The sequence below is a fragment of the Tasmannia lanceolata genome, unplaced genomic scaffold, assembly GCF_043159265.1.
Source record: "Tasmannia lanceolata isolate RefF3 unplaced genomic scaffold, GAP_Taslan_0.1 ptg000024l, whole genome shotgun sequence".
Classification (NCBI taxonomy): domain Eukaryota; kingdom Viridiplantae; phylum Streptophyta; class Magnoliopsida; order Canellales; family Winteraceae; genus Tasmannia; species Tasmannia lanceolata.
This window is the reverse complement of record NW_027518701.1, coordinates 11,207,354-11,275,597: the sequence shown is the minus strand read 5'-3', so window position 1 is coordinate 11,275,597 and position 68,244 is coordinate 11,207,354. Positions and strand designations below refer to the sequence as shown.

At 38.7% G+C, this 68,244-nt stretch overlaps 3 protein-coding genes and 1 long non-coding RNA gene across 4 annotated transcripts; 2 read left to right on the top strand and 2 right to left on the bottom strand.

Annotated features, from left to right (window-relative positions):
• Positions 1-20,973: 20,973 nt before the first annotated feature.
• Positions 20,974-21,549, top strand: LOC143857026 (uncharacterized). The gene is made up of 2 exons (XM_077367298.1): positions 20,974-21,139; positions 21,197-21,549. The coding sequence occupies exons 1-2, from the start codon at positions 20,974-20,976 to the stop codon at positions 21,547-21,549; spliced, it is 519 nt and encodes a 172-aa protein (XP_077223413.1).
• A 2,563-nt stretch (positions 21,550-24,112) lies between these two features.
• Positions 24,113-26,426, top strand: LOC143857025 (uncharacterized). The gene is made up of 3 exons (XM_077367297.1): positions 24,113-24,578; positions 24,788-24,853; positions 26,386-26,426. The coding sequence occupies exons 1-3, from the start codon at positions 24,113-24,115 to the stop codon at positions 26,424-26,426; spliced, it is 573 nt and encodes a 190-aa protein (XP_077223412.1).
• Positions 26,427-26,600: 174 nt separating this feature from the next.
• On the bottom strand, positions 26,601-27,107 carry LOC143857024 (uncharacterized). The gene has a single exon (XM_077367296.1). The coding sequence runs from the start codon at positions 27,105-27,107 to the stop codon at positions 26,601-26,603; it is 507 nt and encodes a 168-aa protein (XP_077223411.1).
• Positions 27,108-28,454: 1,347 nt separating this feature from the next.
• LOC143857225 (uncharacterized) lies at positions 28,455-32,176 on the bottom strand. Its single transcript, XR_013238533.1, has 2 exons — positions 31,820-32,176; positions 28,455-28,588 (listed from the first exon to the last, which is right to left on the bottom strand). It is a non-coding gene; the product is annotated as an uncharacterized LOC143857225 (long non-coding RNA).
• Positions 32,177-68,244: the final 36,068 nt, after the last annotated feature.

Below are 68,244 nucleotides of genomic sequence, written 5' to 3'. Positions count from 1 at the left end.
GACCTAAATCCTTAATCTCAAATACTTGAGAAAGATATTGTTTGGTTTCATTTATTAATCCAATATTTGAACTGAAAATTAATAAATCATCAACATAAAAAGTTATAACAACACAGGAACTACCAGTACATTTTGAAAACATACAACTTTCTACTTTATTACTCTTAAATCTAAACTTCTTAATTTTTTGTTTGAATTTTGTATTCCATTGTCTAGGTGCTTGTTTTAATCCCTATAAAGATTGGTTCAATTTACAAATCTTATTCTCTTGTCCAAGTTCAACATAACCTTCAGGTTGATCAGTATAAATTTCTTCCTCTAATTCTCCATTTAAAAATGTGGTTTTTACGTCCATTTGGTGTATCTTTAAATTGTATATATAAGCTAATGCTAACATTGTTCTGATAGTAGTCATTTTTGTCACATGTGAATAAGTTTCAAAGAAATCAATTCCCTCTTTTGTTTAAATCCTTTAGCAACCAATCTTGCCTTGTATTTATCTATTGTACCATCAGGGTTGAGTTTTTTCTCTAATACCCACTTACTTCCTAAGGGTTTTGTATTGGGTGGTAATTCTGTTAGTGTCCAAGTATTTTTATCTTTTATGGATTTAATTTCAGCATCCGTAGCAAGTTTTCATAGTTTTGAAGTGATATGGCTTCTTTAAAGTTTTTAGGTTCTTCTAAAGTATATGTAAACATACCCGGGCCTAAGTCTTTTTCAATTCTTTGTCATTTAATTCTTCTTAGTTCAATTTCTTCTTGTGGTTCCTTATGTTCTATATTTTCTTGAACTAGTGGAGCTTGACTTTGGTCGACATTATCATCTTGTAATGACTTTCTTAAATCTCTTTCAATCTCTAAAGTATTAACATCTTTTATTGTTAAATGTTCTAAGAACTCAGCATTTATAGCTTCTAGTATAGAATTAGATTCTAAACTTAGGAATCTATAAGCTTTACTGTTTTGGGCATAGCCTAAGAACATTGATTTTATCCCTTTAGAACCTACTTTAGATCTTTTTCGAGAAGGATCCAAAACATAGGCAATACACCCCCACGCTTTTAAATAATTTAAATTTGGTTTTCTATTTTTTCATAACTCATAAGGTGTTTGTCTAAAACCTTTATGTAAAACTCTGTTACCAATATGACAATGTTAGTATTGCTTCACCCCATAAATTAGTTGGTAACTTAGAACTTATTAACATGGCACTAACCATCTCAAGCAAAGTTCTATTTTTCCGCTCGGCCACTCCATTTTGATGGGGGCTATAAGGGGCTGTAACTTGATGTACAATACAATGAGTTTCACAAAAAGTTTTAAATTTATTTGATAAGTATTCTCCTCGCCTATCACTTCTTAATATTTTAATTTTTCTTCCTAGTTGGTTTTCTACTTCCGCTTTATATATTTTAAATTTTTCAAAGGCTTCGTCCTTATTTCTAATTAGATAAACATAAGTGTATCTACTATAATCATCTATAAAAGTAAGGAAATACCTTTTACCTCCTCTTGTTGCTATGGTTTTGTTGTCACATATATCTGTGTGAATTAATTCTAACAACTTAGTATTCTTTTTAACTCTTTTTATAGAGTTTTTACTAAGCTTTGCTTGCATACAACATTCACACTTATATATTGGCATAACATTATTGATTTTCGGAATCAACTCTAATTTGACCATTTCATTTAAGGAGTTATAATTTAAATGTCCAAGCCTACAATGCAAAATATTACTCAAGTCACACAAATAAAAAGAATCATCATCAATTTTATTTAACAAATACATCTTGTCCTTCACATATCCCATTCCAATAAATGATCTATTTTTAGTAATGATCATTTTATCGGCCTCAAATACAATACGACATCTATGATGACTAAGTAAGAATACTGAAATAAGACTCTTTCGAAGGTTTGGAACATGAAGAACATTGTGAAGAGAAGGAGTCTTCCAGAAGTAAGCGCAAGGTCCACCGTCCCTATGCCGATTACATTGCTTGAAGCAGAATTTCCCATGTAGAGTCTGATATCATCTTCAACCATCTTGTAGGATTTGAAAACACTCCTTTTAGTAGTCACATGGCAAGTACAACCAGAGTCGACCCACCATCCACCATCTACGTCAACAGTGAAGGCTTCTGAAAGGGCCTTTCACATTCTTTTGCACTTTAGTTAAAATTATCCTTTCCTTTACGGTGCTAGCACACTCTTGCATAGTGTCCCTATTTGCCACATACAAAGCAAGGGCCTTTCACATTCTTTTGCACTTTAGGATGAAAGAACTTCTTCTTGTTCTTCTTCTTATAAAAACCTCCTTCGAATTATTTTCCATATTCTTCCTAGTAGGAAATGATGTATCTACTAAGTTTACTTTATCCACTTTATTTAATTTTTCCTCTAACATATCCCTTTCTCTTGCTTGTTCTTCAATTTGTAGATGTTGGAGAAGTTGTTCCATTGTCTGCAATTCTGATTTATGTTTTAACAACTTTCGATAATCTTTCCAAGAAGGGGGAAGTTTACTGATTATTGTAGGAACTTGAAAAGTTTCAGATATTGGCTCTCAAATCGCTTCAATATCTTGACCAATTCGAAGTAATTCTTGAACTTGCTCAAGAATTGGTTTTCCATCTACCATTTTGAAGTCTATGAACTTATTGATGAGAAATGACCTATTCCCTGCATCTTCAATATCATATCTAGCCTGAAGTGCATTCCATAATTTTAACGCAGTTTTATACTTTTTGAATTGATCAAATAACCCATCACTCATTGCATTTAAATTCATACCTCGACAAAAGTAGTCATCTTCCAACCACTTATGTTGTTGTGTTGTGTATCCTCCACTAGTCATTTCACTATTTGTTCCTTCGCTATTTGTTCCATCATCGGCATTCGTTCCTCCACTATTATTTGATCCTCCACTTGTATTTGTTCCTCCATTATTTGTTCCTTCGAGATATGGAGTTTGGAGAACATATGCCACTCAATGTAATGAAAGATGGAAGTGCATCTTCAATTGCCACCGTTTAAAACTAGGTGCATCAAATCGATGAAGTTTTTCAACATCATAACTTTTGCCAACAGATAATGCCATTTGAGAAGTTTAAAGTCTTTAAATTGTTGGAAAAATTTGGAATGAAGAAACTGACTTTGAAGAATCAAATAATGAGAAATAAAAAAAAAGAAGAAAAAGTAGGCAAGGCAAGTAAAAGGCTTTCTCTTAAAGACTTTAATTTCCACACTTATGCAGGTGGCTACCTACACTAAGAATAAGGGCTACACCCCAAATTCAAAGCAACCAGTATGCCCTTCCGAAAAAAGAAAGAAAATTGCAGAAAGAGTGTTAATAACCAGTAAAACAGAAGAGGGGACTGTTATTTTAGGAAAAAACCAGAAGTAATTTTTACCCGCTGGTCATTGCCGTCTTTTATAATATTCTAAAAGACATGAGACACCCCAAGAGTTTCTTAAGGCACCCCTTCCCAACGATAGAAGTGACAGTTGGACAAAGACCGTATCTCTTCCCAGTGGTAGTATTGATCGTTCAAAAAAAAATTTGTATCCCAAAAATTTAAACTTGTGTTTTAGACCGCTGGGTTATGACCGTTGGCCTCCAACGGTTCTTACCGTTTAGTCTTTTTGATTGATTTATTTATTTATTTCTCTTTCTTTTTCATATATATATATATATTATATATATTATATTATATATATATATATATATATATATATATTATATTACCGTAGGCTAGCCTTATAGGCTATGCCATTGGGGCCTCACTCACTTGAGGACTTGTGTAGAGAGGAAGAGGATGGAAGGCTTATTTATAGCCTCTCCCACACCCTCCAATTTCTCTCTCCAACCTATGTGGGATAAAACAAATATAGGATTGCTTTGTTTGCTTTTAGCTTTTTATAGTTTTTGTCTTCACATGGTTTTGTTTTATTCAAAAACCACTTTTTGACTTTTTCTCTTTACTTTTTATTAAAAAATACACCAACAGGGATAAGTAATTAAGGTGAGATTTCATTTGGGAAATCCTACCAAGTAATTGGGTAGATGGAGAAAGATTTTAGGAGTTGAATTAGAAATGGATTTTGAAATAAGTTACCTTAGAGTTTGGTCTTCCTTTTATTGGCTTAGTTAATTTAAGATTAGAAGTTTCAGGAAGCCACTTTTTAGGAAGCCAATCAACTTGTTTAGCAAAAGAGATTTTAGGATTTTTTGGAGAAAGATAGATACACGCCAAGCTATGATATAAGAACGAGTGAATCTCCGTTTTAATAGGCCAAGAGAATTGGGAGATCAAATGAGATCTTCTTCAATTTTCAAGATAAGGTATTTCTGAATAGGGAGGTATGTTTAGAAAGGGTGATTAAGGGTTGAGACTAAGATCACAAGGATATGATTGGTTGTGGGTTGGTGATTCGTTGTCACCCATGAGGGAAATACATACTCAAATTTCTATTATGGGGGCTAGTGAATTCATTGGAGTTGAAAGTCAATTGTTGGGCTAAGAAGTTCCTATGTTATTTTTATCTTTGCTTTGACTTTCTCATTCTTTGATTTTCATATTGAACTTATTTCTAAACCATATTTTTCGCAAGCTAAGCAATGCTAAATTACACAATAAAGATCCTTCAAGATCAATCTAGCAGCCTTCTCACATAGGAAACTAGCTTTTATGAATGATTTTCATCCAAAGAGTGCTGCCCAACGTTTGAGCTCATTTTTTACGTATTTAGATGTTGATTTAGGAAACGTCGTAAACTAGAAAGTTGTAGATCTTTTTGAGACGTTCGAAACAAGTATAACAACAAATTGTTTGGACGAGAAGATAAAAAGTTATGGGCATTTTACTAACCTGACCATACTTGCCCTTTCTAATTATAACTCTTCCTTCTTTTCATTCTTTTTTTTTTAAAATACATCAAATATGACATCACCATCCCACCTCATCCATGTTGGGCACCCAATTAAGTGGGCCACCCATGTGGGGCGCCTACTTATGTGGCCGACCCACATGGGCCCCTTCCTATGTGGGCTTTGCCCAATGGGCCTTCTCACATGGGTTTTGGGTTTTTTTCATAAACACTTAATAAAATTCTTTTAAATTTAATATTTTATATATGGACTCTACCGATTTGACATTTATGGTGCACCCCTAACACATGATCGAACCATCTTGTTTGTTTTTAGAAATAATTTTTCGGACCAAAATGCCCATATTAGACCATTACACATCCAAATGCGACCAAAATACCCTCAAATTGGTTCACCCCTAAAGGGGAAAGTTAAAAATGGAAAGTCTTTGTGGTCAAACCTTAACAATAAAAAGGTTTTAAGTTTGCTTCTTTTGGTGGGTAATATCAAACATGATCATTTGGCATTTCTTGAAAATGCCCTCAACACTCAAAATTTCCAAATCAAGCGAAACCCTTGAGAGGTCTAAATTTAGCAGGTTTTTCAAAATTCATGGGATCACTCAAGATTTCTCAGACACAACCCGGGGGTCAAGTGAAACACATTGGAAATGACCAAATTACCCCTGTGATGCAAAAATTGATGAAATTAGGGAAAGCCCTGAGAAATTCCAAAACTAGTAGGTTTTCTTACTTGATTGAAAACTTGAATTCTCATCTTCCGGAGGCTAATGGAACCCCCTAGAGACCTTCAGGATTGCGAATCAACTTCGAAACTCCTAAAATGAGGTGAAATTCACCCTAAAATGCAAGAATACCTAATCTAATATGGAAGACCGACTCAAGACTCGATGAAACTACCGAATCTTTTGCTTTTTAAAGCGTAGCAAAATGGGGGGGTGTCTACAGTCTTTGACTTAGAAAAGACAAAACCAGTTGACGGAATTGAAGAAGAAGAAGAGAAAGACTTTGGGATGTCTCTACCAATTTCCAACACATGAAATTATGGAAGAGCTCTAGCAAACTCTATTCCTTTGTCTTGTATTTATAGAGTTCTTAATTTTCATGTACAAAACCCAAAGCTTCTAGAGAAATCTCACAAAACATGGAAACTAGCCACTATTAGAAGCTCCAATTTGAAAACAAGCTAGTTGGCATTTTCAAAATAGAAACCAAACAATGTTGGAGTGTTTTTAAATATTCTTGGACTTTTAGAAACCCTAACTTGAGTTTTTCCAAGTAAAAAACGTGGTTGCTTTATTGGATAAAAACAATCTCAAAAATATCTCACACATTATTTCCTTTTTCAACATTCCAGCTATAATAAGCCTGTAGGTCAAATTTCGACCTCATTTATGGATAAGTAAATGGTTGAATTAGAAAAAATCATAAACTACAAAGTTGTAGATCTTTCAAAATCCTTCGAAACGAATAATTACATATTAATTTTTGACAAGAGATGAGTAAGTTATGACTATTTTAGTAAAACCAGTCTATAAGCTAAACTTACAATTATTTATTTAATTCTTTAATTAAATAAACATATTTCATCCCATCCAATGGGATAAAAAGCTACATCCATATTTTTCTATAATTCCCAAAATACCCTTATGCCATTTTGGTATTCTCAATGTATCTCATAGTGCATATACACTATATACATTGTATATATCCTTTCAATGCATCCAATGCCATGAAACTAGTTCATGTAAGCAGCCAAATAAATGCGGGACCTCTATCTAATAGATAATAATAGGTTAATCGAGTATTGAGTGGGATCGTAGCAGGGAGTAGTTCCTGCAGAACCCACAAGTGGGTCCCACTGCGATTATTGCTTCGTAGCCAATATTACAATCGCATTGAGTCAGTGGCCTCGAACGAGACATAACCCTGAAGATAATTGTCAAATCATCATACCCCTAATCACATCAATTGTGCAAGTCCTTCCTCCAAGTCCACATCTACTGAGTTGAGTCCTACGAGGGGTGGACATCAACTACCCCCTTGGTTCACTCACGGTATACCTTTCAGTCAAGCAGTGTTAACCCGCAAATGCATTTGTTGAAAATATTTCAAAACTTATTTTGTGAAATCCTTTTGATAAACATTTTATTAAATCCACCTGGCCAGGTATTTTTCTAGGCCTACTGCTCTGGCCATAACCGTAGATGTTATCCTATGAAATAGATGGAAAATTCCATGTCGGGTATCACTATTGACCTCGAAGGTTTGTCCAACACTCCAGTACTACCCTCTAGTGACTTCAAGAGAATCACGGTTAGATAGACCAAGAATGAGAGACTCGCCAACAGACCAATATGACCCCTCAGGTCAAAGGACATGTAAACGGAACTATCTGGTAGAATAGCTCAACTAGCTCCTGTCGACAAGCTATTCTAATGCTATCCCGTTTAGTATGCAATCTCATTGTCATACCCATTCTATCTTGCTTAGGGTCCTCTACCCGAGTGATTGAGATAAGTCACTCTAGATCTCATGCATGTTGGCACGATAGATGCTAGTTGTATACAGAAAGAGGTGTCCAACCTCAACCCCAACTAGGAACTATTAAGGTCTGCAAAGAACCAGAATCCCACATCTCCTTGCTCCGTAGGATCTGAGAATCCATGAGCATGGGTTTCCTACTTTGGTACCTAAGGACAAATACGTGTCAATAATAAGTAGCATGTCACACATATTTAACTTATAGTTACCCATTAATTATCATGAAAATAAACTTTTTATTGATTAAGATGCGAAATATACTGAGTTTTAGGGCACCTACTCTAACAGGGGCATTATTAATCTCATCCATCTTACGAAGACCAATCCTCCTATTTTTGGCCGGCAAATGTTTTTCCAAGATATAGTGTGAATTTTCTTCTTCATATCAGAGCCACTCCATATAAAGTCTCGCATTAGTTTCTCTATTTCAACCAGAATTCCTTTGGGAAGTTTAAATGCAGAAGACCAATAAATGCTGAAGGAATAGAGGACTGTTTTCACTAGCTCCACCCTCCCAGCTTTGGATAGAAAACGATTAGACCATCTTTGAATTCTTTTTCTAATTTTTCCTATAATGGGGATGCAATCTTCTGAAGTCAATCTTCCAGAGACAAGAGGGAGGCCGAGGTATTTAATGGGAAGGGAACCTTCATTCATCCCAAATTTTCGGGTGATTCTTCTCTTTTCTCTTGTGGAGGTACCAGAGAAGAACACTTCGCTCTTTTGAAGGTTTGCTGTCAGGCCAATACACTTTTCAAATTTATGTAGGCAGTCGAGAATTCCTTGTGTTGAGGAGTCATCAGCAATGAAAAATATCATGAGGTCATCTGCAAAGAGCAGATGGGAAACATATGTTTGACCATTGGAGAAGCCAGGGGTAATTTGATTTTGAAGAGTTGCCTCTTCAATGAGTGAAGAGAGAATTTTCATTACCAAACAAAAGAGAAGGGCGGACAAAGGATCTTCTTGCCTCAATCCATTAGAGGATTTGAAATGGCCCTGTGGAGTGCCATTTATAAGAATAGAGAAGGATGGGGTGTTAATGCAGTCTGCAATCCAAGAGCACCAAGTCTCATCGAATCCTTGGAGGGACATGAAAGAGATCAAGGTCTCACGATTTACATTATCAAAAGCTTTTGCCAGATCAATTTTAAGACACATGACAGGTTTTCGGGAGTGGAGGTGGAATTTGTTAAGAAGATCATGGGTTAAAAGAATATTCTCCTGGATTCGTTTACCTTCAATGAAGGCGGACTGAGAAAGGTTGACAAGCTTTCCTATCACCTTTTTGAGCCTGGAGGCAAGGATTTTGGTGATAGTCTTGTAGACAAAGTTACAGAGCAAAATTGGGCAGAATTTTGAGGGAGAAGTTACGTCAATACCTTTTGGAATCAAACCAACAAAGTTGGAATTTATTTCCTTAAGCATTCTCTTCTTAACAAAGAAATTTTGGACAGTAAAAGAGAAATCAGGGCCTACCAAGTAACGGCATTTATGAAAGAACATACCATTGAAGCCATTCAGTCCAAGATCTTTGTCTCCATTCATGCTAAAGACAGCAATGTTGATTTCTTCAGTTGAAAGAGAGCGGGAGGGGAGAGGCAGAGATTGACTTGTGTTCCCATCCTTGTTGAGGAGATTATAAAAATAATCGACAATAATTTTGGAAATCTGGTGGGGGTCATTTGTAGAGAAACCTTGATATTTTTCCCTAGCTATGATATGATTTCTCTGAAGTCTCCTGTTGATAACTGAATGGAAGAAACTAGAATTTGAATCTCCAAGATTTAACCAATCCAGTCTAGATTTCTGACGGTCCATACTTTCCTCATGTTTTGTAACTCTGTAGAATTCCTATATCATGGTGTTTTCTTCTTCGATAAGATGACCATCCAAAGGAGAGATTGCCAATTGTTGCTGAACTTTTTCAAGGGATGCGACCAAAAACATTTTTATTCCAGATACCGATCTCCCTCTTAACTTCCTTGAGCTTCTGGACTAGACGATACATAGGATTACCACTTATCTTGAGATTCTATGCCTTCTCAACAATTGGGTAAAGGGACTCATCATCCAACCACATATTCATGAAATGGAAAGGACGAGGACCCAGTCTCACTTGATCCTTGAGGCTAATAACGATTGGAATATTGTGAACCGATATACCGGAGGATTTGTAATTCACAAAAGAGAGGGGATGGTCCAAAATCCAGGCATCACTAATCAAGGCTCTATCCAGTCTGGCCAGCTTTCTATGTTCACTATCACTTCTATTATTCCATGATAGAGAGTGCCCAACAGTTGTCATGTCTACCAGCGAACAATTTGCAATACAATTGTTGAATTCTTCCATTTGGTTTGGGTAATGGATGCCATACCGACTCTCTCTTCAGAATATCTAGTAGCATTGAAATCTCCAACGACCAGCTAGGGGGAACAGATATTAGGAGAAATTTGCTCAAGATCACTCCATAAATACCTTCTTGCACCTCCATAGTTAAAACCATATACCGATGTAAGAAAGAATTTCTGGTTCGATTGAAGAAGATGAATTTCTGAGTGAACAAACTGATTGGATTTGCAAGCCACAGCTTCAATCCACTTGGACACATAATCAACTGCAAGCAAAATATACAAATTCCCAAACGAATTTGGAAACGGGCCCATAAAATTGATACCCCACACATCAAAAACCTCTACAATTAGAATGGGATTGAGGGGCATCATATTTCTTTTAGTAACTTTTCCTAAAGACTGACATGATTGACATGACTTACAAAAGTCAAATCAGTCTTTAAAGAGATTAGGCCAATAAAATCTGCACTCCAAAACCTTATGTGCGGTTTTCTTCAAACAGAAGTGGCCACCACATGCCTGATCATGGCAAAAGGATAGAATGAAATGTTGCTCATGATCAGGGACACACCTTCGAATAATTTGATCGGAACATGTTTTAAGTAAGTAGGGGTTTTCCTAGAAAAAGTACTTTACCTGCGAGTGGAACCGGTATTTGTCTTGGGTGGACCAATGAGAAGGTGTCTCACCCGTGACCAAATAATTCACGACATCCACATACCATGGTTCACTCGAAACTACCAATAACTGCTCATCCGGAAAGCTCTCATTAATCAGACGCTCATAATCCTTTACATTAGGGAGTCTTGAAAGACGATCAGTAACCAAGTTTTCCGTACCTTTCTTATCTCTTATTTCTAAGTCAAACTCTTGAAGTAACAAAACCCACCTAATGAGGCGAGCTTTTGCATCATTCTTTCCTACGAGGTACTTGATTGCCGAATGGTCGGTATATATAATCACATGCGATCCAATCAAGTAGGACCGGAACTTTTCTAATGCAAACACAACCGCTAAGAATTCTTTTTTGATAGTAGTGTAGTTGAGTTGTGCATCATTCGAAGTCCTACTTGCATAATAGATTACATGGGGTAGTTTGTTAAAGCGTTAGCCTAACATGGCCCCAATTGCAAAGTCTGAAGCGTCGCACATAATTTTGAATAGCTCGATCTAAATGGGTGCTTGAATAATGGGAGCCGTAGTGAGTTCCTTTTTCAAGCGCTCAAATGAATCGAGACACTCTTTAGAGAACTCGAACTTTTGATCTGTAGCTAATAGCATGGTAAGAGGCCTAGCAATTTTTAAAAAATCCTTAATAAAGCGCCGGTAAAAGCCTACATGGCCCAAGAATGCTCGGATATCCCTTACATTCTTGGGTGGTGGAAGATGGATAACGAGTTCCACTTTGGCTTTATCTACTTTAATCCCATCTTTTGAAATAACATGGCCTAGAACTATTCCGTCTTTAGCCATGAAATGACATTTTTCCCAATTGAGGACAAGATTCTTTTCTCTACTCCTTTCAAAGACCAATTTTAGGTGATCCAAACATTCGGCAAAAGAATCGTCGTGAATAGAAAAATCATCCATAAAGACCTCCAAGAAGGTCTCCACCATATCGGAAAAGATACTCACCATGCACCTTTGGAAAGTTGCCGGAGCATTGCACAACCCAAAAGGCATGAGTCTATAGGCAAAAGTTCCAAACGGGCACGTGAATGTCATTTTCTCTTGATCTTCTGGAGCTATGGAGATTTGGTTATATCTAGAATAACCATCAAGGAAATAGTAGTACTCATGGCCTGCTAGCCTTTCTAGCATTTGGTCAATAAAAGATAAGGGGAAGTGATCCTTCCAAGTAGCCGCATCAAGCTTCCGGTAGTCTATACAAACCCGCCATCCGATTTGAATCCGAGTAGGGATGAGCTCATTAGTGGCGGATTGTATAACAGTGACTCCCGATTTCTTAGGGACTACTTGAACGGGACTTAGCCATTGGCTATCCGATATGAGATAAATTATCCCATTGTCCAAATACTTTAAAATCTCTTTTTGGATGGCTTCCTTCATCACGGGATTAGCCCTCCTTTGAGGTTCTCTTGAAGGTTTGGAACCCTCAACGAGATGAATGTGATGTTGGATTATGGAGGGGCTAATCCCTTTTATGTCGGCCATCGTCCATCCTATGGCTTCTTTATTATCTTTAAGCAATTTAATGAGTTCCTCCTCTTGAGTAGAGGTTAGGTCCGCAGCAATTATTACAGGTAAAGTACAATTATCATAAAAAAAAGCATAACGTAAAGTAGAAGGCAAGGGCTTCAACTCCAGCAGTGGGGCCTCTTCAATCGAAGGCTTTGGAAGTGACTTCGCTAACGGTCCCACCGGCTCCATCTCTTGAATTGCTAGTGCGTCGGCAAATAAATCGCTTCCTCCATCATCTCCAAGCTCTTCCAAGCAATTTTGGAAACCTGCATCAAAATCAATTTTAAAATTAGAAACAATATCGTCAGGAAATGAATGCAACATATTGATTTCTTCATGAAAATTTGGTTGCTTACCCAAACTGAATACACTAAAATCAACCGATGTGTTTCCAAAAGAAAATTTCATTAATCCATTTCTACAATTAATTAGAGCGTTGTTAGTAGCAAGAAACGGCCTACCAAGAATGATAGGGATTTGGTCCTTATTATTAACAACCGGCTCCGTGTCCAAAACCACAAAATCCACACGAAATAAGAAATCGCCCACTTTTACTAGAACATCCTCAACCATACCTTTTGGTGTTTTAATGGATCTATCCGCCAATTGGAATGTGACGGTGGTAGGTTTGAGGTCACCTAGTCCTAATTGCTTGAAAATAAAAAACGGTATGAGATTTACACTAGCTCCCAAATCTAACAGGGCATGATCGATTTGAGTTTTTCCAACAGTACATGATATAGTGGGACATCCCGGGTCCTTGTATTTTGCTACCATTTGATGGGACAAAATAGAACTAACGTTTGCGGCCAAGAAAGCTTTCTTGGGCACATTCGTTGTTCTCTTTAGTGTACATAGATCTTTCAAAACTTTAGCATATGTGGGAAATTGGGAAATCGCATCAAATAAAGGAATATTCACATGTACTTGTTTAAAACATTCAAAACTTTATCAATTTGATCTACCTTTTTATTATTAGCAAGTCTCCTTGGAAAATAAGCTTTAGGAATGAAATCTCGTACAAGCGGAGAAGTTACCTCTTCTGTACTTACCTGTTTAGGCTCCTCTTCTGAGCCAATGGAGGGAGGTTCTTCACTTACCTCTTTTGAAAGATCTTGCGCATTTTTACAAGGTTCAGTGCTGACCTCCTCTTTGTGATATTCTTTTCCACTTCACAAAGCATAAACCGCATTGCATTGATTCGCAGGGTCCTGCTGCGGCAAACTAGATTGCATGGCATTCAACTGATTCACCTGTGGTTGTTGATTCCCATTCATGGCCACATTTCTTGGGTTAGGAATCGGTTGACTTGGCAACTTTCCTTTTTTCCTTTCACTTAGGGCCGTAGCAAGTTGAGAAAATTTCTTTTCTAAGTTGTGTTGGCCCATCATGAAGGTACTCATGAGAAGCTCCATGTTCTTCTCTAAAGATGCAATTCGTGCCGACTCCCCTTGTCTTTTAAAATCCGGAGGGGGCTGATTTGAAACATTATTTAAAATGGGGTTTTGAAAAGTAGGAGGAGGAGGGGGTGGCCGAACAAAAGTGGAAGGGAAGGTAGGCCTAGGTTGGCCGAATTGGCCTTGGCCTTGGCCTTAGAAATTGGATGGTCCACCTTGACTCCATGAAAAGTTGGGATGATTTCTCCATCCCGAATTATAAGTACTAGAATAAGGATTACTAGAATACAAAGCACTCACATTCTCAGTAGAACTACCAAACTTTGCAAGAGTTGGACACTCTTCCATGATATGGTCTGTGGCTTGACACCAACTACACATAGGAACACTATGTGCAATTTGATTGACTTGTGAAGGTCCTTTGACAACTATTGCTTCTAGTCATTTGATTAGGCTATCAAGATGGGCCTCTTTTGCCACGGCACCCTCTATTAGAAATTCCTTACCTGCGGTGGCTCTCTCATCTTCTTGAGTGGATTCCCACTCTCTTGTTTTTTCTGCTAAATCAAGTAAGAAGTTCCATGCCGCGGCCTCATCCGTTAAAGATGTAAAACCGTTAGGACACATGGACTCAAGAAGTTGCTTTGTTTGGTAATCTATGCCTTCATAAACAATTTGGCATAAGTGCCACAAATCAATTCCATGGTGAGGACACTCTTGGAGTAGGTCTTTGAACCTCTCCATAAACTTGGAAAATGACTCTAATGGCTTTTGTTTGAATTGTAAAATATCGTTTCTAATCTTATTAGTTTTATGTAATAGAAAAAACTTTTTTAGGAAAGCGACAGCGAACTCCTCCCAAGTAGTGATGGAGTTTGTTGGTAAGCCATAGAGCCACTTTTTGGCTCCGTCCTTGAGTAAAAACGTAATAAACCGCAACTTTACCGCATCATCGGTAAGTTGTTGCAACTTAATCAAAGCACATACATCTTCAAACTCACGCAAAAATAAATAAGCATCCTCTGAAGGGAGGCCATGAAAATGACGAAGCAAAGAGATAAATTACGATTTTAGCTCAAAATTATTGCCTTGCGCAACTGGCAATCTAATGCAAGAAGGTTGCGCGGTTCGGTTCGGATAGAAGCGATCGTGCAAACTCCTTGGCGGCTCTTGCTCTTCTGTCATGACTACTTGATTTGGATTTGGTTCAATTTGTTCCGTCGTCTCTAACCAGTTTGCTCTTTCTAGTCGATTGGCTGAGTTCCACACCCAACCTGCACTCATAAACACAAGAAAACCAAGTAAAAGAGATGGATAGGCAAGAAACCAAAAATATAACTAAACTAAAAATAACTACTAATCTAACACTTCAAATAATTAAGATTCTAATGCAACTCTCTTCCCCGGTAACGGCGCCAAATACTTGATTGTGATATTAAATAACCGCAACTGCACGGATCGCGTGTAGTCACGGGTCGAACTCAGGGAAGAGAAATCTAGTTGTCAATCATATTCTTGTACTGGTTAGAATACTAGCTATGATATAATGTTGCCTGGCAAAATCACAGGATTTTCATGGACTTGACCTCGGAGCCAACACTACATATAAGAGTATATTCTATTCAATATAAGAATCAAATTCAACTAAGATCTTTTTTATTGAAAATCCTAATTTAGGCAAAGTGTACCAAATTTTAAGAGAATTGATTAATTATCTAAAATCTAAAGTCTAATTAGAAAAGCTAAACTAAACTAATTTGCGAAAGAAAATTGATTAGAAAGGAGTTTGATTCAAATTGGAAAACTACTTGGGGTCAAGAATCCACCATGGGATGTGGGTTAGATTATTGATTGAATTGAAAATATTGCTTTGGCTTGTTATATAACCAATAAACATGGTCGATGGAAGATAAGATCGAAAGATGTCATTTTCCATGAGTTGTTATCGAATCAAAAGCTAGCTTTAAAGAATATATAAGGATATATAGTCTACTTCGTCAACAATCAATCATACGAACGGGGAAAGCCGATGGCATGATTGATTGGGATAAAGCAATTATACAACTTATATATGCTATATTATTTTAGGAATTAAAATATTTAATCAAAACTCATTCCCCTTCCCCATGGTTTCATCTAAACCCTAAGTAGAGGGTTTAGTTGTTCATGGAAAAAGAAAGAGAGACAAAAATTAAGAAAATTAAAGCCATCTAAACTTAAAAGGGAAAAGAAACAAAACTATGATATCCTTTAATTGAAATTGTAATACATCAATTTGAAATTGAAAGAACAAACAAAAACACTTTTTCTTTTCTCCTTAGAACAAGGGTTGAATCTTTGATCGCCTTTCTTCTATGCCTCGGTGTCGCCTTGGATTGAAGCCTTGGATGGTTGATCCTTAGTTGAAGAGAGAAAGCAAGTGAGCACGATGATGAAAATGTAAGTGAGAAAACTATAGAAGAAGGAGAAGAATAGTTGGCCGAAAATTTCAATGGTGGAGAGCAAAAGAGAACGAAAATTGGAAGAAAAGCTAAGAGAAAATAAAACGTAACAACTAATGATGGGAGAAAAGGATGGGGTGAGATGAAAAAAAAAATTGAGAGTGAAGGTTGGATGAAAAAGCCACAAGAGAGGATAGTGGTCACCGAAAATAAATATAAGGGAGGAAATATATGTGATCGGTTGAAATTCCAAGAGTGGAAAAAGAGTTGGGCGTTTTCACCATTCAAGCAAGTTCCTTTTTTATTTCTTTGTAGTTTGCTGCTTATTTAAGCAATAAAATATTGCTTGTGGGCAATTTCTATCAGCCAACGGATTTTCCTTACCCATGTTTTACACTTGAGCTCCGTAATTAAGAAACAAAGTTGCAACTTGCCATCCAAGTATAAATTCATACAAGCAGTAGATAAATATTTCATTGGTAACTTCTTGCATGCTGGACGTGAAGCTTTAAGGAGAAAGATGCCAAAATTTGTTATATTCTTGCTTTCTGTAGAAAAAGTGGGTCCCACTTTCTATTGCATGGATTAGAAAATAATATTTTCAAACCAAAAATAGGAAATCCGAGTAGCGAGCATTCTTGGTTAGGGGTGTAAATGGATATTCGGAAATTCGATTACCATCCGCATCCGAATCCTTTTAAAGCGAATATTATCCGAATCCGTTACAAGCGGATATTATCCGAATCCGTTAATGAGATATCCGGCTCTTAGCGGATGCGAATCTGGTAAATGGTATATCCGATCCGTTTAACATCCGAATCCGAGAAGTAAATCCTTTTTATTTATTATTAATAATATCATTAATATTTATTTTTAGTAATGACACGCTATCTTTTGTTTCTGTAAGAAAAGTGAATATTCTTTTTAGAAAAAATAAAATAAAAACAAAATAGCTCAAACCCATTCCATCAAAATAACCCAAACCCATTCCATCATATACAAAAAAAAATGAAAAACCCAAAGACCACTACTAACACTATCATCCATCCCCATCGCCTCCCTCTCTCTCTCTGCCTTTGTTTTAAAAGGAAGAAGATGATCTCATATATTTTAGGGTTTGAGAGTTAATTTTGTGAAGAGAATGTAGAGGTCTAGTTTTAGGGTTCGAAAAATTCATTCGAGTAAGTAGGAGAAAAAAGATAAAGTGCTGCAATAAAATGTTCGAATTTACCGGATAAACGGATACGGATAATATCCGAATTCGAACAATATCCGACGGATACGAATTCGGTAATAGATATTAAATATCCGTCGAATCCGAATCCGAATCCGAATTCGGATAGTGTATACTGTAATCGAATTCGGATATAGCCATATCCGCTCCGAATTCGATCCGTTTACACCCCTATTCTTGGTGGACGTAATTGGCAAGATGCCAAAATCGGTGGTAGGTTCAACTTATTAGTAAAGACACTTCTCCTCTTAGCTTGCCTTGAATGTTCGGTTGCCATGTGGGGCCCATTTGTATTGCCAAAAAAAATGCCTAGCCCAGCTTTTGTTTCTATTTCCCTACTACACGTGCATGGTTGCCTCTTTATAACCCAATCCATGCAAAGCTTGCATGGATTTCCAAAAGCCATACTAGTGACTTTCTAAAAGCCACATATGTTTCCCATAAAATGAAAATAGCAAGTGACTTGGATGTTCGGTCATCTCATGGTATGTTAAAAATAACAATCAACACTTACCCAAATAATGAGTCATTGCCTATGCAAATCGGGCCATGATGTCATTCCTTTTTGGATCATCCAAACCGTCCATTTTATAGCTTATAATTAGATGTTTCCTTTTTCCCATTAATATTCCCAACGAAAATAGGAGAAATCCCTACTAAATAGGAAATTAAATCCACCGAAATAGGGAGGGTGGAGAGAGAGAGAGAGAGAGAGAGAGAGAGATTCGGCTAGGGAAGAGATGGAAAGCTAAGTCGATGGTGGCTTCTCCTATTTTCCCTCTTGCTTATTGTGTGAAATGACCAAATTGACCCTACCTTTCGAATAAATTACAATGATGCCACATTTTTTGCAAATAGCTAATCTACCCCTCTAACGTAATACACATAGATCAACCAATAATTCCCTTTTCCCCTCTTGATCTCCAAGGAACAATCCAAGCCATCCATTTGACGGTCAGCTTGTAAATTAATTGCACCACTACACCATTTTCAATGAGATGATCCGAGCCGTTGAAAGTGTTAGCCTTGATGAACTTGACCCAAATCATTTTTATGGGCTTATCTGAACTGTTCATTTAGTGGGCCTTAGCTCTATTTTCCATAAAAATCCGAAAGTAGCCCTGAAACACCAAAAACAACAAAATACCTTAGTAGTACCGCTTAAAATGATAAAAATATGCCTGTTTCCTACCACTACCATTCACACATAAATGTGCTCATCATCTTGATTGTAGGTAGTTCAGGTGAATTTGAAAAGGAAAGTATTCGTCATTGGAGTTACGTAATTTCGTACCACTTTAGTGATATGATTCGCCATTGAATGATATGCCTTTTATGATTTGTAGTTCTCTAATCTCTGAATATGTGAAACTAATGATACCCTTAGTCTTTGATTTGGGTCTTGCATGCTTATACTTTATTGAACACAATGTATTGAATTTTGTACTCATTGATAGCCTGCAATTTTCGCTTTGAATATGTGACCCTTTTGATATAAGAACTTTTTTTTATTGTTGTATACCCAACTATTCTGAAAAATCTTGTGGAACAAACGTAGACCACAATCTTTGGAACTTTGTACGTACCTTTGGACTTTGTGTATATGTGGATACCTTTTGTGAGCCTTAGGTTATATGTGAACTATAAGGGCCCACACCAATGGGGGTATTACGTTGGCTTTTGGGTCCCGTCAATGGGTGCTATACGCTGACCCTGTCGATAGGTATATGAACTTAGAAACTAGTTTCGAACCGCGGGCAGTCGGATAAAATAACATGCTTTTGGGCTAAGCCGATGCCTTTTGGGTGATTTCGTACCTTTCTGATCACTTTCAATGATCTCTTAAGACTTTGTGACCTCTCTTATTGAGACCCTCTTTTATATGAAACTTTGAAATATGATTTTGTAAGATTTGCTTCTCAGTTATTGTATTTGTATCAGTTATCTCATATGTGGTTTTTATCATTTTCGTTTACCTATTGACCCTCTCTATGTGGCATGCTTTGACCCCACTTTTGTGGTGCGTCTTTATGTACTGAGCTTTTCAGCTGACTGTGGTTTATCATTTTCAGACATTGACCCTCGTGGAGCGGACGAGGGAGCATAGGCGTGATTTAGTGACTATTAGCTTTAGTTGATTCTTTTAGTTTCATTGGACAGTGAGTATTGTTTAGACAATATTGAGACTATGTTATTTTATTTCATTATTGGCTATTGGGGAGAGTGAGAGAAAGATTAAATATTTGACTATTTGGATTATTTATGCAATTGTGGACCTCTATGGATATTATGATATGAATGGTTTTGTTATCGCTTTGTTAGCCTTGTATACTTGTAAGGTTTCCTTGCAGGTGTACGGTGCTGTCAAGTTCCCAGGTCATATGTGTACGACTTGGGGACGTGACAGAAAAGTGGTATAAAAGCCTAGGCTTTAGGTCCTAGGTGAAAGATTTGATCTAAGAACTTAAGAGTGAGATTGGGAAATTAGTTAAGGAGCAAATTAGAAAGTGTTTGACAGATTCATGTGTACTGGGGACACCCGGATAACATATGAGTCAGTCACACGAATCAAGGCTCAGCTGTATACTTGATTGCACCCGGCGACGCTTGGGAAGCATGAGAGTTCACAATTGGGTAAAAGTCTAAGAAGTAGATATTGGCTCCAATGGGATATTTTGTAGCACTGTATAGATACAAATAGAATATGTGTGTAATTTATTGTATTGGTAGTATTCTGATTGAGTGTTTTGTTGGATTTATAGTATGGCGACACGCGGAGGACGAGGCGATCGCGGAGGTTGAGTGAATTGTACTCGGGCCATAGATGACATTATTGGTGGAGATCAGAATCAGTCCATGAATGAGTGGGTGAATTCGGAACCTCGGAATTTTGGTGAACCAGCACAGAATGTGAATCAAGCTCAGGAAGGGAATCCGGGTCAAAACACGAACCCACCAATACCTCCACCTGTGGCACCTCAAAATGACATAGAACAAGAATGGACCAAAATGAGAAACTTTATGAGAGCCTTTGTTGGCCTCGCAAACCAGCATCATCAACAGCCTTAGGGAGCAGGGCAACCACATCAGATGAATGGCATATCAAAATTTATGAGACTGGCGTCGAGATACTTCAAGGAATCCACTTCGGCGGATGATGCCGAGTCGTGGTTAGAAAGTGCAGAGAAGGCTTTTACGGCAATGAGATGCAACCGAGATGAAGATAAAGTTGATTTTGCGGCATACATGTTAGAAGGGAGAGCCCTTCACTGGTGGAAAGGAATTAAGCGCAAATATGAGCACCATCAGGGCCCTTTTACTTGGGCTATGTTCCGTATGGAATTCCTTACCAAGTATTTCCCAAGGAGTACCCTATATAAAGTGCAAAGAGAATTTTCTAAGTTAGTGCAAGGAAATATGACCGTTGAGGAATATGAAGCAGAATTTGATAGACTTGCGCACCATGTCCCGACGATGGTACCCGATGAAGATACTATGAGGGACAAGTTTGAGCATGGGTTAGCCATGTATATTGAGAAGGGCATTGCTAGATCTAATGCCCCAGAAACCTATGCGGAGTTAGTAGATCGAGCTAAGAAGCTCGAAGCAGTTCATGCTGAGGCTCAAGAACTCATCCAAATGAATCAAAAGAAGAGAAATAGAGATGGTGATTTCAAGGGTGGACAACCTTCTCGGGGATCAGCCCCATATCCACCTTCTGGAAAACAATAATCATTTCAAGAGTCTCGTGGTAAGCAAGGAAATCAAGAAATCGAAGAAATCAGATGAATCATCAAGCTAAGTCAGAACCTGTTAGGACCCCAGCTCCTAAGTGTGGAAATTGTGGAAAGAATCACCTTTCTGAGTCATGTAGGTGGACAATTGGTGCATGTTTCAGATGTGGCGAGATGGACCACAGGATCACTGAGTGTCCTCTTATGGCGGGCGACTCTCAATCAGTTCAAAGGACACCTGCTACTCAGACGCAGCCTATTCAGACACATACTATCCAGAGTCGAAATGTTCCAGCTCTTCCTGCAACTCATCCAAGGACTGACTGGCCCCGCATTCCTGGTCACTTACATGCTCTTACACACGAGGATGCTTAGACTGCCGGTACTGTGGTTTCAGGTACCCTACCTGTTGCATCTTCTTACGCTTATGTGTTATTTGACTCTAGAACTACGCATTCATTTGTTTCCTCTTCATTTGCTACATTGCATTTATTACCTTCTGTGCCTATGGATCATGATTTATGTGTTAGTACACCGGTTGGAAAAGACCTCATGACTGATAGGATTAGCAAGACATGTCCTATCAGGATTGGTGATAAAGAATTGCTAGCGGATCTAATACTCTTAGAACTCTATGACTTTGATGTGATCCTTGGCATGGATTGGCTGTTAGCTCATTATGCCTTGGTGGATTGTAATAAGAAAATTGTGAATTTCGAGATCCCTGGAGAGGAGAAAATTTTACTTTGAAGGGAGTGGGGCACGCTCTACTCCAGTTGTTTTGTCTGCTATGCAAGCATGCCGATTGCTTAGACATGGCTGTGAAGCCTTCCTAGCATCGGTAGTTGATGTGAATCACAGTGATGTAAAAATTGAAGATATTCCAGTGGTTAGAGATTTTGTTGATGTTTTTCTTGAAGACCTTCCAGGTCTACCCCCAGATAGAGATATAGAGTTTACTGTTGATTTAGCTCCTGGTACGACGCCTATTTCTAAAGTCCTGTATCATATGGCACCAGTGGAAATGAAAGAATGGAAGACTCAGTTAGAAGAACTGTTAGAGAAGGGTTTTGTGCGACCCAGCATTTCACCGTGGGGAGCACCAGTTTTGTTTGTAAAGAAGAAAGATGGAAGTATGAGATTATGCATAGACTATAGAGAGTTGAACAAAGTTATAGTAAAGAATAAGTATCCGCTTCCACGGATAGATGATTTGTTTGATCAGTTGCAAGGGGCATGTGGGTTCTCAAAGATCGATCTTCGATCAGGTTACCATCAGTTAAGAATTAAATCGGAAGACGTCCCAAAGACGGCTTTCCGTACTCGGTATGGGCATTACGAGTTTCTAGTCATGCCCTTTGGATTAACCAATGCCCCGGCAGCTTCCATGGACCTAATGAACAGGGTGTTTAGACCATTATTAGATAAGTTTGTGGTTGTATTCATTGTTGATATTCTGGTGTACTCTAAAAATCATTCAGAACATGAGCAACATTTAAGGATTGTCTTAGAAACCCTGAGGAAGGAGAAGCTTTTCGAAAAATTCAAGAAGTGCGAGTTTTGGCTTGACTCAATATCTTTCCTTGGGCATGTAATCTCCAAGGAAGGTATTTCTGTGGATCCAAAGAAGATTGAGGCAGTGGTAGATTGGAATAGACCGAACAATGTGGCTGAAGTTCGAAGTTTCTTGGGTTTAGTGGGGTACTATCGTAGATTCGTGGAAGACTTTTCACGTATCGCAGCTCCCTTGACTCGCTTGACCCGGAAAGGAATTAAGTTTGCTTGGTCAGAAGAATGTGAGAAGAGTTTCCTGGATTTAAAGCAAAGACTGGTTATTGCTCCCATCCTAACTCTGCATGTTAACGGAGTAGGATTCACCATTTATAGCGATGCTTCAAAGAAAGGACTCGGTTGTATATTGATGCAGAACGGGAAGGTTATAGCCTACGTCTCCCATCAGTTGAGACCGTATGAGGAAAATAATCCAACCCATGAATTGGAGTTAGCGGCTGTGGTCTTTGCCTTAAAATTTTGGAGGCATTATCTGTATGGGGAACAGTGTGAGATATATATTAATCATAAAAGTTTGAAATATATCTTCACACAGACAGAGTTGAATATGAGACAAAGGCGTTTGTTGGAGCTTTTGAAGGACTACGACTTGACCATAAGTTATCACCCTAGTAAGGTCAATGTGGTAGCTGATGCTCTTAGCCGAAAGTCGTCAGTCAATTTGGCAGCTTTGATTACATCTCAGAAAAGCATAGAAGATTTGCGAAGAGCAGAAATTGAGATCCGTGGGCGAAGTTTTGGAGTTCAGATCTCCGCACTTCAACTCCAACCCACATTACAAGAAAGGATTCGAATTGCAAAAGATTCTGATCCTTAGTTGTGCAAGATCAAAGGTAAATTAGATGAAGGAATAGAATCAGAATTTCATGTTCACCAGGACGGCACCCTGAGATTTGGCCACCGTATATGTGTTCCCGACAATGCGAAATTAAAGAGGGAAATTATGAAAGAAGCTCACAGCAAAAGCTATTCGGTGCATCCTGGAAGTACAAAGATGTACAAGGACTTGAAAGGTAACTTCTGGTGGAGTAATATGAAAAGAGAGATAGCCCCATTTGTGTCGCAATGCTTAACCTGTCAGGTAGTCAAGGCCGAGCATCAGAGACCAGCGGGAACGTTGCAACCACTTCCCATTCCTGAATGGAAGTGGGAGGAGATTACTATGGACTTTGTGACAGCTCTACCTCATACACCTTCAAGCAACGATACCGTGTGGGTAATAGTGGATAGATTAACGAAATCAGCCCATTTCATACCAATTAAGACATGACTGACACCTGAAAATCTTGCTAAGCTGTATGTGGATCAGATAGTTAAGTATCATGGGGTGCCTGTGACCATCTTGTCTGACAGAGGCACTCGTTTTGTATCTCGATTTTGGAACAGTGTGCATTCAGCAATGAGAACTTCACTCAAGTTTAGTACAACATTTCATCCCCAGACGGATGGTCAATCCGAAAGGACAATTCAGATATTGGAAGATATGCTCAGGGCATGTGTGATTGATTTAAAAGGTGCGTGGGACAACCATCTTTCTTTGGTGGAATTTTCGTATAACAATAGTTATCAGGCCAGTATCAAAATGGCACCTTTTGAAGCTTTGTATGGGAGGAAGTGTAGATCACCCATATACTGGGATGATGTGGGTGAGAGGAAACTTTTACACCCTGAGTTGGTATAGCATACTGTGGACATAGTGCAAGTAATTCGCGAGCGCCTTCGCTCTGCACAAAGTAGACAGATGAGCTATGCTAACAATAGAAGAAGAGAATTGAAATTTGAAGTTGGGGATAATGTGTTATTGAAAGTGTCACCCACTAAAGGTGTGATGCGATTCGGAGTCAGAGGGAAGCTTAGCCCAAGATTTGTAGGACCATACGAAATTCTGGAAAAGATTGGGAAAGTGGCGTATAGACTTGCCTTGCCACCATCCTTGTCGGGAGTCCATAATGTATTCCATGTCTCGGTGTTACGAAAGTATATCGCAGACCCCAATCATGTCATTGACATAGCACCTTTGAAATTGAGAGTTGATCTGTCTTTTGAGGAGCAACCAATATGTATTGTTGATCGTAAGGACCAAGTTCTCAGGCGACAGACTATACCCTATGTGAAGGTCCAGTGGCAGAATCATTCAAAACGAGAAGCCACCTGGGAACTGGAAGAAAAGATGAAAGCCAAATATCCATTCTTATTTGACGATTCAGGTATGTGATTAGTTAAATTTTGAGGACGAAATTTTTGTAAGGGGGGTAGAATGTAAATACCCAAAACACCCCTAAATAAAAATTCATTTTCTCCTATTAAGGAGGGGCATTTTTGTCCTCTGGTGTTTTAGTTTAATTAGGGCTTCTTAAAGAAAGCCTATGAATAGATCTTTTTGGAGTTTAACCAAACCCTAAACTCGTTTTGTCAGCCCCAAGAGAGGATTTTCGTGAGAAAGAAAGAGATCGAGTTTTGGAAGAAGAAAGCGAAGATCAAGGTAAGAACTATGTTCTTTATTGATTTATGTTATTAGAAACCCTAAAATAAGAATTTTGTGATCTTAAAAAGATGAAAGCGAAGATTTTATTCGTTTAATCTGTGCCTTAGGACAGATCTCGGTTTTCTTAGGATTCATTTTGTTATAGAATCCTTAACGAGCCCAAGATCGGATCATTTTGATTTTTAGAAAAAGTTTGTCTTGAAAGGTCAAACCAAAAAGTTTAGATAATTTCTACAATAATTATATGTATTGATTCAAGCATGAAATTAGATTAGTTGGATTACTCTCGTCGATACGAATCCAACGGATCCGACTACGCGCGAATCGGAGCTAAAATGAGAAAGTTTGGTCCTGAAAGTTTTGGTAAAATCGGGGACGAATATATAATTATCGAAAAGAAATTGTGAAACTTCAAAAATTCATAACTGCTTTGTTTCTTGTCCGTTTTCAACATTCTTATACTCTACGGACATGCCAAAAATGAGTACTTTCTGTTAAAAATAGTTTCAAAACTTTTTGGAGACTTTATATTGATGATAATTCTAAAATACTAAAAAGAACCCTATGACGGTTTGCGGATTCTTTTTCGAAGTGGTACCAAAGGGTGTCTTGTGTTAGTAGGAGTACGTATATGCCTAATAGGAGTGAAATTATAATAAAACTCATGGATGATATTCATATTCTTGATTGTAGGTAGTTAAGGTGAATTTGAAAAGGAAAGTTTTCGTCATTGGAAGTACGTAATTTCGTACCACTTTAGTGATATGATTCGCCATTTAATGATATGCCTTATGATTTGTAATTCTCTAATCGTTGAAAATGTGAAACTTATGATATCCTTAGTCTTTGATTTGGGTCTTGCATGCTTATCCTTTATTGAACACAATCTATTGAATTTTTTACTCATTGATAGCCTATGATTTTCACATTGAATATGTGACCCTTTTGATATAAGAACTTTTTTTAATTGTTGTATACCCAACTATTCTGAAAAATCTTGTGGAACCAACGTAGACCACAATCTTTGGAACTTTGTATGTACCTTTGAACTTTGGGTATATATGGACACCTTTTGTGAGGCTTAGGTTATATGTGAACTATAAGGGCCCGCACCATTGGGGGTATTACGTTCGCTTTTGGGTCCCGTCAGTGGGTGCTAGACGCTGACCCTGTCGACAGGTATATGAACTTAGAAACTAATTTCGAACCGCGGGCAGTCGGATAAAATAACATGCTTTTTGGGCTAAGCCGAAGACTTTTGGGTGATTTCGTACCTTTCTGATCACTTTTAGTGATCTCTTAAGACTTTGTGACCTCTCTTATTGAGACCCTCTTTGATATGAAACTTTGAAATATGATTTTGTAAGCTTTGCTTCTCAGTTATTGTATTTGTATCAGTTACCTCATATGTGGTCTTTGTCATTTTCGTTTACCTATTGACCCTCTCTATGTAGCATGCTTTAACCCCACTTTAGTGGTGCGTCTTTATGTACTGAGCTTTTCAGCTGACTATGGTTTATCATTTTCAGACATTAACCCTCGTGGAGCAGGCGAGGGAGCACGGGCGTGATTTAGTGACTATTAGCTTTATTTGATTATTTTAGTTTCATTGGACAGTGAGTATTGTTTAGATATTATTGAGACTATGTTATTTTATTTCATTATTGGCTATTGGGGAGAGTGAGAGAAAGATTAAATATTTGACTATTTGGATTATTTATGCAATTGCGGACCTCTAAGGATATTATGATATCAATGGTTTTGTTATCGCTTTGTTAGCCTTGTATACTCGTAAGGTTTTCTTGCAGGTGTACGGCGCTGTCAAGTTCCCAGGTCTTATGTGTGCGACTTGGGGGCGTGACACAAGCTGAGGTGGAATGGCTGAAAATTTTACAATTCTGACACGCTGAGGGTTTCCATTCATGTAGCACATGTTGGATGTGGATACCATAAGGGGTATGAATTGGAATGGAGTCTGGGAAAAAGGAACCATCTTCCACTCTACACAGAGGCGTGCGAAATTTAATCTAGTCTCCTCCGCTGTTTGGGAGTCCATGTCGAGAGGGACCCCAATAGCACTTGCAATCTTGCTAAGACCATTTGAATTCCAGAATTGTAAGGGGAATCCTGGGAATTCAATCCAAACTGGAACAGAAGTTAGATTTAGCTTTTCTTGGGCATTTACAGCAGTCCATTTCTTAAGAATCATTTGATTTCCAGTGTACGTATGATCCTCGATTTCAAGAACCATCTCACTGTCTTCAGGTTGGTGAATTTGAAAAGGTAGAAACCATTGTAGAGGGTGAATATTTTCATGTCTCCTTTTAGCTTCCACTTTCTCAGTAAGTTGTCCTTCAAATTAAGGAAATAAGGCCTCCTTCCTAGGAAATATCCCGTAAGATAGTTTTCCCACTTCATTGATTCCATGGAGATTTCCTCTTCCTCGAACTTTATCAAACTGTTTACATCTTCATCGTTTGGCGGAATAATATGTATCAGTTTTGAAGGGGTTTGGGTTTTTGGTTTAGCAAGGATTGAGCTCCAGGATCTATTGGGGTTGGGGGGACTGGTGTTTCATATCCTAAGAGAATTTGATGAAGTAGAATCTGAATGGGTTGCACTGGGGCAAGAATAGGTACCTGGGATGGATGGAAATTGAGATGAATTAGAGTTAGCAGTAACATTGCTTCCAAAGATTTCAAATCATCCCGCTCTTGCAAGGCGGGAGTTTAGGATAGGGCTCACAGTTCTAGGGTCAGCTTGTTGGGGGCTCAATGTATTCTGACTAGACTAAAAAGAAGGTTCTCCAAGGATAGGGTCTGAAGCAACAGGTGTATTTTTTTATGTACTTAGTCTAAGTGGAGTATTTTCAATTTGAGTAGGGTCTTTTAGAGGTAAACTGAAAAGGGCGGGAAAGTTACATGGCTCGAGGTTTGGTTTATTTTGAGTTTGGGCGAAGACCTCTGGTCTAAGGAGTTTATTTTCATTTTCGTATACTTGCAGTTCAGGGACTAGGTGGGAATCAGGAGCATGTGTTACCTTCAACCTCTCGACGATATTTCTTTCAAGGAAGCGACTAAGGTTAGGGGTTGGAGGAGGGGGATTTGGGGAGGGGGGTTCAAAATTGCTCCCTACGAGGCTTCGGTTTTTATTTGATATCTTCTTCAAAGAGGACACAGGGGACGAGGATGGTTTTTTGGGTGGAGTTTTTGTTAGTGTATTAGGGTTTAAGCAAGGATGCTTAAAGCATTACACCAAGGTATCTATTTTGGAATACCAAGTTTGTTGCCTCCAGCCCCTATATATAGAGATACACTAGGGTTAGAAGAGGTTAATGGGCTCCAGCCCAAATGGGCCCACTACACCTGGTCCATTACCTATTGGGCTTATATTAGAACATACATGGGTTATATGATATACCCAACAATCTCCTCCTATGTTCTACATATAGCACAATCCAATAGATAGATAATGTGATGTCCAAACAAAATTATTGAATCATCCATATCAATAAAGATTTGTAATCCAACTGAAAACAAAAATACTCTAAAGAGTAACCAAGAGTTTTAGAAATAATCTAAACTCAAACATAAGCAGTTTTATATGTAGGTGAACTATTTAATCAACGGAAAAGAAAATAATAGTTCCACTGCGCTATAAGGATTCACTCATCAAGTAAGTCATCCTCATCAAGATCCAAATTGAGGCAATCTCCTCCATTTTCGCCAATTCCTGTAAATTATCAAATATGAATTTCATTAAAAAATGAATCCAATCATTTGTGTATTTTACTAAAAGTATCTAGTTCTACCAGAAGAACTTAGTACAATTTCATAATGGCTGAAAAATAAATATCAATATCAATAAGCATCAATGTCAAGTTTCAATCAAGAACCAGACCTAAACAGTTTCTTTACAAAGAACCATTCCATGTTTCCATTTGGAATGTTACAGGCATCATATCCAAATTGAGTTAAGCTGTATCATCAAGTTTGGAATGAAACAACCTTTCCCAAGAAGGACATGTCATCAAATGTGGAATGACATAAAGATAACTGTAAACATCATTGAAATATATCAAGTGCTTATCTTGGCCAAGATAGGGAGATTCGAAAAATTCAAAATAATATGAATGTAGGTTAAGACACGTCTACACAGTCTTTAACCCCATCTCCCCCACAGTTTTGAATATTCGATCTTTGTTCAGTCCCTTCGTAAGAGCATCGGCCATATTATCCTTCGATCTCACATCAACCAAAGTGATAATACCTTGTTCTAGAAGATAATTCAGCGTGGCATGTTTCAGCCTGACATGTCTCCTCTTACCATTAAAGAGTGAGTTTTTCACAATCGTAATTGTAGCTTGATTATCACAGAACAAACTTAAAGAGTTAATCTTTAAATGGGTCAATGGAATGTCCAGGATCAGATCTCTTATCCACTCTGCTTCATCTCCTGTAGAAGCTAAAGCATAAAGTTCCGATTCCATAGATGACAGAGCAATACAAGTCTGTTTCTTTGACTTCCATGCAACAGCGGCTCCACCTAGTGTAAAAACATAACCACTGGTAGATTTACTGTCTCCTAATTCTGATCCCCATGATGCATCAGAATACCCTTCCAGGATAGGAGGATGTCCAGTATAACATAGAGCATATCCTTGAGTACCCTTAAGGTATCTCATCAGCCTCATAAGGGCATCCCAGTGCTCATGGCCAGGATTACTAGTGAAACGACTCAGCATGCCAACTGTAAAGGCTATGTCTGGTCTAGTGCAACTCATAGCATACATGAGACTACCAATCAGTTTAGAATAATCTAACTGATTCACACTGTCTCCTTCATTAGAGATCAGCTTCTTGGTATAATCAAATGGTGTCTCAATCGGTTTACACTCACTGTATCCCCATGTAGAAAGTAGTTTTTCAATATAATGGGCTTGGCTAAGAGTAATCCCTTGCCTTTCAAAACTTACTTTCATACCAAGAATGGTGTCAACCACACCAAGATCTTTCATGTCGAATTCTTGAGCCAAAGTGGTTTTCACGTCACTCACTGCAGAGAGATCGGAACCAAGAATCAACATATCGTCTACATACAAACAAATAATCGCAACCTTATTTGACACAGAACGATAGTAAAGGCATTTATCTGAGTAACTGGTCTGAAAACCAAAGCTCTTTACTACCTTGTCAAATTTTTGATGCCACAATTTAGGTGCTTGTTTAAGACCATACAAAGATTTGTGTAACTTACAAACTCTGTTCTCGAAACCTTCCATGACAAACCCTTCAGGTTGGTTCATGTAGATTTCCTCTGTGAGGTCTCCATTAAGGAAAGCCGTTTTTACATCCATTTGATGCACAACATACTTCTCAATAGAAGCCAAAGCAAGAAGAATTCTTATCGTTGCCAAATGACAGACCGGTGAGTAAACATCAAAGTAGTCTATCCCACTGACTTGAGTATAACCCTTAGCTACTAAACGTGCTTTATACCGAGCTATGGATCCGTCAGGATTAAGTTTCTTCTTCAAAATCCACTTACAGCCCACAGTCTTAGCCCCTTTTGGCAAATCGACTAGCTGCCAAGTTTGATTTTGTAGCAGAGAGCTCATTTCATCATCAATGGCTTCTGCCCACAACAAAGAGTCCCTAGATCTCATCGCTTCCTTATAGGTTGATGGATCATTCTCTATATGGTAGGTCACAAAGTCCTCACCAAAGTTCTTGGGTACTCTATCTCTTGTAGAAACTCTTAAAGGTTCTGATGTAGAAATCAGTGTAGGACAGGTGTCAGAAGTATTCTGTTCAAACTCTACATGCGATTCTGTAACCATCTCAGTATCGCCAGGTAGGTTCAAACCATGATCTCTGAGGAATTTATTCTCAAAGAATATTGCATCTCTAGATTCTATAACCAAATTGGTAGATAGATCCAAAAACCGATCAGCAGCACTATCTTCTGCACTACCTAGATAAACACAAGTGTTGGTTCTAGGTCCTACCTTAGGTCTCCTAGGGTCTTGTATCCGCACATAAGCAATACAGCCCCAAGTCTTAAGAGTGTCATATCTACAAGGATGGTTATGCCATAACTCATAAGGAGTAGAGGGCAACTTAGAGTGTGGTACTCTATTCAGGATGTGATTTGCAGTTAAAGCTGCTTCTCCCCAATAACTAGTAGGCATGCCAGCTGTCAATAACATAGAGTTTAACATTTCAGTTAACGTCCGGTTCTTACGTTCAGCTATGCCATTAGATTGAGGTGAGTAAGGAGCAGTAGTTTCAAGTATTATGCCCTGAGAGGCACAGAATTCCTTAAACTCTGTCAAAGTGTATTCTCCTCCTCTATCACTCCTAAATCGCTTAATTTTCAAGTTCAATTGATTTTCAACACGATTCTTGAAAATTTTGAATTTATCAAAAGCTTCATCTTTCGATTTTAGGAGATAAATATGACAATATCTAGAAAAATCGTCTATAAAAGTGATTAAATACTTCCGACCACCTCGAGTAGTGAAACTTTTAAAGTCACAGAGGTCAGAATGTATTAACTCAAGAAGGTGTGTGCTCCTAGAAACTGAACGAAAGGGTTTTCTAGTGATCTTGGTTTGTGCACACACTTCACACCTGTCAAATCTAATCGATGTATTTAAAGGTATATTATAAGTGTTAGCAAGTTTGACCATTTTCCTATAGTTCACATGTCCCAATCTTGTGTGTAACAACTTAGGATCAATCAAAGTAGAACTAACCTGACTAACGGTTTCATTTGCTAAACTCAGTCTATACATACCATCGATTAAGAAAGCACAGCCAAAATAATAAGAGTTAACAGTTAAAGTTACTCTACCACCCAAAAAAGATGAACACATGCCAGCATTGTCTAAAAGACTAATAGAAATTAAATTCTTTTGAATAGCAGGAACTACTTTAACATTTTTTAAAGTTAGTATTTTACCTGAAGAAAGGACCAGGTTCGCAGTTCCAGTGTGAGTCACCTCTGCCTCAGCTCCACTAGCCACTGTAACGGTCTCTCTCACGCCAACAGCATCCGTAAGTAGTTTCTTCGAGTTGCAAACATGGCAGGTGGCTCCTGTATCTAACCACCAGTCTGAAGAAGTACTGGCCTTACCATTGCCTAACATGGCAATAAAACTCTTAGGCGCAGCACTGCCCACCATCATATGAGCTTCCTTTTGTGGTGTGTCAGATTTAGCCTTCTTAGGTTGTTTACACTCTGCAGCAAAGTGACCCCATTTCCCACAGTTGTGGCACTTGCCCTTCTTTTTCTGAAAGATAGTCTTTTTGGCCTCCAACTTGGGATGGTCACGTTTAGGTGACTTGGATTTTCGAGGAAATTTCTTGGGATATGTTACCGCGTTAGCAGCAGACTGTTGCTGTCTAACCATCTCCAAGTTATTCCTAGCTCGATTCTCATCTTCGATTCGAATGAATCGTTTGAGATCATCCAGTCCCACTTGCACATTTTTCCGATACATCTCGGTTTTGAAAGAATGCCATGCAGATGGTAATTTATATATAATTGCACCCACAAGAAACGAATCACAGACAGCTATTTTTTCATTATTCAACTTAGATCTCAAATTCTCTAGATCAGTAACTTGAGGAGTGATTTCCTTGTCTTCTTGAAACTTGAAATCCATGAATTTGTCCACCAGATGGGTCTTGGACAATTCCTCCTCCTTCTTGAATTGAGCATCTAAGTTGTCCCATATTGCTTTAGCAGTGTTAAATTTACTATAGGTTTCTGCAAGACGATTTGAAAGACAATTCAATAGGTAGTCTTTGCAGAAATCCTCATCCCTAAGCCATTGAGATTCATCAACGTCTTCATCCGTCTCAGCAAAGGTACTCAAAACCGTGTAGAAACAGTTCATGTATTTTAGACTGAATTGAGTCTTTCGCTTCCATGAGGTAAACTCAGATCCACCAAAGGAGTGAAGTTTGACCATCTCAAAAGGCATAGAGATCTTTTCCATTTTAGAATTGAGAATAAAAAATTGGAAATAGTGCACCTGATTGGCGAACCGCGAGAACCCAATCCAAGTTGAAATCAGGAACCGAATCAAATCCAAGAACCAACTCCAAAGCACGAAAACCGAATCACAAAATCTGCGTGAATGGAACCGCGGAGAACGTTCGCAAAACTAGCGAGAACCGGCGGTGAGAAAACCCAACCCAAGGAACATTGGACGGACAAAGAGGTTCGGCCACAAGAGGGTTTATATCCAAAGATGGGTTTCGGCTGAAAGGAGGTTTTCTGTAAGATGGGCAACCAAGACAACCCAAAAAGATTTCTTACACCAAGACAACCCAGATGAAGGCTTTGCTATTTTTCAATGAGAAAGAAAGGGCCAAATCACACTCAGCCACAAAAAATAATTATTTAATTATTCGGCCACAAAGAATTTGGACACACGAGATAAGAATTTGGCCAACTGGTTTGCTCCAAGAAGGGTTTTGTACCCAAAAACGAATTTGAGGGATTCAAAACCACAGCCAATAAGGAATAAAACCCATACCCAAATTGATTGCACTGGTGTGAAAATTCACTCCCAAGGTAAATCAGAAGAACAACCACAAGTGATTGCCCAAGAAACTAACTTCCGGAGGAATCAACCCACTTCAAAAATGACGATGGAGCTTGAGAAGAAACCCACGCACAAAAGGAATTTCAGAGGTATTCTTTTGTTGCTTTGTGGGTATATGGCTTCTCTGTTTCAGACGTTAGTAGTCTCCCCTCCCTTCTCAAACAAATCTCATGCCTTGAGAAGAAGCCCTGCTTCCCTTATAGCTGAAGAGAGAGGGAGAAATACAACTACTAAAGCCAAAGACGCTCTCTTTTCTTCTTCGCCAAGAGTATACCACCCAATCAAGAACACAGTACCCACGCCCAAAACGATTTCCTGTGTTTGTTTTCTTTTTAAGAAACCCTCTGTGGGAGATGGGTTTCACCGGCGGCAAATAAGATCCCGTGAGAAATACTCTGTTGGAGATGGGTTTCACCGGCGGCAGAGAATATTCCGTGAGAAAACTCTGTTGGAGATGGGTTTCACCGGCAGCAGAGAATATTCCGTGAGAAAACCCTCTGTTGGAGATGGGTTTCACCGAGCGATGGTCAATCGCGAGAGGAGCAGACGACGAAAAAAAAAATTAGGTTTTCTTTTTTGTATTGCTTTAAGATTGTTAGTGTATTAGGGTTTAAGCAAGGATGCTTAAAGCATTACACCCAAGGTATCTATTTTGGAATACCAAGTTTGTTGCCTCCAGCCCCTATATATAGAGATACACTAGGGTTAGAAGAGGTTAATGGGCTCCAGCCCAAATGGGCCCACTACACCTGGTCCATTACCTATTGGGCTTATATTAGAACATACATGGGTTATATGATATACCCAACAGTTTTCTGGGGTTTTTCAAAGATTTTGTGGAGCCTCTTTCCTTTCTTAAAATGGGTTGTTGGGTCAAAGTCTTTCCCCAGTTCTTCATTGAGGGGTTGGCCCGCTCGAAGGGCTTCTAGGTTGCTGAAAATGTTATTACTTGGGGAGGGGATTCCTTGAGCTTTGGTAGCCGAACCGGATTTATGAACATCCTGGATGAGTTGGAGAAAGCTATTATCCGGGGTTAAAAGTCCTGACCAATATTGCTCCTCAAGATCTCTCACGTCATTTAGAGTAGTATTTGGAAGGGGAGGTTTTCCCGGGTCGGGGGGGAATGGAGTCCAGGGTTGAAAACCTGGAATGTTGAAAGGGTATTTGGGAGGACATACTATTGAAAACCTGGAATAATTCAGGAGACACGAGTTTGAGAAGGTTGTCACCACAAAGTAAAGGATCTTGATAGATTGCAAAGTAAAGGATCTTGATAGATTTTACTTTGGGAAGATATTGCATATAAGTGTGGGAAGATATTGTATGTAAGTGTTATTTCTAGGTATCCAATAAGAAAAGAGTCTATTAGTTGGTAGTATCTCTCTAGAGATTTAGTTTGTTTGGGATAAGTAGGTGAGTATTACGTAGAGAGTTGTGATAGAACATCCGTGTGAAAATAGGGAAGAAGATGATAGAGAAAAGGGAAAGATTGAGTTAATTCAAGGAAACTCAGCCTCAAATATGCTAATTGCACTAATTTGACGGCATCTATTATAATATATCTGGATGGGGGTTTCACTGTTCACGCCTACGTGGACAGCTTCCCCATCCTGCATTTAGATCTACGTGGCGCACTCCTAAATAAACAAGGAAAATCTTAAACCATATGTGTTTCCTATTGTTGTTTAGTTTCCTAAGTTGTATTTTTTCGCCCAGTTTTTTGGGCAAGGAAAATCTAAAACCATATTGGTTTCCTATTGCTGATTTGTTCCTAAGTTCTAATTTTTCGCTCAGTTTTTTGGGCAACTAGACTTCATTTTAGTACTGGAGCAAATCTCGCCCTTGCTTTCCGTATTAAGTAAGTCTCTTCCGACCTTTTACAAACGCATAAACCCACACTTTCCTTCCATGTCCAAACCTCCTTCCCACAGCCTTTCCAAATACCTTTTTCTAAACACCCAACAATGAAGATGAAGGAATAAGGGCTGCCTATGCTCACGAGTTACTGGTGGGTGCAAAACCCATGTTTTCCAATGATGAATCACACCATAAATACGGTGAAAGTCATGACTTGATCCATAGAATAGATTTAAATCTTTTTCTGATTTAAACTTTGCCAAAAACATCTAGAATCCACTTAATATCCTTCCCAATCTAACAGATAAGAAACCTCATAGGACTCGATTATAGTTCAACAACGGGAAAGAGAAAACACTCTACTCACAATTAACTTCATGCAAATGGTCATATTTGTTCATTTAAAGTCATTTCCATCAATTTCTCAAGTTAAGATTTTTTTGGGGTGATTATAAATTCACACCCCCTGTAGGATGATTCACACCCCTTTTATTTACACGTACACAATTCACATTACAAGGGGTACGAATCATCCTACAAGCGGTGCGAATTTATTATCTCCCTTTTTTATTACATTTTTTATTCAGCTGTATGTCACAATTCATGTTACAAGGGGTACGAATCATCATACAAGGGGTACGAATTTATTATCTCCCTTGTTTATTACATTTTTTATTCAATTGTATGTCATTTTAATAAAACGTATAATTGCAAGATCCAAACATTTATAAATATTAATAACATTATTTAATATGAAGCCATGTATATGCATTTACACCAAATCTTTATTTTTAAAAATTTTCAATTATTTTAGTTCATTTTTTATTATTCATTTAATTTTGGGATAATGATCAGAAAAATGTACTTTTTACCTGAAATTGTCAGAAATGGGGGGCTAATTTCTAAATTCTCAAAAAAGGGAGGAGGGAGAAAACTTAGCCCATTTTTGGACCACAATACCCTTACTTAGCTGTTGAAGTTAACCCATCCAATCATTCCTTTTTCACGTTTTCCAAAGGCACCTTTTCACCTTGTCTCAAGATTACTACCCAACGAAACCTTCTTCTTCAACCTCTGCACTTCTCAAAAGGATGAAAAAGCATCCATTGGTCCAATTCTCACAGTCCCATAAAAACTTTCCATTCTATTATTTTACCTTCTTCAATCTCTTCTCTTCTCTTCTCTTCTGTAAGCCCAAGGGTACATCCCTCTCTTATTTTAATGATCAACAAACCCAAATTGATGGTAGTTTACTAATGGCTTCTCTAGTATTGTGATTTAGACAGGTTGTGTTCATATCAACACTTGAAGCAAGAAGAACCGGGCTAGTCTTGGAGAAAGTCAAGTCTTGGTGGTTATCCTTCAAGCCGGATGGTCTATTGAAGAATCAAGGGAACTACAAGCATGAGAGAAATGTTGAAAACTATCCCAAGATAAGGAGAAGCTCGTGCAAGCGCCCAAGTAGATTGAAGATCAAGAAGACTCATGGTTCATATAGTTTAGAATGCATTGGAGTCCTCTTGGCATTTAGTGTTTGCATGTTTTGATGTTTTTAAATCATCTTTAAAACTATTTTTCATAGTGCATTAAAAGATTTGAAAACACATGTACGAAGCCCAAAGACCATGACCTAAAGTCCCTTAGAATAAAATTTTAAAATCAAGTTTTTAACACAGGGCCGGTCGACCGGGATAGGCTGGGCGACCGCAGAAGGTTGGCTAGAAATCCAGCAACCTCCGAATTTAAGCAGGCCGGTCGACCGGGTCAAGCCGAGCGACCGCGGAATGATTTCTCAAAATTGAGAAATCATCCAGGAAGGTCTTGGAGGGCGACCGCAATACCCCGGTTGACCGCGAAATATTTTTAAGCAAAATAATTTTTCAAACAGGTAGCCCATGGCGTGCAACCGCGACTCATTTTTCGAGCTAAAATTGTTTCAAACAGGTAGCCTTCGGCGGATGACCACGGCCACCCCGATCGACCTCGGCGGTTTGAATTTCAAAAATAAAAGTGAGCGCCCGATAAGGGCGGGCGACCGCCGTAGCCCGTTCAACCGTCCCGGTCTGGCAAAAGAGTCATTAGGGCCTGCAGGGTAGGTATACCTACCTAGTTTATTACAGTTTTGCCCTTGAACGGTCCCAAATGAACTAGGGCTATTTATAGACCACAAATGTCCTTTATTTACACCTTTTGAACTTTGATTATTCAAACCCTAGAGCTTTATCCTTTGAGATCGAAAGGATTCTTCTTCAAACCTCCTGAGCATTTAAACTTGCATTCATTTCTTGTCAAGAGGGTCTCCAAGAGCATTTAGTTTCAATCATTTGGAGATTGTGTGAGCTTGAGAGTTGTATACGCCTTAAAGAGGCTTGAGAGTCTTTCATTTCTTTCTTCCTTGTATTTGGATTTGCAAAGAGGAGTTTCTTTCTTCAAGGCGGTGGTGCAAAGAAGAAGATCGTCCTCGAAGGCGGATTGTATACAAAGTTGTGTCCCCTTCTGAAGGAGGTATTTGTTTGTAACACTTTGTGAGGCGGCGTTGAGGAGTCTCACTGTAGTGGAGAAAATCCCAAGGAAAGACCAAGTACTTGGGTAGTGGAGTAGGTCAAATTGTGACCGAACCATTATAAATTGGCGTGTAGTCTCCTTGCTCCCTCTCTCTTCTCTTTTGGTGTGATTGGTAATCTCTTTCCTTTTTCCTATTTGATTATAAATTGAACAACAGTTAGAACTAATTAGGTAAATATCATTTGCCCTAGTATTTTAAGGAGAAAATTTTAACAACACCCATTCACCCCCCTCTTGTGTGTTGCCCTTTAGAATTTCATCTTCTCAAACATATAGTTTAAAAACTTTGTAACCTTGTAAAACCTCTTCTCAAAGGCTTGCAAAACCCTTGTTTTGGCGAGCTCTCCTGAAAGCCATAGTTTAAAAACTTCTTCTTCAATCTCTTCTCTTCTCAAAGCCAAATCTTGTATTTAAAAACCTGGATTCAATCTCTTCTTAAGGTATTCCCCCCTCTTAACTTTGTTTTTTTGAAAATAGAGGTTCACAGTGATAAATAGTGGTTCTTATTGTTTAAATAATAGTTCGAAGTGCTAAATAGTTGTTCTTAGTGTTAAATAGTGGTTCTGTACTTTTAAAACAATGATTCGAAGTGGCAAACAGTGGTTCCGATCAACTAAATAGTTGTTCTTAGTGTTTAAATAGTGGTTCGGAGTGCTAAATAGTAGTTCTTAGTGTTTAGATAGTGGTTTGGAGAGATAAATAGGGGTTCTTTAGTGTTAAATAATGGTTTTATTTAACTAAATTGTGGTTCTTAGTGTTTAAATAGTGGTTCGGAGTCGTAAATATTGGTTCTTAATGTTTAAATAGTGGTTCTTAGTGTTTAAAAGTGGTTTGGAGTAATAAACATGGGTTCTTTAGTGTTAAAACAGTGGTTTGGAGTGATAAATAGTGGTTCTTAGTGTTTAAATAGTGGTTCGAGGCCTAAATAGTAGTTCTTAGTGTTAAATAGTGGTTCTGTAGATTTGAACTAGTGGCAATTGTTAAACAGTAGTTCTTTGTATTGAAATAGTAGTTTCGAGTGTTAAATAGTATTTCGGAGTGCTAAATAGTGGTTTTATTTATTTAACTAAATAGTGGTTCTTAGTGTTTAAATAGGGGTTCGGAGTCATATATAGGGGTTCTTAGTGCTAAAATAGTGGTTTTGAGTGCTACATAGTGGTTCTCATTAACTAAATAGTGGTTCTTAGTGTTAAAATAGTGGTTTTGAGTGCTAAATAGTGGTTCTTGGTGTTTAAATAGAGGTTTGGAGTGATAAATAGGAGTTCTTTAGTATTAAATCAGTGGTTTCGAGTGTTAAATAGTGGTTCTTAGTGTTTAAATAGTAGTTTGAAGTGCTAAATAATGGTTCTTAGTGTTAAAACAATGGTAGTTAGAGTTAAAACAATGCTTGGGAGTCCTACATAGTGGTTCTAATTAACTAAATAGTGTTCTTAGTGTTAAAATAGTGATTTTTCAGTGCTAAATTGTGGTTCTTAGTGTTTAAATAGATGTTTGGAGTGATAAATAAGGGTTCTTTACTGTTAAAACAGTGCTTTCGAGCGTTAAATAGTGGTTCTTAGTGTTTCAATAGTGGTTTGGAGTGCTAAATAATGGTTCTTAGTGTTAAAACAGTGCTTAGGATTGTTAAATAGTGGTTCTAAATAACTAAATACTGGTTATTAGTGTTGAAATAGAGGTTCACTCATACCTATCTTATCCTGGCAAGGTTTGTAAATATGGTAGAGCGAAGGGTTTCCTTTATCCTAAATGTTGATGGATACTTGAAGGATGCAATATCCTTCGAATACATTGGCAGAAAAAAGATTTCTCTAACGGTGCGTTTGGATGGCCGGAATAGGGATTTGGAATCAGTATCTAATACCGATTTGGGCGATTTCGCCGTTTGGTTTCATTTTCTACTTCGAATGGGAAATGAGATTTGAATCCCAGCTAAATAAACATTGGAATATTAGGCATGTTTTGATACCCGCCCAAAAGGGTGGTATTCTGATTCCCGGGAGAAAAAAAAAGGTGCAAATCTCATCTTGATTTCATCTTCTAATATTAGATATTTCCTATCCGGCTCTGCAAATCAAGGCGTTCTCTCCACTTCGGCTCTCCAAATCTGCACAAAGGTAGAAGCTATGCATCTCTCTCTCTCTCTCTCTCTCTCTCTCAACCGCTCTACAGATCAGCACAAAGGGGGCTTTTTATGGGGTTTCATGAACTGTTCATGGGTTTTTTCATAGGGGTTCTTGTGAATCTCTCTCTATTTTTGTGGGTGTTTTTCATGGGATTGAAGAATCCCCAATCTCTCTCTCTCTCTCTCTCTCTCCGTTTTTGTTTGCTTTGTTTTTATGTGGGTCTTTCTCTGAATATGGGTCTCTCTCTGCCTCTCTCTATCTCCATTTTTTTATTTTGAACCCAGAGAGGGCTCTCTCTCTCTCTCTCTCTCTCTCTCTCTCTCTCTCTCTCTCTCTCTCTCTCCATATTACAGATCCGAGCATCACTTGTGTGAAGGCCTGCAGCCTCCACTCCCATCTTCTAGGTTTGGGCATGTCATTATTTGTCCTAAAAAAACAAAGTGAGGTGAGAAAGTTAGAAAAGGTGGTGTGAATGTCATTTCCCTGTACATACAGAAAAGAGTAATTTTGTAGTCCTTTTTCATAAGAGAAGTGCCATCTATTAACTGCTTTAATGTGGCATTCGGATTGCCAAAATTTGGAATCAGGATCGGCTGTTACTAGATGTATTTCATGTTTGAGTAAAGATTGAATACGAACCATTGTTGTGTCTTTGAATATGAACCGTTGTGGTATCTTTTAAAGTTTAATTGTCATTAAGGAATTGTATGATAAACTTTTTTGTAGGGCTGCAACTCGGGTCGGGCGGGTCGGGTTTTTTTTCGGAAAACCCACGATTCCCAAACCTGGCCCTACCCATGATAAATCTCGGGTCGGGTCGGGTTTTTTCACGTTGACACAATTTTCTAAGGAAAATTCTTGTTTGGCAAGGCAACTCAACTCATAGAAGTAGAAATTACACTCACAGTACACTTGAATCAAACAATGATGTAATTACACTAATCAAACAATGTTGTAATTACAATCAAACAATGCTGAATCAAACACTTGAATCAACTCAACTCATAGAAGCAGAAATTACACTCACATACAATAACAGTGGGTGCGTGAGTTTTCACTTTTAACTTTTAACTAACAATAGAAAAAAATGTACATACTATAACTTATGTAACTCGGGTCGGGTCGGGTCGGGTCGGGCCCCTTCAAACCCGGCTCGACCCGAGATTCATGCGGGCTTTTGAATGCTCAACCCAGCTCGACCCGAAACCCATGAAACCTGAACCCAACCCAGGCTATTTTCGGGTCGGGTAAAACCCGGCTCGAGTTGCAGCCCTGCTTTTTTGTATGATATAATTAATAAGAAATTTGCTCTTTCCCCATGCATCTTACATTTCTCCAATCAAAAGAAACATGCAAATTGCAGTTCTCATTTTAACATTGAACACATATTACCACGATAGAGAAATTACTATGTCGTGGCCGACCATATAAACGGTTTAGATTAATCTACATTGTAGAACCAACACCCATTTTTGAAAATTTCATTCCATTACGGTGTTGGTCTGGACGGTACCAAATGCTGGAATGGGAATCATGATTGATTGATTCCCTAGTTGAATTTCAGCGCTTACCCAAACATTAGAATTGGAATCATCATCCGTTTACATGGGGAATTGGAATTGGAGTGGAATGTGATACCGATACTGATTCCCTATTCCGGCGATCCAAACGCACCGTAATAGGAATAGAAAAATTAAATTTTTGGAATTGGAGACCCTAATTCACAACAAAATTGGGACTATAGGAACTGAAGTTGCATTCTCTATAAAATGTCGGTATATCCTAGACCCGTTTCAAATCATTCTATAAGATACTCGAAATGATGATGACCTTGAGCTGGTGATGATGCTTTTTGACAATAATGTGATTAATTCTCTAGGCCTCTACATAACTAAAGAATATAGAGATGGAGGAAGTAATTTTGTGGCCCGTAAAAATCTCGGTGTCCTTCCTTATTGTACTCCGATTGCACCGGCTTTGGGCCCCCTGGTCAATTCTATCTCTACACTGCCTCCGAATTTACCAGTTCCATCCGAAGCTCCTCTCAATGAGGGAAGACATGGCGATGGACCTAGCACCCATTATTCTTATTCACCACCGCCCATATTTGAAGTGGACTTGAATGAAGCTTCAAATGTTTTCCAAAGCGGAAGTGTGCTGTATTCCAGTCAACCTGCAACGGCTTTGCTCTCCAATAATCTGTCCCGGCACACTATGCATTGCCTATTCCATCTGTTGTTGCTCCCAAAGAACGAAAAAGACATAGGTATTTTTGTAGAGGAATTGGTAGGGGATTTCATACCATCCTATTATGATATTGTCAATCCATTATTCTATCTAAAATTTGTCAACCGGTGCGCAGATATGAAACGGAGTTGAATGAAGAGTACGAAGATCCTAAATTGTTTTACTTTGAAAATGACACAACCCAGAATATGACCACTGGCACGTAATGTATTCATTTATTTTAGGGGAGTGATAAATCGACTCCCAAATATCTTAAATCGACTCCCCATGTGTCTTTCTCTCCCCTCTCCACTTTCTCTCTCTAACCCAGAGGAGAGAGAAAGACACATGGGGAGTCGATTTAAGATATTTGGGAGTCGATTTATCACTGCCCTCATTTTAATGAAAAATTTATGTATGTGAGCTGCCATGTGCATTATTCACTTGCCTAAGTTTGAGTCACAACCATTGCAGAGTCGACCCAGAGTCAAGTACGGATTTCCAAAGCGATATGCATGTTAATTAACACAACGATGGTTATAATGTAGAAGACACTGATGATGAGTACTTTGATGATGCAGAGGACTTCGATGATGCTGAGGACCTTGGTGATGATGTGAATGAATGCGACGATGGTAACCGTAGAGAAGACGATGAGGACTTTGGTGTAGAACAGGATGATGTTCATAACAATGTGGGTGATCCGTTAGGTAATACGTATGAAATGGAACTGATCGAGTTGGATGAAATGGTTGTTGGTGAATTCAATGAGGGTAATATGGGACATGAGGAGTTGAAGGTCGGGGCAATCTTCCGAAATATGAAAGTTTTTAAGAAAAAAGTTAGAGAGTGAGATTCTACGGAGGTTTGCATATGTCCCAATGGAGTCAAAACCCAAAAAGTATGCTGTTAAATGCAATGATCGAAGTTGCCCGTTTAGAATCATGGGGACAAATTACATTGATTTTGTTAAGAGAAAAAGGTTTGTGCCAAAGCATACATGCTCAACTACTTTGAGCGGTAATGATCATCCCCTTGTGACAGCAGCTTGGGTAACTAAAACCTGCCCGTCGAGAAGACGTCAAGCCTAGTTTGATAAGAGAATACATCAAGAAAGAGTGGGATGTAACCATAAGCTATCGAAAAGCTTTCAATGGGAGGGTTATTATACACGAAATTAAGTGTGGAAATGCCGAGGCGTCTTATCGCATCCTTCCTGCATATGCACAAGAGATGGAAAGATGTGATCCTGGCACCATTATGCATGTATACAGAACCCGAGAGCTATGGAATAATGGAGACGTCAAATTTGGGCATTTATTTTGGTCATTCGGCCCCAGCATATGTGCGTTTAGTCGAACAATTAGACCCTGGTACTAATTGATGGGACACATTTGCGAGGCAAGTATAAAGGAATTTTACTGGCTGCAACTGCGGTGATGGTGGATTATTTCCGTTAGCAAATGCAGTGGTTGAGAACGAGTCATATGAAAGTTGGCTGTGGTTTTTGCGTTTACTTCGCCAGAAGGTAATGCCAGCAGAAAAAAAAAAACAACGACGAATTTACGATTTCCTTCGATCGGATGAAGGGTTTGCCTAGAGCAATAGCTGAAGCATTACCCGGTTCATATCATAGCTACTATATTCGTCACTTCAATGCCAACTTTTGTCAACATTTAAGAGCACGATACTTTGTAAACTTTTTTCGAAAGTTGCATATTCACTAAGGGAGAGTGTTTTTAAGGAAACGATGGAACTTATTAAAATAAAAAATCCTCAGGCAAAGAAGTGGATATCTGAGATTCTGAAAGAAAATTAGGCCAGTGTTTATTTTAAAGGGTCTAGGTGGAATGTGTTGACAACCAATGCAGCAGAGAGCTTCAACAACGTATTGAAGGGCGCAAGGGAATTGACGATTGCTTCTCTCATGGATCACACTAGATGGAAAGTACAAGAGTTGTTTTAGTTTCGTGGAAAAGAAGGGGATAAATGGCAAACAAGTTTGACTGCCAACGCAGAGAAGTGGTTAGCAAAATCATGTAGGTATGCAGTAAGTATACACCATTCGCGTGTAGTTTTAATGAATATGAAGTGAGGTCATTAACTAATGTTGATATGGTGGACCTAGAGAAGAAAACGTGTACATGTGGTCTATTCCAAATGATGGGATTACCATGCGGGCATGCCATAGCAGCCATGGGAATGAACCGGTTAGACCCATATAAGTACTGTCAGGATTGGTTTTTGGCTTCTAAGTATCGGTCTACATATGAGGAGGTGGCTCATCCTACATTAGATAGATCACAATGGTCGGAGCCTTCCCAACCTCTGTCATTAGTACTGCCACCATGAGTAAGAAGACAGACAGGATGAGCAAAAAAGGTACGAATAAAGAAAGGGCTGCAATTTGGAGCACATCACAATTGTAAAATATGTGGGCAACTAGGACATAATAAAAGAACATGCAAAAATTGACCCCTCGTAAATCGTGTAGCGAATATGACTTCCATCGGGCCTACCGCACCTACGCAAGACAGGTTTGTCGTTTATATGTGTTGAATTATTAATCAGTAACGAATTTCCATAATACATCCATTAGTTAATTGTTCGATGTAACCTTTTTTGTAGGTCCGGTGTGTCCTTCGCAACACCATTCTTTTGCTAGGTATGGCAGTTACCCAATTGTATAGTAGGTGCTTTGATTTATGTAGCAAATTGGGAACCTAAAAAAAAATTGGGAAATACTATCTTAATGTAGACTGATAACATTAAATTGGAGAAACCATTTTTAACAAAGAACATCTATGATTTGCATTCCAACAAGTATCGAAAGACATAACGAGATGTTTTAAACACATAGTATATCCCAAAAACCGAAGCATCAAAAAACTGAACAATAACACCTGCTATATATAAAAAAACATGTGAATGATAACATCTAAACCCCATAGATCCTAAAAAGAACTAAAGATGTCCCATCTACTCCTCGTCCTCTTCGTCAGGCTCGTTATACTGCCGTATAAAATCTTCAAGTCTTGTCTCCACGGCGACGATAGCTTCATCCTGTTGTCTCATGCACCTAACCACCACATCGTGTTGAGTGGCCATGGTATTACAGACCGCCGTCATTTGGTGCAAGAAGACCTCCTCGATCAAACCTTGACGTTCCTGAGGAGGAGCTCATGGACCGGCTTCATCAACGTCAATCCTCATCTTCCTCAGGGTAAAGGCATCAAACGAAGGGGATGGATCCCTGCTTAATTCCTCCTCAAGGGGTACCTTAAAATATTCAAAAATTCGAGTAAGGATCATCCCAAAAGGCAATGAGGGGTTTGTGCCTTTGGAGCGAGTAGTGGCTTCGGACATGAAACTAAAGAGTATGTGACCAAGATTAAATTTTCGACGCATGATGAGACAATAAACGATGAACGCTTCAAAAGGACACACGGAGTCTAAGCTTCCGCCTCTGGGAGTGATGTTGTGGGCAACTATCTTGTGAAGAACACGAGCAACGGGTTGTAGGTGATGAGATACCACCTTCATTTCGGGTTGATAGTCTTGACACATAGAAGTATATATACTGGCATTATCAACACCATAAGTTTCAAGCTTCTTTTTCTCCTAGAAAAAGATAGGTTCACCACTGTCTGGAATTCCACCATGATCATGCACATGATCCTCTTCACCGTCTAGTAGCTTCTCTTCTACTTCACAGGCTGTAGCCTCCTGAAAACCTGAATTTCGATTACAAAATATGAATAAGATTGACCAACATAGAAGCAAACTTCCTAGATGTCACCTCTGACTCTCGAAGTACCCCAAATTGGATGAGCTCAATCAAATATCTATGATCCTTCATCCTCGTATCCATATGACGGGTCCACTTCAGTAAATGTGGAAGCGCATAAGGAAGAGAAGGATCCTAAAGGTTCGTATGCTCAAATAACCATAACTGGAATCATAATATACTTCTTTAAAGAATATTAACAAATAAAGTACAAGTGTTTTCAACAATATATGTCAAATTTACCTATAGTAGAATAGAGGATCCCATAATATGTCCCTTTTTGTTCAACAAATATGAATTCAACGACTGTACAATGAAGTCATGCATGGGATACGCCCAAGCAAATTTGCTAACAATTTCGATATCTACATAACGGAAGAGGCATGACTTAGTCTACGATCTAAATGTGCAAACAAAACAGTGCTAAACATAAGCGATAGCACGTGCTTCACAGTCGCCTCTACAAACAATTTCTCATCCAAATTGACCTCAGCCTATATTACTCTCATAGTCTCATCTAAGGATGCTGTTGAAGTTGGGAAACTCCATCCTTCGACCTTATCAGTAGAACCCCAGTCAATTTTCAACCTTTCGCCTACCATACTCAACCCTAATATTAGAGCTATGTCCCTAACTAAAAAGGAGATTTCCACGCCGCCTATTATGAAAGATGATGTCTTAGGCTGTTAGCTTCCTACCAATATGAATAGAATTTTTTTGTGCAATTTAACATCTTCAAGGTTTCGCAATTGACCAAATGAGGTTCTATTTAACAAATCTAAATGCACATCCCTAAGGTTCAACGACTGGATGCACTCATGAAACTTCGAAGGGCAACATCTAGATGTAATATATTTTGCCTGCAGAAAAACACAATATCATAAAAACATAAACACTACAACTCAAAATTTATGGAATCAAATTGACGGAATAATAATGCTTTTAGCCAACCATTATGTCAGGAGATGCTACATGATCTGTAGAAGTAATCTGCAAAAAAAACCATTGTAAAATACTCAAATATGTTAAATTATGGACGACAACATTCAATAACAGAGTATCAAACACAAAAAGAAAAAATCCAATCGACTGGAAAGGTAGTTTGAATCCAATCCACTGGTAAGGTAGATGGAATCCAATCCAATGAATCCAATCCAATGGAAAGGTAGATGGAATCCAATCCAACGGTAAGGTAGATGGAATCCAATCCAATGAAAAGGTAGATGGAATCCAATTCACGGGTAAGGTAGATGAAATTCAATCCAATGAATCCAATCCATTGGTAAGGTAGAAGGAGTCCAACTATTGAACCACTATTACAACTATAGAGACCATTGAACCACTATTGAACCACTATAGAGGGCATTGAAACACTATTGAACTACTATTACAACACTAGAGGCCATTGAACAACTATTGAACCAGTACTGAACCAATATTACAACTATAGAGGCCATTGGACCACTACTGAACCACTATTGAACCACTATTACAACTATAGAGGCCATTGAACCACTATTGAACCACTATTGAACCACTATAGAGGCCATTGAACAACTATTGAACCACTACTCAACCAATATTACTACTATAGAGGCCATTGAACCACTATAGAGGCCATTGAACAACTATTGAACCACTACTCAACCAATATTACAACTATAGAGGCTATTGAACCACTACTGAACCACTATTGAACCACTATTGAACTACTATTACAACTATACAGGGTATTCAACAATTATTGAACCATTATTGAACCACTATTGAACCACTATTCCATCTGTAGAGGCCATTGAGCCACCATTGAACCACTATTACATCTTGAGGGCATCTATAGTGGTTCCAAGCCCATAGAATCCATCAATAAAGGCCTTCTTTAGGTATAAAAAACCTTCCACCAATGAAACCCTAATAGAAGAAACCCTACATACGAATAAAATGGAATTAGGGTTTCTGTTCTTACCGATGAAGATGGAGTTCACGTTCTCCGTCGAAGGGTGGATGAGAGAAGGGCGTCGGTGTCGGTTGGGTTTACTTTGCCGCCGGTAGGGTTCGATTTCTCCGATGAAACGCGGTGGAAGAGAGAAGATGGAGAAGATGGAGAGAGAAGACGGAGTGTGTGCAACCCCACCGGTTGGGTTCACTTCGCAGCCGGTGGGGTTTGATTTCTTCAAACTTACAGCCCTACGGGTGGAAGAGAGAAGGACAAAGAGAATGGAGAGAGAAGACAGATTGGGGTTTTCATGGTTTGGGGTTTGCAACGGGAAGGGAGAGAAGGTAAAAACGAAAGTAAAAAGTGAAACAATTCAAAATGAGGTATGTAAGGGTATTGTAGTCCAAAAATTGGCTAAGTTTTCTCCCTCCTCCCTTCTTTGAGAATTTAGAAATCAGCCCCCCCCTTTCTGACAATTTCAGCTAAAAGGTACATTTTTCTGATCATTATCCCTTTAATTTTTCTTCAAAGTCCGGTGCATCACACGGTTTTCTTACTATTAGTCCTTTTTTCCTGCATACAATAGAATTGTGGGAACAAATTTATATCCAGAAGTTGGGACTGAGTTTTCATCTTTTTGTATGTGTTGTGTTGTTTGGTTGAATCTGGATGAGATGAATTCTTCCTTTGGATGGTTTTAATTCAGATCCATCATGCTGTTTTTTTTATTCAAAGTTTGAGTGTTTAGTTTCACTGGAATCAACTATTGGAAATTATTTTGAGCAGAGTCATGGGTGTATGTGAATCATGATATTGATCCAACGGAAATGGCCACTAGACCATTGAGGAATAGCTCCATGGAGCTAGGATAACCAATATTCCACTCTAGAAGAGAATCCAATCAGTTGGTTGTCAATTGGTTATCCTCTGACTTGAGAGCTATTTCACATTAAAATTTTAATAAGTTAATTCCCCACGTGATGTTATGATCTGAAATTCTGAATAGCAAGTGAATGTAAAGTGTTCCATGAAAATAAGGAGAATGCTGCCTTCTACCGTTCACATGCAGTGACTCTTGCTTTTGTTTTTTTCCCACATGGCAACACTGTTGAGGCAAGGATTGTTGATTGGTGGGCATTAAAACTATCTTTGGAATGGTAGGTTACCATCTTTTTAAACTCTTTGAAAATTTACTTTTTCTTTACAATGTTCCTTTTATTTATTTCTGGCATGATGAGCTTTTATCTGTCGAAAGTGAGTTTCCTGTGAATAACTATGGATCATCTTGCCATTTGAAGTACTCTCGTAGTTCTATCAAGCGAACGGTCCCGATAAGTCAAAGGTGGGATCCATTCTGCTCTATAACATACATATGTAATTAAGAGTGTATGTACTGAATAAATGTCAACTCCACTAAAGAATCTTGGATTAAATTTCCATTGGAATATTAGAATAGTGAAGAATATGAATGTGGGTTTCTTAAATATAGTGATTAGCTGTCAACTTGAAACTGAATGGGGTGCAAAAAGTGTTTCCTTCATGTTTCCCTGATCATTTAAAACAATTGCCCCATCAGACAGTCCTCATCTGCTTTGTTGATTATACATGTAAGTATTAAACATGTATATTCAATCTTCTTCTTGGGTCGGGATGGGTTGGGTTGAGTCCAACTCGAACCCAACCTGAAGAACCATTTACTCAACCCGAATCTGACTCGAGGTCCAACTTGATGAGGTTTTGATGCAAGTGGCCGAGGAAGCGATTTTTTTGGCGATCTTGTAGATCAGACCTCTGATTGCGAAGGAATGAAGTCTTGGATTCTTTAAAATTGTTTTTTTTTTATGATTTTCTTCAAAGGATCTTCTGAGGGGATGCAAGAATAACAAAATTCATGAAAATCCCTTGATTCACAAGGAAGAAAGTGGTTGAATTTGAAGAGAAAAGCTGAAAAGTCAGCTTAGAATCCTTCAATCTCTATGAAAATTTCAAGCAAAAAACCTCCTCTTTTGAAAAAACGAGAGGAATTCTCCCAAACTTCACTAAGTTTCAAATTTTACAATTCAAGATCTAAATGAAAATGAGATGCAACGTGGCTTTTATAGCCCACTTATAACTATCAATTCCCTAAACTACCCTTATTTAAATGGAAAATGCCTAAAATGCATATTGAAGGCCTAAAATGACTAAATCACCCCTACGTATGCAAATGCACATGAAACGAATGAAAATATCCTACACTAAAGAGCGATAAATGGCCGATGTAGTTTTGCTAAGGGGATGCTCCTGCATCAAACTCCCCTTCTTGAAAGAACTCGTCTCGAGTTCCCTTCGGCCTTGTGAAATGAGACCCCACTGGGATAAAATACCAATGTGATCCGCTCCCGGTTTATGGCACTTCTTCCTTTGTAATCTCTTAGCTGTAGTGCTTCGTTCCATTGAGCAAATTTTCCACCAGAGAAGTGATTCAAAAGAATTCCCAAATGTTGCAGTTCCATGTCATAGTATAATGCTTGGGAAGGAAAAGATCTATGGTGTAGTGCAATTGAATATACTTCATAGAAGTCTCCATGAAGTGAGCTAGTATGTAAGGGCAGAACCATGAAGTCTGCACACTCTAATATGTCAGTCCTTTCATTCCCCAAATCATGGCAAAAACTCTCCTCTTGCTGTCCCATATGTGCCTCCTCAATGATATCCTCATTATTAGCTTCATTGTCTTGTGTTAGCACTTGTATCTCCCCATAAGCAACTTCCAATTCTTCTTCAAGTTCATTGTGAGTGGCATCCTGAACATCAATGTCGCCCATGGAAACAATTTTGACATCATCAAGTTTCGTGTGAACTTTCTGTCCTATGTTGTCCTTTTCATCTTTCCCTCTTTTTCATGATTTAAAACAACCTCTAGCTCATGAATTTCATCCCCATTGTCACTAGAATCATCTAATTCGATGCCTTCGTCATCCGGTTCGAAAACATAAACCTCTTCGGCCTCCTCTTGGCTTTCAATTTGTGAAGGACTGTTATTTTCATTTTCTTCTTCACTTTTATCACATTTCTCATCATTTTCATGCTTATGCATTAGCTCATGGAAGTCTTGGATGAAATGATCTTGTATATAGCAAGTGGAAGGTGTAAAAATCAATGGACAAGGGTAAGGAAGTACCCTAGGTGGCGGTGGTGGAGACGGAGGTGGAGGTGAAGGTCTAGCAACCCTTGGCTTTGATTTCAACATATAGTCATATCCATAAGGAAGAAATTGCCGTACCACCTCCTTCTTCAATTCTTCCCAAGTCAGAATTGGAAGTTCATCTAGTTCTCGTCGCCGGTAATTCAATGATTGCCACCAAGTCTTGACCCGGTCTCTAAATCTTGCCACAACCTTAGGCACTTGATCTCTTTTTGGTACTCTCTTAGAGTCAAACTCTTCCTCTACTTTATGAACCCACTCTACTATTTCCATGGCCTCCATTCCCCAATAAAGCTCAGGGATCTCCATCCATCTATCACCATACACGCGCGACGAGTATCTAGGGGTAGGATTGTATGCAAAATCGTGCTCGTAGTCATCCTCGTCATAACCATTACACTCCCCCTCTTGAAGGGAATGCTTATACAAGGGAGGGGACCGGTTGTGCCTTGCAGCCATATCTTCTAGAAAACAGATTCTAATAACTTGTAATCGGATGGCAGTAGAACTGAATTCGGCGAGCAATACGACACACTTGTATAGCACAAATGATAGTCAACTTTATAGCCAAAATGTATTGCCCAAATGAAGCCCTTGCCTTCACTTCTTCCTCTCTCAAATCAGCCCATGAACGACAATAGTAGTTGCCCTAAAAAAATTGTTAATATCTCAAACACACAGAGCACGCAGGATAGGCCTTTGAACTGTAAAATATGCTGAGAGAATTGAGAAGTGCAGAATTCTGCGCTGTACAAGAGTGGATTGTTGGTTCAGAATTGTAGTACTTGAGGACACTTTGTATGCAGACACACTTGTACAAGTAGTTCAAACGAATGAGCAATCTGGTTCAGCTACCCCTGCCTTTTACTTTCAACAAAAGGAATCCCTTTTTTTTTCTCAGTTCCAACAAGGCAACAGCACTAGTTCTATATTTGACTCTTAGAGGCTTAAGTGGAGCTTCACAAAAATGTAACTTGGTGCAATTTCAAACATCAAGGCTTAGTCCAACTCACAGAGCCATTCAATTGAACACATGGTGGCCATCAAATGTCCACACAGGTGTTTGATCATGAACCAATAGACTGGTTCCAACACAAGTTCAACGGTTGAGAAAGAGAAAACTCAACTACTTGTTAATTGAAATGAAACTCAGCTGTAGCATTACAATTCACTTCCAAGTGAATCAAAACCTTGTCCTGAGAGTGAAGTTTCAGCCTCTGAAACCTATTAAATGTACTGGATGCACATCTTCAAATCCTCAAAAAATGTGACACAAGATTTTCATGGCAGGCAGAAGTTCTTAAACATGCATGTAAGGTACTTCAAGGATTATCAAAGGTCTCTGTGAAACCTCAGGATCAAAATGTTATATAATTGCAGATGAATTTAACAATGCAAGGGCAGAACCGAGAACACAGGAATTGGATATTCCTTGCTAAAAATTACTTTCCAAAAATTCTCTTTAAATTTGGCATACTCAAGTATAGCCTAGAATCAAAACGAAGTAGGCAAACCAGATTCCATTGTTTTCGAACAAATCTGATCCACTTTCTTCTCAATATCAACTACTTATATAGAGATCGATTTAGAAATAACACAGGAATTAGATCCAGTTTCAATCATCCAAAAGATCAAGAAATAAGGCCTGATCTTGAAGAATAGAGCACAACCAGTCCACAGGAGCTCGATTCTCGTTCAGTCTTTGCTACAGCTCCTTTCTTTAATTAATCATTTTTAACAAGAGTGTAAGAAAATCTTACCAGACAGAGTGTTCATTTGTTGCTCCAAATCTTCTCTTTTTTTCTCCCAAGATCTGTTGGAATTAGGAAATCCAGCAAGATAGCTCTGATACCACTTGATGCAATGACAGAAGAGTGGGTAGTGGGGTTCGATGGAGACAGCACTTTTGATGCAGCGGATTCACTTGAATTATGGCCGATCTTGCTTCTTTTTGAATTTTTTTGAAAAACTTGATGTAGATTCAACAATGGGACGCCGAATTGATAAATCTTGATAGAAATCCTTGCAAACAAGGAAGAAAAGGCTGGGATTTGAGAAGAAAACTGAAAATTTAGCTTGTAATCTCCCAAAATCCAAAGATAGATGTGGCAAAATCCTTCTTCTAACAAGGAAGAGGAAATTCCCTCCAAAACTCACTAGATCCAAGATCTAGAGAAAATTTTATCTTTTCCAATTCTAATTCAAATCAAGGTCTAGTTACAAATGGTGGGAAATGGCCTTTTATAAGCAATTACAAGTAAAAAGACTAATACAACCATCTCTACTGCAAAATGCCTAAAATACCACAAGTACTAGAAAAATAACCAAAATACCCCTCCTAAGGTGCAAAGACACAAACGGACATGTAAAATGCCGCCTAACACAAGTAACACAAAGGAAAACAACAACTACACTAGTAGACCAATATCGAGGCTGATGGGCGAAGGGATGCTCCTGCATCAGGTTCAACCTTACCCAACCCGAGTTTTTTTTATTAGTCAATTTATGAGCTTTCAGATTTCCATCCCTAAAATTCAATTTTGTAATGCATACTTTTTTTATCGACCCATTCTCAAATTTGTAATGGATACATTTTTCCTTGACTTAGTTTTTGGGTCGACCCGTGCATCGCACGGTTGGTCCCTCTAGTCTACATTATATAGAAATTAAGGAAAACAAAATAAGGAAACATAAATCAGCAGAAAATGAAAAGGAAAATAAGAAAACCCTAAATATTTCAATAACTTAAATAAAGAAAACAATCTAAATTATCAGAATAGGAAAAAGGAAAATTGATTCTACCATTCCCCCTGCCTTAATTTCAACCTTGTCCCGAAGGTTGGAGATTGATCTTGTGCAAGACTTTCCAAATTTCTTCTCTCTTCTCCTTTTCTTTTTTCTTTCTCCCTCATTCATGCCTTTTCTTTGTCTTATAATTAGTCACGATTTTGCTTGTTATCATCAAGAGTTGAGGCCACTCAACTCTCAAACCAATCCCATCATACTGTTCATCAAAGCTTCTTTGATGTATTTTTTTAGATTTCTTCATGGATGGTTTCAGGTGAGGATCTTTTCTATGAGGTTGAAAACATTGAGAGGCATGACAAATTTTTCAGCGTCGACGTTGTTGGACTCGAGAACGCTAATAATCATTAACCCCTTTCTTTTGTGGATTTTTTCCTTTTTCTTCGATTGGATTTCTTTCTCTCTTCTTTTTTCTGTTTTGTCTTTTCTTTCTTATTGTGTAAGCCTTCTCGATGGTGCTTGCACTGAACGCTTCACTTAGAGGCTTAACTTCATGCCAGGTGACGGTGCCATCACCTGAGGAGGATTGGGATTTTGAGAAAGAAAATCTCTAAACATCTTCATTACATTCTCTTTGAGGGATTGGATTCTCGATTCAATCTTTGCCTCAACGGCTTCGATTCGTGCTTTGATCCGCCCATCCCTCGCACCCAACTTTGCTTCTAAGGCTAGTTCTTCTAGGGACAACCCATTCTTGTTTCCTGTAGCCATGGAATAAGCCTTCAAATCCTTCGTACCAATCTCATTCTTTTGACGGCGAGTAAGAGGCATCCACCAGTAAACTGCTTTGATACCAAGTTGATAGAACACCCCAGAAAAGAAAATAGGGAAGAAGATGATAGAGAAAAGGGAAAGATTGATTTAATTTGAGGAAACTCAGGCCTCCAATGAGTTAATCCGAGGAAACTCGGCCTCCAATATGCTAATTGCACTAATTTGACTATTCCTTGCTGAATAGCAATACATCATCTACATTATATAATAATTAAGGGAAGTAAAATAAGGAAACATAATCAGCAGAAAATGAAAAGGAAAATAAGGAAACCCTAAATATTTCAATATCTTAAATAAAGAAAACAATCTAAATTAACAGAATAGGAAAAAGGAAAATTGATTCTAACAGGTTGAGAGGGTTGTTTGAGTGATAGTAGGATCTTTTCAGGAGAATAATTGGTGTAGTCGAATATTATCATGCCATGTGGCATAGCCTTTGTATTTAAATTTATTCAATCATTCAATGAAAGATATGAGAAATTGAATTTGGAATTTTAACACAAGGAGGATGGGCTTTCCCTCGAAGAAGGCCTAAACGGCATCATAGGTAGAAATCAGAAAACGTAGGTAACATCTTTGGTATCAGAGCAAGGCAGTTCTGATATGGCTGACAGATGACGACTAGCCAAGCTCGATGAGGCGATCAATCAACTCAAGGAAACTTCTAATCGAAGAGGGCGTATGTTGAGCGAAATGTAGGAAAACTCCACAATACACCATCAACTACTTACTGAGCTTCTGTGCAAGATCACCGCCATGGACACCAAGTACGATCAGTTGTGTAAATACCCAAAACGCCCCAAATGAAAATTCTTTTCTCCCTTTTAGGGAGGGGCTTTTTGTCCTCTAGTGTTTTAGTTTAATTAGGGCTTCTTAAAGAAAGCCTATAAATACATCTTTTTCAAGTTTAATCAAACCCTAAAATTGTTTTGTTCAGCCCCAAGAGAGGATTTTCGTGAGAAAGAAAGAGGTGATCGAGTTTTGGAAGAAGAAGGCGAAGATCAAGGTAAGAACTATGTTCTTTATTGATTTATGTTATTAGAAACTCTAAAACAAGAATTATCTGATCTTAAAAAGATGAACGCAAAGGTTTTATTTCATTTAATATGTGTCTTAGGACTGATCTCGGTTTCCTTAGGATTCGCTTTATAATGGAATCCCTAACGAGCTCAAGATCAGATCGTTTTGGTTTTAGAAAAGTTTGTCTTGAAGGGTCGAACCAAAAGGTTTAGAATTTTTTGCAATAATTATATGTATTGATTAGAGCATGAAATTAGATTAGTTGGATTCCTGTCGTCGATAAGAATCCAACGGATCAGATCACGCGCGAGTCAGAGCTAAAATGAGAAAGTTTGGTCCGCAGAAGTTTTGGTAAAATCGGGGATAAATCTGGAATTATCTTAAAGAAATTGTGAAACTTCAAAATTTCATAACTTCCTCGTTTCGTGTCCATTTTCGTCGGTCTTGTACTCTACGGACATGTCGAAACAAGTACTTTCTGTTAAAAATAGTTTCAAAATTTTTTGAATACTCTCTAATGATTATAATTCCAAAATACTAAAAAGAACCCTATGACGCTTTACCGATTTTTTTCCGAAGAGGCACTAAAGGGTGTCTTGTGTCAATAGGAGTATATATATGCCTGATAAGAGTGAAATTAATGATGAAACTCATGGAGAATATTCATACTTTTGATTGTAGATAATTAAGGTGAAATTGAAAAGAAAAGTATTCATCATTGGAGGTACGTAATTTCATACCACTTTAGTGATACGATTCATCATTGAATGATGTCTTTTTTACTATAGTTCTCTATTCTCTTTGAAAATATGAAACCTTTGATAGCCTTAGACTTCGATTTGGGTCTTGCATGATTACCCTCATTGATTACAATTTATTGAATTTTGTATTCATTGATAACCTATGATTTTGTATTGAATATGTTACCCTCTCAGATATAAGAACCTTTTGATCATTATATACCCAAATATTTTTGGAAAACCTTATGGAACTAATGTGAATCACAATCTTTGGAACTTTGTATGAACCTTTGGACCTTTTTGAATATGTGAACACCTTTTGTGGAGGCTTAGGTTATATGTGAACTATAAGGTCCCGCACCAATGGGGGTTGTTCGTTGGCTTTTTGGTACCATCAGTGGGTGCTATTCGCTGACCCTGTCGACAGGTATATGAACTTAGAAACTAGTTTCGAACCCCGGGCAGTCAGGTAAAATAACTTGCTTTTTGGGTTAAGCCGATGACCTTTGGGTGATTTCGTACCTTTCTGATTGCTTTCAGTGATTTCTTAAGACTATGTGACCTCTCTTATTGAGACTCTCTTTGATGTGAAACTTTGAAACATAATTTTGCAAGCTTTGCTTCTAAGTTATTGTATTTGTATCAGTTACCTCATATGCAGTCTTTTCCATCTTCATTTGCTTATTAACCCTCTCTATGTAGCATGCCTTCTACCCCACTTTTGTTGTGCATCTTTATGTACTAAGCTTTTCAGCTGACTGTGGTTTACCATTTTCAGACATTGATCCTCGTGGTGCGGACGAGGAAGCGTAGGTGTGATTTAGTGACTACCAGCTTTAGTTGATTCTTTTAGTTTCATTAGACAGTGAGTATTGTTTAGGCATTATTGAGACTATGTTATTTAATTTCTTTGTTGGTTATTTGGGAGAGTGAGAGAAGGATTAAATATTGATTATTTGGATTATTTATGCAACTTTGGACCTTTATTGATGTTATGTTGTGGACGGTTTGTTATTGCTTTGTTAGCATACTTGTAGGGTTTCCTTGCAGGTGTATGGTGCTGTCTTGTTCCTAAGCCTTATGTGTGCAGATTGGGGATGTGACAAGTTGTCTAAAGACCTAGGACTGGATAAAAAAGAGGTGTTGACAACAAGATCTGTCAACCGACAAGATGATACTCGTCACACAACACATGGTGAAAATATCCAAACCAGTGTGCTGCGGTTGGATTTTCCTCGATTCGATAGTCAATATCCGTCTGAGTGGATTTATCGAACGGAGCAGTTCTCCGCCTATTATCTAACTCCCGCAAATCAGAAAATAATGATAGCTTCTTTCCACCTTGAAGAACAGTCTCTTCAATGGTATAGGTGGGCGGAGAAGTTGGGAGATGTGGCTAACTGGCGTGCATTTTTGCAAGCATTGGAATTACGTTTTGGACCTATGGAGTATGAAGATCCAATAGCCTCATTAGCTAAGTTGAGACAAGTCTCCAATGTACAAGACTATCAAGCACAATTTGAACCTTGGCTAATCGCATGGAGGGTCTAAATGAAGCTTTCATGATCAGTTGCTTTGTAGGAGGGCTCAAGGACGATATTCGGTTAGATGTTCAAATGTTTTGACCTACTTCCTTGACGGCTGCCATTGGGCTTGCTCGGTTACAAGAAGAAAAAATAGGAGTTGGCAACCAAAATAAGGTAGATTCCAGCATGATTGTCCCCAAATCATCTCACCCGACAATTACTCGACTTACTCCGGCCCAAATTCAGGAACGACGTGCTCAAGGTTTGTGCTACAACTATGACGAGAGGTTCTCTCCGGGACACAGGTGCAAGACCCAGAAGCTTTATTTGATGGAAGGTTCCTGGCCAGAAGAAGTGAACGAGAAAGAAATTCAGAATGTAGATGCTAACCTGGAGGACTAGGTTCCTCGAAGGGAAGGGTAATGATGTGTACGCGTGTGTCCCATGTGTCCCACATGGCTGGGGGAAGATATTGCAGATAATTGTTATTTCTACATGTCCAATAAGAAAAGAGTATGTTAGTGTATCTCTGTAGAGATTGAGTTTGTTTGGGATAAGTAGGTGAGTATTATGTAGAGGGTTGTTTGAGTGATATTAGGATCTTTTCAGGACAATAATTGGTCTAGTCGAATAGTGTCATGCCATGTGGCATAGCCTTTGTATTAAATTTATTCTATCTAAGAGAAATTGAATCTAAAATTTGAACACAAGGAGGATTGGGCTTTCCCTCGAAGCAATCCTAAACGGCATCATAGGTAGAAATTAGAAAAGATACGTAATAGATGGTGAAGGAGAATTCCAGATTTTGTTGGGCTCGGCCATGGTGACAAGGATTCGGCTTCCAAACAATTGTGGGGTTTGTGGGAATCTTGAAAGACAAACCTCAGGTAATAGGACGTTGAGGAAAGGGACAAGTAGATGGATTGGTAATAAGTTTGGAATGAGAGAAGATCCCTCTTATTTGTGGGTTTTGGTCTTGATTATCCAAAATGGAATTGTCAAAAAGAAGAAAGAGAGAAGAGAGAGGAGAGAAGAGCATAGAAGAATGTAATCAGAAGGAGATTCGATTGTCGGTATCCGCGGTGGGCGGTAGATTTATCGGTTTGAGGTGATTGATCCTCGAACCCAAGTGTGCGAGGATGAATTTGTTTATTTGATATTTGATAATGCATCGATTTAGTTCTTTGAACCATCAAACATCTTTGACCTTCAAACCCACTTAAGATTACTTGTGACCTACTTGATTTCAGTTTGTATCTTCTTAAGCATGCCTTTGTTCTATGATCTTACTTCCTTGTGAACTTTACAGTATGGCTCTTTTGAATTTGGTTGCCTCAGATTCTGATAAAATTAGTTTTCTGCCTGTTCTCTTCTTAAGCTAACGATAGAATTTTGGATACAAAAGACTCTTTTTTGGGTACAGTTAAAGATTGTTGATTTGAATACTTCGTGTATGTCCCTATTATTCAAGTGAAACCTATGAAATTATGAACAACCTTTGATCTTTTTATCTTGTGCTATTCAATGGTTATTCAATAAATCCATGTTGCACCCTTTGATTTTCTATGTCAATATCATGATTACGAACACTTATTGTGAGGCTTAGATTTAGAACTTTGAATAACCCTCGCCAGTGGGGTTGCAAGGTTTTGGCCTATGTGAGCATAAGAACTTAGATCCCGCCAATGGGGGACATACATTGGCCCTGTCGACAAGTATATAAATAAGAACCAAGACCTCCCGACATGGCGGACAGTCGGTGCAAAAATAACATGTCATTAGAAACGCGATATAACATGGTGTATATTATTATTATATGGTTAAGCCGATAACCTGGAAGTGTAAAAGAATTCTGAACATTTGACCCCTCTGTATTAGAAATTTGAACCTCTGACCCCCTCTGTTTAAAAATTCTGAACATTTGACACCTCTGTCTAAGAACTTTAAACCTCTAACTCGCTCTGTTTAAGAACTTTGAACCTTTGACCCCCTTCGTATAAAAACTGTGTCCTTCGATCATTTGTATGTCTTCTCTTCTGAATGTCGACCTATGAAAACGTCGGTATATACACTTTTGACTACCCTTCTTGACTACCCTTCTGTTTAGATATGATTCCTTGGAATTTTGTCCTCTATTAGACTATTTAAAACGTATGCAAAACTTTAGAACTTTGACTTCCTTTACTTTTATTTATGCTATCCTTCTTTGAACTCATATTGGCATGCTTGACCCAACTGAATTGATTCGTTGTTATGTGCTGGGCTTCGGCTGATTGTAGATTTAACATTTTTCAGATTTTGATCCTCGCGGCGTCGACGGGGGAGCGGAGGCGTAGTTCCAACTAGTCATTTATTGATTTCTTTTATTAGTTTTGATAGTGAGAATGAAACATGACTTGTTAAAGAACTCTTTTAACTATGTTATGTTTAGATTAGAAAATGAATGAAAGGGATTGATCTATGATTTGAATTGTATAAGATCTTTGTTATAACGGATATAATGATATAGATTGTTCTGACAGTTTCTACTTAGCCTTGTGTACTTGTAGAGGCAACTTTGCAGGCATACGACACCGCAGTGAGTACGGTTTGGAGCGTGACATCTAGTTATTTTGCTTTCTCGGTGATGTAATCACGTACAGCAGAAGCACGAAAATCTATCACTAGAACAAAAATCTTAGACTTAGAGTACAAAATATAGATACAAAAGAAAGAAAAACTCCAGCGGCTGGATGTTTTCTTTTCTAATTCATTAATTTCATAATCAAAGCCAAAAGTCCCCTTACACCATCTCCTTTATTTATAATTAGGAATGTTTCTAAATAAAATGCAGCGATTAATCGATGAAATAAAAAGCAACAATTAATCAAAATAATATCATACTAACAGCACGCCTAAAAGAAAGAGTTAATGAAAGTAACAATTAGATCATATCACGGGCACATTATGCCTAAAAAGAAAGTAAACGCCAAGGTTTCCACATTAGGCTGAAGGCAGATTTGCAATCTACGACAACCGTGACGGCTTTTGAATGGGCTCATTTTATATATAATTTATGCTCTATGATTTGTGCCGCTTCACTCGGGGTAAACTTCCTTCGAGATTTGGTGCTGCCATGTTTTGGCCATTTGGGGGCCGGTTGTGCATTGTTTGGAAACTATGCATTTGTTTTTACATGAAGTATTTGTACATCAAGTGATGAGAGGGGCCAGAGGGCTAGGGAGAGGTGAGAGGTGAGAGATGAAGAGATTTGAGATCGTATGACTGAGGAGAGGGTAAGTAGTGGCTAAATATTTGGGGAAAAAATAAATTTGTATCTTGATTTGAATTTTGATTTTCATTGTTTTTTAGCCTTTTCTCACCCTCTCCTCACTAATTTGCTCTCTACTCTCTCCTTCTCCCACCCTCCTTACCCTATCCCTCTCTCGATCACCACTTGATAAACTAAAATTCCATGGGAAAAAATTTCATGGCAGCCAAACATGGCCTTAGGCTTTATTTCGTTAGATGGAAAATGACAAAATGTTAAACTTGAATTTTTCTCTCTGTGGAATACCTTTCTGCAAAAGTCCCTAGAAAATCCCCCTAAAATATTAACTTTCCACAGTTTCGTAATCACAATTAATACTAATTTTTTTGTTCTTGAAAAAACTTTCTTTTAAAAAACCTGGTAAGAGCTATTATTTTAGTTTCTAGGAAAGTAAACTTCCTGTTTCATGATTTGTTTCACCAAATTAAAACCTTCCACAACTTTTCTTCGTTTTCTTCTCCATCATGGGAGAGAACTACAAGAGAGGTGGCAATGGATCTAGGGATGTTTTACACAGGTGAGATGATAAGTTCAAGTTGACATCTCCCATTGTGGTCTACAAACTGCAGGAATCACTACAGATCAAAACCCAACCACAAGAAAAAGGGTCTTTAGTTATGGCAGATTTCCCCTGAGACTAATAAACCATTGCTAAAACATATGACAGTTTCTTTTCTGTCCCAATATTTATCATCGCTAAAGAGTTATGGCGACGGTAGATTAACAATCACTTATTATATATGTAATTAGCGAAGGTTTTCTCCGTTATCTAATATTAATTAGTTTTTGCTTAAAAAATTATATGGACTGGATTTTATTATAGATGGTACGAATTTGTTGTGACAATAATAACCGTCGCTAATATGCTAATATACATAATTACGATGAAAAATTTTGGTCGTCGCTGCCGTTTTGTTTTTTTTAATATTTGTCAATGAAAAACAAAACTATCACCAATAAATTTATAATTTTTTTAAATTAATAAATTTACCTAGCTCTTTTACATCGGTAAGACAGGTAAATTTATTATTATGCATCTGATTCTTTGCCCGATTTTGTACATAAAGCTTGATGTTCAAAAAATACATGAATTTATGTACAACCATTGCATTTCGTTTTTATTATACATAAATCGATTATATAAAAATTTCTGTTGAGCAACATAGAGAATATATACAAACACTGCATTTTATTTTAGTAATTAGAACTTTACACCGATAATTAAAACACCTACAGTCATACAATGTGGTGAGTGTAACTTGTAGTGTGCCAGTGGACCACCTTTTAAAAGCAGTAGTTTGGTCATTTGCAGCATGGTTTTTCTTTATAGAATGGAGCCATATGCGAGATTTTACATGGTGTAAGCCCTTATAGTCCCGTATTTTTCAAAAGTACTGTACTGATGAGACCATTAGATGATCCTAGCCATTCATTTGATGGGCCATGATTTAAATACGTTGTTCCCATAAAATCATTGTCATAGGATGACCCTAGACCTCTTATCTATAGAGGAACTGTGTATTATGGAAATCTCTATAGGTAGGAGGGTTTTGATCATCATACGGAAATGATTTCTGCGCCACAACCTATTTATATCAAAGACCATCAAATGGACGGTTTGGATCATCCAATGGTGTTAGTACAGTACTTTATGAAAAATACGGGACTATGAGGGCTTGCACCATATAAAATCCCCATTTTCAAAGTATTTTTCTTAGACACAAGTACACTTATCCATGATACTAAAACTGTTTTATTGATAATGAATCCGTTTGTTCTATACCCTTGCTTATCTAGCAAGTAGGGCCCCAACAAAGAACTGCCATTCAGAGCGAGTAGCAGTGATGTACAAAGGCTAGCAGTTGTCAGTTGTCACCATACCTTGTAATGTGAACAGGGTCAGGAGTGACGAAAACTTGGTATTAGCTTAACATTACGAACGTAGCACGCCTTTCCATAGTCTTCCTTGCCTGAATGGCCATTTCCAATCATAGGCCAAGGGTTCCCTGGTGGATTATAAGCCTCCCCTCCCCATGCGATTATCATCTAAGAGTTCATAGATAAGCTACGGAAGAGTTTTGTGCAGCCTATGTCCCACCAGTTCGTGCTCCCGTCCACATGTCAACCCCCAAGTACCATTGAATATATCCTATCAGAAAAAACATTATAATTCAAAAAAGCAACCAATTGGGTGTGTAGCTAAAACATTAATAATTGTTGAGTAAGGACGGATATCAATAATAATCTATATATTGTGAAAACAAGTAATTACTCCACAATCTTAAGCGTTTCTTCTACCAAAATTCTCAATTGAGTCCCATCACCACGGATCCTTTTCTACAAGAGTCATTCGAATCCATCACCACGGATACTTTCTTCTCCCAAAATTTTGAATCGGGTCCCGTCACCACAAATCCTTTTCTCCAACAGTCAATCGGATTCTGTCACCACGGATCCTTTCTTCACCTAAAATTCAGAATTGGGTCTCATCACCACAGATCCTTTTCTCCAAGACTCGCTCGGATCACATCACCACAAATCCTTTCTTCTCCCAGAATTCTAAATCGGGTCCCGTCACCACATATCATTTTCTGGAAGAGTCGATCGGATCCCGTCACCACGGATCCCTTCTTCTCCCAAAATTCTGAATCGGATCCCGTCACCACAGATACTTCCTTCTCTCATAATTCTGAATCGGATTCCATCACCATGGATCCTCTTCTCCAAGAGTCTATCGGTCCCGTCACCACGGATCTTTTCTTCTCCAAGAGTTGATCGGATCTCGTGCCCACAGATCTTTTCTTCTCCCAAAATTCTAAATCAGATCCCGTCATCACAGATCCTTTTATCCAAGAATCGATCGGATATGATCACCACGGATCCTCTCTTCTCCCAGAATTCAAAATCAAATCCATTTACCACAGATCCTTTTTTCAAAGAGTCGTCAGATCCTGTCACCATGGATCCTTTGTTCTCGCAAAATTTTGAATCGGAACCCGGCACCACGGAACCTTTTCTCCATGAGTCGATCGGATCCGGTCACCACGGTTCCTTTCTTCTCTCAAAATTCTAAATCGGATCCTGTCACCACAGATACTTTCTTCTCCCCAAATTCTGAATCGGATCCCGTCACCACGGATCCTCTTCTACAAGAGTCGATCGGATCCTGTCACTGTGGATCCTTTCTTCTCCCAAAATTCTGAATCGGAACCTGTAACCATAGATCCTTTTCTCCAAGAGTCAATCGGATCCCGTCACCGCGGATGCATTCTTCTCCCAAAATTCTGAATCTGTTCCCGTCACTATGGATCCTTTTCTCCAAAAGTCGATCGGATCCCTTCACCACGGATCCTTTCTTCTCCTAAGATTTTGAATCGGATCCTATCACCACGAATCCTTTTATCCAAGAATCGATTGGATCCTGTCTGTAGGCACCCCATTTTGACCGAACCCTAATTTTCAAAATCGAATAAAATTCCGAAGTCGAGCAGTTGCCTTAAAGTCAACCTGAGTCCCGAAAGATTGATCCTTGTGTAAATTCAGGAAGGCAGAAGAGGGGTGCATTATCAAAGATGTGTGTGCCAATACCAACCCCGCGTGTAGCAAAAAGAGGAGCGATATATTTGTCCCTTTTATACTTGGGACAGCCTACTCAAGTGCAAAAATGAAGAAATAAAGTGCCAGATGGGGGTTGCCCAATTGAGAAATGGGGCAAAAATATATCATTTCCCTTTTTCTAGCTTGGACAACCCTGTTTTGCAAAAAGGGGTAGTTACAAATGCACTATAGGGCTGTCCAAGGAGGAAGGGGGGGGGGGGGGGTCTGCATATACCATTTCCCATTTTCCTTTAAAACCCAAACGAATTAGGGTTTTTAGGGGATGAGACCCATTTTCTGGATTACACAGAGGGAGAGAGAGCATCGCCTCCACCTCCGTCCTCATCTCCGGTAAGCCACCGGAACCCGACCTCCACCACGATCTCCCTCTTCTTCTTCTTCTTCTTCTTCTTCTTCTATTTCCACTCCCCACCACCACCGAGCCACCATTTTCTCTTCTTCACTACCTCCAGCCGCATCCCCCATTTCTCTGCAACTCCGACCGGCCACCTCCACCTTGAAACCCCTACCCATCAAACCCCCTCTCATCAACCACCCCATCTTCATCTCCTCAGGTGATCCTCACCAGAATCCGAGAACCTCCACCATCTCAGCCGCACCACCACCTCCATTAAACCCAAACCCTCTTCCATTTTCGACCTTTTGTTTTCCAGCCACCCACCTCCATTGATTCCGGCAATCTTGCCGGAATCCAACCATCCATCCTCCACCAACGGCCACCTCCACCTCGAAACCCCTACCCATCAAACCCCCTCTCGTCAACCACCCCATCTTCATCTCCTCAGGTGATCCTCACCAGAATCCGAGAACCTCCACCATCTTAGCCGCACCACCACCTCCATTAAACCCAAACCCTCTTCCATTTTCGACCTTTTGTTTTCCAGCCACCCACCTCCATTGATTCCGGCAATCTTGCCGGAATCCAACCATCCATCCTCCACCACCGGCCACCTCCATCAACCCCCCTCTCTTAGCCACCATTTCACCTCCACCATCATCCGACCACCGCCACTACCCCTCTATTTTCACCATCCATTTTCACTATCATCTCCTCCATTAAAACCCACCCCCATCGGTTACCCATCTCCATCACCTCCATCCCATCTCTGCAAACCAACGCCACCATTATCTTCACCAACAGCAGCCACACCCTCCATTTCTCCTTCCTGCAAACCCATTTCACCATCTTCTTCTTCACATCCCCATTAAATCCGGCCATAGCCCACCGGAATCCGGTGACCCTATTATCCCCGACCATCTCAAATCCATATCCCTACCCACCATTTGCGTCTGCACCTCCACGGGAATCCAAATGCCGTGCCCATCTCTCTGATTTAGTCGAGAGACCTTGGTTTTGTAGAAGGAATCTGCAAAAAAATAAAAAATAGAAAAGAGCTTCTGATTTGGGAGGTTTGTTTCGGTTCGGTTTGACAATCGCCTGTCAAAAGGAAGGTAATCCCTAGCTTTTCTTAGCATTTTTTTTTATGCTTAAATTGTGCTAGCTTGCGAGTAATATCTACTGATTGTTGAGTTGAATATACTCTGTTCATTCTACTTTATGAATGGTAGAATTGAGATGATAGGGTTTGCCGTATAGAACCGTATGGCTTGGATTTTCTTTGAGAAGGGTATGAATAGTCTCAGAAATCAGATGATTTTGATCGCATATCAGGTTATAAGAGCATAGCTTATTTGCCATTTTTCCAGCTCAGAGCATGTCTCTCAGGCTCGCATCCTTATTCTCTATCATTGATTATGTCCTGTAATTCATATGTAGTGTTTTGATCGGTTTTTAATCATATACCCGCATTTATTTTAATCATATTTGCACTATAATGGCTTGTTGTTTGGGGTTAAGCAATTTAGAGCATAATTGATATATGCGCCTTGTGAATAGAAAGTGAATAGGAGGTAAAAGTCATTTCCCTGAAGCATTTTCAGATAGAAGTAAAATGGTAAAATGGTTATATCAGGGAATTGTTTGGTTCGTGCTGTTTTCATTTTGTCTAAATCCATTTACCTTTTGAAAAAAAAATCAACTAAGTGTCAAATTCGTATTAGATGCACTTATTATGTTGATGGTGATTCTTAGCTTTGTTTTTCATAGTTGCGGCATATTATCTCTTGTCATTTATTTCACGAACGCAGCTGTACTTGATGGTATTGCTAAGAAACAACTTGTGAAAATAAATAGGTTGTTGTTATATGTTCCATCTTTTTCAGGCCTCTCATAGGGCAGATTCCAAATATGGCAAAGGTAGACTTTGGATAGGGTTAAAGTGGTCATGGTAAGGTAATGTGATGCTTGCTTGATTTGATGAGTGTGTTTATGGGGTAGTAGGATTATGATAAAGTTCACTTTGGTTGGTAAGTATGTGGCTGGCAACGCAAGCGGGGTTTCATTGGTTGTATGCACCACTCTATTGGTTGCTCAAAAGGGTCTCCATTTGATTCATTATGCAATAAAGCATGTTGAGGAGCTTAATGGACAAATGGCTTTATCGGGAGAAGCTTTAGATGCTCGAGTCGAGAGGGACTTTGAAGGCCTTGCCAATGCGAAGGAGCTGGAAGCTTTCAAACTTCTTTTTTTCTGACCAGTTTTGAAGCAGCAACAAGGGTAGCAGCATCTGTATCCTTCTGGCATGCAGCGAGGAATTGTCCCGCGTGCTCTGCACTGCAGCAGATATGGTATTGGTACTTTCCATATATGAGCCCTGGGGACTTGCCCAGATGGTTGGCATGCGCCATAGAGCGGGCGGCCTTGTGGACACTATCTTTGGCGTAAGTGATCAATCAAATCTCGAGAAGGTAAGCGGTTGTGTTTTCAGAGAGGGCGATGAAGGCGCTAGCCCAAGCCCATCCTTAGGGGACTTGCTCAGTCCAAGTAGCGCTCCCCTCATTTGTATATAGGAGACTTGCCCAGTCTCATCATAATCCTTGTTTTCGTCATTTGTGTCTCAGACACAAGCCTTGTCTCATATAGAGAGTTTCCCCTTTAGGAGGCTTATTTAGCCTTATGTTAGAGTGGCCTCCTCTTTTAGAGCGAGTCTTTGACTTGGTAGTGTTATTAGAGAGTCTCTGACTCATTTGTACTCCCTCCCCGGTGTTATTAGTTAGGAGTTTCTCCATTAGAGACTAACTCAGTCTTATTAGAGCTTTGCTTGCTTGGGATCTTGGATCGTTTTCTCTCTTCTTGGGACGCTTGTTTGGTTTTTGTGGATCGTCTCTTTGAGACTTTTGTGGCTTGTTTGGGGTTTTCCCTTTTTGCTTTAGAGCTTTGCCCTAGTTTATGGTTAT

Coding starts and splice junctions, on each gene's coding strand:
- LOC143857024 (XM_077367296.1), bottom strand. CDS start 27,107: ATGGTTCTTGAAATCGAGGATCATACGTACACTGGAAATCAAATGATT.
- LOC143857026 (XM_077367298.1), top strand. CDS start 20,974: ATGGACCACAGGATCACTGAGTGTCCTCTTATGGCGGGCGACTCTCAA. Junction 21,140..21,196: donor TGACTGGCCCCGCATTCCTG/GTCACTTACATG, acceptor CTGTGGTTTCAG/GTACCCTACCTGTTGCATCT.
- LOC143857025 (XM_077367297.1), top strand. CDS start 24,113: ATGAGCTATGCTAACAATAGAAGAAGAGAATTGAAATTTGAAGTTGGG. Junction 24,579..24,787: donor ATTCTTATTTGACGATTCAG/GTATGTGATTAG, acceptor TCGTTTTGTCAG/CCCCAAGAGAGGATTTTCGT. Junction 24,854..26,385: donor AGAAGAAAGCGAAGATCAAG/GTAAGAACTATG, acceptor TATCATTTTCAG/ACATTAACCCTCGTGGAGCA.